The 72,089-nt window shown below is 42.7% G+C and overlaps 1 protein-coding gene across 1 annotated transcript; it reads right to left on the bottom strand.

The window, feature by feature from the left end:
• Positions 1–17,530: 17,530 nt before the first annotated feature.
• Positions 17,531–59,138, bottom strand: DUSP10 (dual specificity phosphatase 10). Its single transcript, XM_056110626.1, has 4 exons — positions 59,013–59,138; positions 56,090–56,944; positions 24,021–24,389; positions 17,531–18,760 (listed from the first exon to the last, which is right to left on the bottom strand). The coding sequence occupies exons 2-4, from the start codon at positions 56,901–56,903 to the stop codon at positions 18,495–18,497; spliced, it is 1,449 nt and encodes a 482-aa protein (XP_055966601.1). The 5' UTR covers positions 56,904–56,944; positions 59,013–59,138; the 3' UTR covers positions 17,531–18,494.
• Between the last annotated feature and the right edge of the window lie 12,951 nt (positions 59,139–72,089).

Below are 72,089 nucleotides of genomic sequence, written 5' to 3'. Positions count from 1 at the left end.
GTAATCCAAAGGCCTGAAATGAGAGCCTTTAGTTTAATTTTCCTTATAACAAAAAAAAATACAGTACAACAAACCCAGCATACAGCTTGATACCTTGAATGACTCTGCAAATATCTCTCCAGAGACAAAAGCAATTTTATATATTTCTTTCCGATGGTTTTATTAACTCCACTCTTGGCCTATTAATGTAAGAGTTCTTTTGAGGACAGAGCTCATAGTGCAACAGGGAACAGGGCTACAGCCCTTTCCTCTAAGATGTCCTCCGTACTAGATTCATAAGACAATTCTGTCTTGAATTAAAATCTCATTTGAGGTCATTGCTCTCAAGATTCTTATACTCAAATTATGATTTCATGTATGCTATATGTAAAACATTTTATGTTTTACTTGATTATAATATTGAAATATAAGGAGAAACACAACATTGTAGAAGTAATTGAAAGCAATAAAACTTAAAATATAGTTTAAGTCAATCATATTGTTCTTAAGTATATTCTAATCACATCATGCCTGGAACTCAGAGAGCAGTAAATAATTTTTTTTGAATGAATGAATGAAATTTCCAAACAATCAATAGTTAGGAGGTCAATTTAACCTGGTTACACATTCAGTGAAACTATGGAAAGAAAAAATAAACTACAGTATAGAAATAAACTTCAGACTTAGTCTTCACTGGGGCAACCTGGAGTGGACATGGGTTGAGTTTCCTTCCCTGCCCCAACAGAACACCGGTAGCTGAAACCTCCAGAACCCAGCCACACAGCCATGCTCAAGGCTGATCTCCACAGAATCAGATGAGCCTCACCTACAAGAGAACCTGCAGAAAAACCCAGGTATGCGAGACTGAGATCTCCAAGCTCGCTTGGAATGGGACAGGACCTCCTCCCCCCAGCTCCCCAGTTTTCCAGTAGCTTGGCAGTCATACCCACAAACTGCCTCTGGTGACATATAATCTCATCAACAGCAAAGATCCAGAGACTGTGAAATAAAGGTCCTCGGAAGAGAGCAACACCGAACATCCTAGAGTATGCAGCAGCATTCATGGCCTCGATACCTCTTATACTCTAACCCCTTGATGTCCCCAAAGTAGCACACATTTGTTTGGGTTTAACATATATGTTTGGGGGCTAGAGAGATGGCACAGCAGTTAGGGCATTTGCCTTGCATGTGGTCAACCTGGGTCGATTACTAGCATCCCATGTGTTCCCTGAGCACTACCAGGAGTAATTTCTGAGTGCAGTGCCAGGAGTAACCCCAGGTGTAACCCAAAAAGCAAAAATTTTAAAAAAATTTAAAAAACACATATATGTTTGTAATCTCTCATACAAGGATTTAAATGGCTCCAGGATGAAATATAGTAATCTTCACACACTTTCCTCTTATGGTTGTGGGAAGGTGTATGGCGGTGGGATACATATTTGAATAAACCAATATCTATAATGAACTATTGTGAACAACTTTATAAAAATAAAATAAAATTTGAATAGCTAAATTTAAAAAAAACTCAGACTCCAAAATAAAGGAAATTTTCTCATGTGTAAATGTGACTTCATTACTCTGAAAAGGTGCAGAAAATGGGGGAAATTGTTGTTTGAAATTAAATGCCCTTTCAATACAAGTTTACTTGAATGGTTTGTTAATTTTTAAGTATAGAGTTAGAAAAAAACTTAATCTTATAAATAATTGAAACAGCTGGATTATAAAATTCTTGTGGTTTGGTAGATTATTGTGTGCCCTGGTCCAAGTCTCTGATCTCTTGAGGCACTATTCACACCCCTTCTGTAATACTGACCAGCATTTATCTCTCTTGGAAGAACTTTGATTTTCAGGGTCCTTTAGTCCACTGGGTGAACCAAAGCATCAGCTCAACCTTTCTTTCTCAGCCACCTCTTTCAGAACTGGGAGATGTGTTAGGGTTAAAGCATCCCAAAATGCTTTCCTTTCTGGGTATCATGCATTCCCCCCCCCCCCCCCACACACACACAATTACAAATAACATAAGCAGTTTGTTACTATTTTAGATCGTGTCTACATTGCCAATATTTAATTATTTTCATATAGGAATTGTCCCCAAATAAATTCTTTACTAGATGTGAACCTTCTCTGGAGTTTTTTCAAGTTTTTCTAATTTTCTTTGATATTTCCTTGATAATTATCTACAATATCTGTATCATTTTTAATGTATCACATAGTACTAGAGGCTCTTTTTTCTATCTTCATCCAGTGCCTCCTTTTTTATTTATTTATTTTTTGAGAAGGATTCACACTCAGTGATGCTCAAGAGTTACTCCTGGCAGTGCTTAGGGGACCATATGAGATGCCGGGGATTGAACTTAGGTTGGTCGCGTACAAGACAAACGCACTACCTGCTATACTATTGCTCTGGCCTCCAGTGTCTCCTTTTAATTACTGAATCCTATCTACCACCTTTGTGAATAACACATGTTGTCACATTTGTTAGTCTCTCTTCTTAAAATTTTTAGTAAACATTTCTTGATTTTTTAATATTTCTTCAAATTACCTAATTTGTTTTCATCTAGTGAACTTTAAAATAGTTTTCAAATTGAAATTACCTTCCAATATTTTCTTTTTACAGCAAACATAGTCTACACTTGAATCTGTACATTGAATAATATTTAAACAATTTTATCTTTGAGAATTTTTTACTTTCAAATATGTCTGCTCATCTTTACAATATGCTATTATCTTTCTCCTGGTGTTTTTCTTTCCCTTATACTTAAACAACTTCAGTGTGATCATTTTAAAATCCTTTTCAATCCTTTTCAGATTTAGAGAAACTAAGTATTTATCAGACCTGTTATTGAATTGTTTCCCACTTTCCCATAGGTGGGGCTATATGCTTATAGTCATTGCAGGATTGTTTCTGCTAGGACACCTTGGGGCTCAGTAGTTTTAAGTAAGTGATATATTAGAATCTTGCTTCTAAATTTTCTTGATGCAGAACTACTGTAAAAAATTCATCTCAAATTAAAGCTTGATATGGAATAAAGGTTCTGATTTGATTTGTTTGCATTTATTTCCATCATGAACACTCTCTGATGAGTTGGTAGACTTCTAACCAAGGCAATAATTATAAAATAGGTGGTTGAGTGGGACATTTTCAGCAATATGGCTATTTCCAATTATCTGGCAGCTACTAAATATGTAAACACATCTAGTTGATTCTCTCCAAGATTAACAGCTGGCTTAAATGTACTTTACAAAGATCCCAATATTCAAGGTTTTTATTAATACTGGACTTCTTGCACAGAGTAAATCTTATTTTGAAAATCATTATGAAGTGATATATATACAAATATCAAGATGTAATGATATTGTTTAGCTCTTACTCAGGGAACAGAAATAGTAAGGAAAACCGTCACCTTTAAGTAAGCACATATCTTAAGCATGCTTAAGTTTGTTTAGCCAGGTGAGCAGTAAATATCAAACTGCTCCTTTTGGAAGAGGAGTTTCTAGCATAAGAAATGAGTCCATGGGAAAGCTTTCTCAGCTTTTCTTTGCTTCAGAGATATATGGAGTAACTTGTGGTTTATTTTATCTGAGAAGTAAATAAAATTTTATACACAGATACATGAATTATTAAATGTGCCTAGAACCCAGTAGCTGATCAATCAAGCTGATTTATAAATCTTTTTTCTACTTTACTCTTCTTGTGTATCTTTACTGTAAACACAGTTGGATAAACAACTGGGATTCATGAGTATGCAACTTGAGAGCATCATGACATTCAGGTGACTGCATATCCCTTAGAGCCCAGCACATACAGGGGTAGGGTAAAGATTGGGAAAGGACTGGGAAGAGGTAAAGATTGAAAAAAATGGTTCTCATGTTGTTTTCAAGCACTCTGCTCTGAAAGGTTTATTTTTTTTCTCCCCAAGATAAGTATTGAGGATTTTACAATTTGTCTTCTTACTTGTACTAGGTTGACTAGGTTTTCTCCAAGTTGCCTCCCTTTGTAAGCATGCCTGATATCACAAAGACTGATCGCTCAATGTACCTGATTCCAGTCTTCTACATCCATGGCGTCATCTCCATCCATCAATAAGAAATTCCATTCCCCCAACAAGAAACCCACTATCTCTCAGAATGATAAAAAAGAGACCTGTTTTGTCCCAGATCTATATTTTGACAACTGAGATCTTGGGATGCTCCCAAATGGTTACTTGCTGAGTCTCCTTTCCCTGTTTTCTTTCATGGAACTAATGTTTTGATATTGCTTTGGTGGGGGTAAAGGGGTGTCTCAGCAAATTTTTTTAGCTTTTTTCAACTGAAGATGAGCACCAGTCCATGGAAAACCATTGATTAATGGGGCAGGTTATGTAAAGTGAAAACTCACAAGACATAAACACGTGAAAAACTATTAATGTCATAAAATTTTGAATAAAAAATAAACAAGTAAGATATATTAGTGTCACATTTGTGCTAAGGTATAAAAGAGTGGTGAAAAAAAATTTACACCAAGTAGAGGGAGAGAAGAGCAAGGAAAATTAAAAAGAGTAAAATATTCACATAGAGGTCACAAGTCACAAGAACGAGAGGGGTCATATAAAGGACGTGTTTCAGGTCCTTCACAGCTCTATTGCTAGCCCCAGTGCAGCGTGATATTCCGCACTCTTAGGCACCCTGCTCCTAAGATTCAATATCCTAAGATTCAGAATCTGCACACTGCTCCTCACCCCCAGTTCCACACACTCAGCCCCAGGGAGGAGGGCCTCCCCTTTCCAAATATGTACAAAACCACCAGACTCAAAGCTGGCTGTGGGCTGGCTGAGATCAGGGCTATTCTGGGGCAGCCAGTTTGCACGCTGATAGGGGAGGATTAATGAGAGTCTGCTCATCCATTGCAATTAGAAACAACACTAGCACTATTCTGGGGCTATTTCTATGCAGGGAACTTGAACTGCTCATCAGCCTTCCTCACTCAGAGACCTGTGGGTAATTAGGGCCGTGTTAAATATAGGAGAACCAGCCCAGAGCAGCCCCATCTGTGCTGGTGCCTTTGGCGCTAAGGATATGCTGTGCCCGCAGCGACCACTCCAGGAGCAGCAAATGGGGATTTAGCTTCAACCTAGAGGATTTGGATGTTGCTTAACTCAAGCTAAAAATGCTCTGGCCTTTCAGGCCTCTGCAGGCTGTCAAGCACAGTTCAGAAGTGAAAAGCACCTCATGCACCCCAGGAAAGCCTCCTGACATTTATAGGGCCCGAGGAGCCAAACCACAGGGTTGCCACCAGCCAGTTTACAAAGGACAGATCAGCTGAGGACCGAGGTGGGGACAGAGAGCAAGTGTCAGGAAACGGAACGGAAACAACTTGGGAAACAAGCAAGGGAGCAGGGGTGAAGAAGGGTGTCATGCATGCCTTGCAAAGCCCTCCCACTGCAAGGGGCTGTAGTGATGTGGTGTTATTGGGGAGCACATCAGAGTCCTGGTGGAAAGGCCCCAAGGGCAGCAGCTAGCTTCACTCTGCATTTGGATACATCTGGCACTGTGCCATGATTTTCTCATGAGATTAGGAGTACTGAAAAATAACTGGTGTAGTTATTTCCATCTCACCACATTGGTTAGATGTAAGTTTGCAGAGAGAAAAACCAGAGTCCATGAAAATAGGCCCCAGGAAAGGTGATCCTGAGTAACTGTGGCCCCTACATCTCCATGGCAAGTATGAAATACGTCCTTGGAAGCCAAGGACCCAAAAGTGACCCTTGGACCTGTCGCTTTGCCATCTCTGTAGCAGGCTAGAAACACATTGTTTCCTCTGCTGAACCAGTACAACCCTAACTAGAAACCTTTAAAAAGGAACCCAAAATAAGCCAATGAAGTTTCAACCCAGCAAAACCCTGTCCAGGAGGATCACAGTGGTCTGGGAAGGGAGAGGATAAAGGTCAGCTGTTCACACCTGTACAGCCAGGGAGTCTGTGAGCTCAGTGACACAATGCCTGTCTATGTGTTTGTCCAACTATTCTTTTGGTCTTTCTAATACCCAAAGATCAGAGTACTCTATAACTTCTCAGATTCCTGGGAACTTACCTGGGTAAAGGCAGTTTATTTGGATGCTACAGATTGTCTGCTTGACATTGGAGCAATGCCCCCAGGCACAAGCTTTAGATTTGCATGTCTCAACCAGAGGCCATAGATATTCCAAGGGGGGCATGGTTGGAAAAATCACATAAAAGTGGGACATAAAACCAGGAGGAAAACTGGGAGGATTGGGGTACACAGAAAATAAACAAGGACAGAGGTAGGCCCCAGATGGAAAAGGGTTAAGAAACACCACACTGGAAGGTATGAAGGTAAGTTTGGGGATATGTCCTGCTATTCCACAAAGTTTGTGAAGGAATGAGAATTAGATGGTTCTAGGCTGGGAATGAAACTGCTCGCTAATGTATTTGGGTTATCCAATTGTGTTGGTGGTCACCATGTCTCATAGACGTTCATTCTAAGGGCACCTGAAACTTGGGGACTTATGTCCTCAAGAGAATGTGGCTGGATGTGGTCCTGTATTCCTTGTTTCCATGGAACCCACTTCTGTCTCAGTCCTCTTCTGTCTCTCCTGGGGAGAGACAGATCCAGAGTCTCTATCTTTGGCCAACCATGTGGGCTGACTTGGTAAATTCCTGAGACTTTTCTAACTTCTGGAATAGGCAATCAAAACCACTTCTTACAGCAAAATACCATTTGGGATATTGCAGACTATAAATGAAGCAAATGTCTGCTGAATGAACAATTGAATGGATAGGTGTTATGGCAAAATGCTGCCTCGTGGTGAGAAAATCATTTACACAGGAATCCCAGCCACCAGGCTCCAAATTAGGAGAAAGGAAATGTTCTGTTACACAGCTCTTGCGGAAGTGACATCCATAAGGAATGAGAGCAGAGAGTGAGAGGATGAATACTTGTACTTGCTTCTTTTCTTTTGGCCTTGGCCCCTGCCTCTAGCTACTTTGTGATTTGGTAGGAGATGAGTCATATGAAATAGCACTCAGGCAATTCCTCAGTGATTTAGTGGATCTGAGAAAATGGAATTTAATTTTCCAAGAACTCTCATCTAGACAAGTAAAATTTGTCAGTCTCTGACGTCTGTGTTAGCTACATGCTACAGAAATTCTTCCTTAGCTTCAGTGTCTGTGTTCTATGACCCCAAGACTCATACTGGATGACAAAAATAGCAGATAATACTGTTCCCCGTAGAAATATGTACATGCTGCTTTTCCTATACATACACATCTGTGATAAACTTTGATGGGTAGAATAATCACAGTAAGAGATTAATAACAGCTAATAGTAAATAAAATATTTAAGACTTTATGATAGTAAAAGTTATGTAACTCTGGTCTCTCAATATTTTATTATACATAATAATTTTAGTCATTGTTGGACGCTAGTTAATGGAAACTGTATTAAGTAAAGCTATGTATAAATTGTACAGTTGGTCTGTATATTTTGCCCATAAGTATACATTTAATTCTTACAAGAATGTCAAGTAGGAAACTAAGACTCAGATAGGTGATTTGATTTGATCAGTGTTGCATAGTACATTCAACACCTAGACCTAAATTTCGTTAGATTTCACTTGGCTGTTGGTGATGTTGTTGTTGTTTTAACTACACAAGAGGAATTTTCAAGAAAAGAATGTAGTAATTGATGCTCTGAGACACCTCAGTTGGCATTTGATCTAAAAGGAGAACACATTTATTCCCTAGGAAGAAATGTTCTAATGAGGAAAGAGATGACTTAAGGGCTCACTATCTCATTTGAACCTTAGCTTTATCCAGTCAGAAAATGATTCAAACACAAATAATTATGATTTAGTGTTTCTTAAAGGGCTTATAGAGAACCTGTGTTTGTAGAAAACTCAGTCATCTCATGAGAAAGATTTCAGCTTCATCAAACACAACTGAATTTCAAGAAATTCTCTTCAGTTAAAATTCACTTGAACCATACCCCCACCCCCAAATATACCTCATCCTAAACCAGCACTGACAACAAATGAATGAAGTGAACCAGAGATGTCCAAAGTAAAGAATAACTTACAAAAGATGGAATGAAAGGCACTTGGCCGGGGTGAGGGTGGGGGTGGCAGGGAGGGAGTTGGGGAGGCAAGGAAAGCAAGATCTATAGTCTTGAATCATCACAGACTAAATCTCTTCTGGAAAGACTGTACCTGCCACAGAGGCAGGGCATGGGATGGGGGGATTGGCGGGTGGGACATTGGGAACAATGGTGGTGGAAAATGTGCACTGGTGGAGGGATGGGTGCTCAAGCATTATTCAAATGAAATGCAATCATGCAAGTTTGTAACTGTATCTCACAGTGATCCAATAAATTTTATATTTAAAAATAAATAAATAAATAAAATCTCTTCTGGAAGTAGATTGTGTTTGAGCAAATCTAACTTTATTTTATTTTTTTAATTTAATTTAATTTTTATAAAGTTGTTCGTGATTTATTACATTCAATATTCCAACACCAATCCTGCCACCATTACACCTTCCCACCACCATTATTCCCATTTTTCCAACTACCACCCAAGCTTGCCCCAATGGCAGGTCCTAAATTATTTTATATTGCTTTTTATAAATAATTTGCTAAAAATGATCAAAAATATTTCCTTTGAAGAAACAGCGTAAAGATTGGTTTATCTCACACATAGCACAGCGGTAGGGCGTTTGCCTTGCATGCAGCCAACATGGTCGGCCCGAGTTCGATTCCTCCACCCCTCTCGGAGAGCCCGGCAAGTTACCGAGAGTATCTCGCCCGCTCGGCAGAGCCTGGCAAGCTACCCGTGATGTACTCGATATGCCAAACACAGTAACAACAAGTCTCATGATGGAGACATTACTGGGCCCACTTGAGCAAATCGATGAACAATGGGAGGACCGTGATACTGTGACCGTGGATCCCTTGTATATGAGACTAATAACATGTTATTTCAGGTTAAGCCTTAGGTGTTAATCTTTTCTTAATTGAGATCAATTGCCTTCTACTTTACATCCCATTCAATGTGGTATGCTACTCCTTGTTTACCAGTGGTGAAGAGTTTGAGATGTTGATCCAGGGAATCTAAAATTTTGAATGGGGTGATATAGCTGGTTAACTCTTATTTTTAAAAAATGAACAATAAAAAACAAGAAGTAGAAGAAGGATGTGAGTTGAATGAAGGAAAATGAAGTCAATGAATGAAACCAGACAGGAGACAAGTAGACCATCTGTATTTCTAACCTAATGTAGGAACACGTGTTCTGCTGTTATGCATATGTTGGTTTTCATCAGAACTGAGAAACTGGTCAAAAGGGCAAGGAATCACAAGGAGTCATTGGTTTGCTCCACCAGCTGAGGTGAGTTATTCTGACTCAAGATGTTTTCATGCAATGACTGGAATGAACGAATAAATTCAATATCAATGGATAAATTTTCCAGCACCCTTACCCCATGGGGATAATTTTGAATTTCCTATCTGCTTTAGAACTAAGCCTCAGTTTTTCACAGAATAATTGTTAATCACAAGTCTGTGGGCTTCTTTCCCTACCCTTTCCCAATTCCTTCCTCCTTGACAGTTTTAAAGCTATTACCAGATCAATTTATTATTCTGGAATCTCTGCCTCAAGGTTTATTTCTGAGTAAACCAGTCTATTTTCAGGGCCCCATAGGAGACCAGCAAGGAGTTAAGCACTCTCTAGAGGGCACGGTTTGAAAGCTCATGCTGTGTCTAACCAGATGAGACATTCATTCTCCCAGTGGGAGGTTTAATTCCAAGTTCCAATATCAGGCCAGCATTTGGGTCACTGATTCTATAGACATCACCTGATAGATCATGTAGCAAAATGATGAATTGGATCATGAGATTTCTTTCTTTTTTATTTTTACTTTTGAGAAGTTTTCTGGTTTGTCTATGTAATATATCAAGCCAAAGGGAGAAAAGGAAGTTAAGAGAATTAGCCACGAGTTGTGGAGTACAAGATGCCTCTCAGATCAGTCACTGAAATATGTTACATTATAGAAATGTTATATGGATGAAGGAAAAAGATGGGTGGTTTGGCTCTTAAAAAATTGACACACCTATTAGAACAAGAAGCACAAGCCATCACTAAGCAGATTCCATGTTCTAGTATCATTCACTCCAATTCCCTATTGTGTAGGCCCTGAGGATGAAGCATAATCATTGCATCAAGAATAATATTTAAAAATTATCCCTGAACTGTAACACTATTGAGGTCATTCCCATACTACTGCCCCTTGTAGACTTAATTTTTCTTATCTAAACTTTATTTTGTACAGGTTTTGGGGGATCACACCTGGATAGTCAGGGGTTATTCCTGGTTCTGCACTCAGGTATTACTCATTGCTGTGTTCACTTGGGGGTATAAAATGAAGTGCTGGATATGGAACCTGGGTCTGGTACGTGCAAAGTAAATGCAACAACTGCTTTACTATCACTCCAGCCCCTGCATTTATTCTGAAAAGTGAAATGCAGTGAATTAAGGATGGTCAAAAATAATTTGTCATTCTTCTCATTAAAAGGTGGATTGTAATACTCCTCCTCAGCAACCATTGAATTTGAGCTTGTATTAATAATTCACTAAATGCGACAGGCTATGGGGTTTCTGTGGTTAGATGATTTAAAAAAAAAAACACAACAACCTTGCAGAATTTATCCAATATTTTGAGAGTACTTGCTTTTGAGAATCATCTGCCATGTTTTGTGTTTCCTTGGAGCAACTTCAAAAGCATTCTCGTGGAGAATCCCACATGAAGAGAAATCACGATAGCCGGTGGACATCCTTGACTGAACTTAAGAAGTATGTGAACACACAAACTTGGAAGTAGATCCTCTAGCTTCAAATGGCTTTTTTTACCCTAATGAGCATTTCAGAGATATTTTCACTGTTGAATCTGATTACATTTCATGTTCATGAGCAAATTATATTTTATTATTTTAAGCTATTCTTTTTAGTCATTTGTTATCCAACAATGAGCTGTAGGTCAAAATCACTCATCACCTGTCATTACTTATCATCTCGTTGATCATTGATTTACTCTCGAGTGGGTGCCAGTAACATCTCCATTTGTCCCATTCGCATGCTAGCATAGCCCAGTGGTGTATTGGGGGCTCTTTCAGGGTGAGAGGAATGAGGCCCTTTATTGTTACTGTTTTTGGCATATCGAATATGCCACAGGTAGCTTGCCAGGCTCTGTCCTGCAGATGGGATACTCTCGGTAGATTGCCGGGCTCTCTGGGGCGAAGGTGCATCAGTGGGCTAGAGTATAAGAGGTTGCTGTAGGAAAAACTGTGTTGCTGTCTTCCAGGAGCTTTGTTTATTTTTTTTTGTAGGTCAAAATAGTAAACGAAAAGTTACATGCTCTTCCAAAGGAATTGAGAAAAGTAATGTCACCAAGAAAAAGTAAAAAAAAAGTACGTGGAGTTGTTCCCCAGGCCCAGTACTTTCACAAAATTGATCAATGCAGACATGGATGAATTCTGAATAGTGATGGATTAGGAGGTTGCTTCAACTGAAGCTGCTCCTTCCTTTGTGGTTTCACAGAAGGAAGAAATCAACACAATTGATAGTGAGAAAAAGAGATAATTAGCATTGATCTGACAGATGCTTATTTCTCTATTGTTATTAAAGGTCAGGAATGGACAGATTATAGTAGGCACACCTAGGCTCTTTTTTGGGTGGGGGTTCTGGGTGGTTTTCATGGGAACTGGAGGCCACTCACAGCTATACTTAGCCAACTGGGTACTGTTTCAATGCCAGAGCCTGAGGATGTGGTGCTGCTCACACCCTGTGGTGCCAGTTACCATGAGGTCATTCTGGCTGTGTCAGGGGACCTACAGGACAACATCTGGTGATGCTCAGGAGTCCATGTGGTACAGGAGATCCAAACTGGTCAAAAACACACTATGCTATCTCTCTGCCCCAGATTGTTTTAGTTTTATATTATACTTTACTTGAACATAATGTTATTATATATACATATGCACACATATATACATATTATATATTTAATAAGATATATACACATCTTGTTAAAAGACGTGCATGCTGGAAAGTTTGAAATAATTCTCATAGGGGCCTTCAGGTCAAACGTCTGAGTTCAGTGTTCGAAGCATGTCAAGGTATCATGTCATGCATAGGACTGCACTGATTTGTGGAATATAAAACAACATAACATGAGACTGACTCCTAAGGATAGTAGATACATGGGACAGGAAGATTGCTCCGTAACTGGAAGCCTGCCTCATAAGCAAAGGGGGGAAGGCAGCTGGAATAGAGAAGGATCACTAAGAAAATGATGGCTTGAGGAACCGATCAGGTGGGAGATGTGTGCAGAAAGTAGATAAGGGACCAAACATGATAACCTCTCAGTGTTTGTATTGCAAACCATAATGCCCAGAAGTAGAGATATAGTATGGGAAATATTATCTTCCATGGAGGCAGGGGTAGGATGGGAAAGGGGGGTGTATACTAGGGATGTTGGTTGTAGGGAATGTGCACTGGTGGAGGGATGGGTGTTTGATCAATGTGTGATTGTAACCCAAACATGAAAACTTATAACTATCTTGTGGTGATTCAATAAAATTTTTTTAAAAAAGTGCTCTAATAAATATAAACTTTCTTTGGAGGAAAAAAAAAAGGTATCATGTCATGGTAAAGGATAAATTGTTGCTAATTCTCCTACTTTTACAAAAGAGATGATGTCTAGTGGGTCATCTTGAATTTTACAGGGAATTCCTTATTGAGCATGCTAGTCCTGTTTGTCCCCCAAGTAAGACAATAAACTTTTATATGTGAATAGGTCATGAAATATTGAAATTTGTCTTTCTTCCCCTATTACATAGAGCTCCTTGAACCTTGATATTTCCTGTGATAAAGGTTTTTACAGTGTTTTGTTATGTTGCATAAGATGAAGAAACTAAGGGTGAGAATCAGGAACCCTGAGTTTAGAGGGTTAGAAAATTCAGTTTCATCCTGAACCTACAGGGAAGGGAAGGGTACTGGAATTGAGTTCAGTCCCCAATGGCTAGAGACTTAGTCAATCATGACTATTTAATAAAACCTCCAGAAAAGAACTAAAAGGAAGAAATTAATGCAAGTTCTGAACTGGTGAACACATGGAAATGTGAGGAGTATAGTGTAAAGGCATAGGCCAATGTGCTGTGTAAAGGCATAGGCCAATGTCCTTCCTCCAGCCTTGGTCTTTTACATTGCTTCCATCTTGCTGCTTCTGAGTCATGTCCTTTGGTTAAAGAAACCTGAACATCTATTAAGTGAACTGTTTATCTGAGTCCTATGAGCAACTCTAGCATATCAATCAAACCCGAGGAGAACGTCAATGGAACCTCCAATCCATGACTGACTGGTTAGAAGTGCAGGGGACAAACTATGCGTATGCCTTGACATCTGAAAGATCACATGCAGTCCTGTAATATTAAGCCATTAATCTATGTGATGTGATGTCTTCACCAGCTATATTGTACCAGAATTGAGTTGAATTGTAAAACATGAAAGATACATACCTAGTATCTAAGAACTGTTTGGTGTCAGAAAAAAGCACACATGCACACACATACACATGTGCATGCACACACACACACACACACACACACACACACACACACACACACACACCCTGAAATTGTGTACAGAAATTTAGGTCCAGAACAAAAGAAGACTCTGAAATAGTTCAAGAATGTCAGGTAACTGCTCTTATATCTAGAGTCAGTAGGTCCCATAAGGCCAGAGACGTCTGTTTTAGACAGAAATCCTGTATGAAGCTGCTGATTTATAAGTAAACCATAGAACAGTCATTTAAGATTTTGGAGCAAAATGATGACACCTTCAGGAAAAACAATCTATTCTTTTGAATAGGAGTCTGGAAATATAAATTTCCTCATGGATCATAAAATACATCTAAACTGCCCAAAGAAATAAATGCTCTTTACCCATCAAACTTCAAAGTTGAACATGAGTAAAAACATTCTACAACCCCATGGAAGTAGAATATAAGATATCACATAATAGTTGGAAAAATAAATACCACCAAGGCTCACAATCTCTACAATCTTTATTTTTGCTCTACTACGTCCTAAAACTCATGATGATCTCATAAAATTTTTTCTGTGGCCTGTGGACTTAAAGACACTTAACCTTTTCCAACAAAGAGGTTTATATGCTCTACTGGCATCATCCATTGCTGAGGTTAACAAAGGAAAATGGAGGTGCTAGTTTTTTTCCTCCTGATGACTGCTTCATGCCCATCCAACCATCTTCTCTGACTTTTGGCTCCACTGTGCCACAGAGACTACAGATCATCATTGAACACAGAGGTAACTCACTACTATCAACTTCTTTATTAGATTCCATAATTGGACATTCTGGTAGAGTCAAATCTCTAGAATAATTCCCTCATCTATATTACACAGTGGTTCTGCTTCAGATTAAACCCTGCACATATATTTTGCAGCAAACACTGAAATTGTTATAAAAGAAATTAGGAACATGTGGGGCTAGAGAGAAAGTACAAAGAGTAGGGCCTTTACCTTGCACCCAGTTAACCCAGGTTTGATTCTCGACACCCTATATGGTCCCCCATGACCGCCAGGAGTGATCCCTGAGTATAGGCCAGGAGTTTAGTCCAAAGCATTGCTGAGTCTGGCCCAAGAAATACAAAAACAAAAACAAAATGTAAAGAAATTAGGAATCTCAAATAAAATTCGGGGAGAATTACAATGTCCCTACCCACAAGGGATCACAGTTCCACTGAGAAGTGAACAGTGGGGGCTCCAAAATCAGAAAACATATGGGGAGAGATAAAACTGGCTTTCTGTTAATTGGCTAATGTTCCTGTGGGACTCCATTTTTTTGTTGGGATATTTCACATACAAATATATGGACCAGGGTGTTCAGAGTTTTTAAAGTATGGAAAAGATGCTAAAATCTTTTTTTTTAATTTATCTCAACAAAGGTCCACTAGAACAGAGAGCGAGAGCGAGAATGAGAGCGAGAGAGAGAGAGAGAGAGAGAGAGAGAGAGAGAGAGAGAGAGAGAGATTAGAAATCCTGAAGAGTCAGGGTATTTAGTTTATTATCTCTATTTAAAGGCAGGTCAGAGAAGAGTGCTTCATGTGATTTTTCAGTGTTCTTCTGTACCTGTTTCCAATTAGAGTTGAAAATTAAACCCATATTTTCTGGGATTGAGTGTTAAAGTTAAGTAAAGGCCCTCCCTGTTAATCATCGATTTGCTCGAGCGGGCCCAATAACATCTCCATTGGAGACTTTGTTGTTACTGTGTTTGGCATATCAAATACGTCAGGGGGAGCTTGCCAGGCTCTGCCGTGCGGGCAAGATACTCTCGGTAGCTTGCTGGGCTCTCCGAGAGGGGCTGAGTGTTAAAGTTGAAGGAATATAACACACTGTGTTGTTTTATTCTTAAATTCCAGCTTACATACAGGTGGGGGAAATTCTATTGTTTTATCTATCTTTCCATATTTCTCATCTCCCAGGACATCTCACTAGAGAAATTTAGTCAAATTCTAACCTGGCCACCATCTGAAGAAATTACTTAGATCCACTTTCTTTACTCTGATGTAATTTATTGATTTGACTTTGCCATATGCTCCCTTTCCTTCTGGTTCACATATTTTCTTACCCTTCAAGAGGTTATTTGTCCTCACTTATGGTCAACATGTAGTATATAATTGTGTACATTTCTTCTTTTATATCTCCCCTTGCACTTGTTCTCCATTTGTTAACTTCCCTGCCCCACTTTCTGTCCTGTATATCCTTTTCCCAAAGTAGCTAGCAAGATTTTCCATGAAATGTGATCTATATCCTGCGTTAATAGTGGAAGTTTACAAAATATTGAAATAAACATAGAGTTGGAGTTATTTTCCTGGTCACTTAAGATATTGATGTTTTCTGTACCTTTTTAAAATTAATAGAGTTTTCACATTTTCATTCTAGTAAAGAATTAAATCAACTCTGCATGAAACAACGCTTGTGGGACTCTGAAAGCCTTAGATGCATTGGTCAGCCTGAGAGATCGCTTTCTCAGGAAGACAGCACTCAATTTCTAGAGCAATGGCTTAACTAATCCATTTTCTTTTCACAAAGTAGTTAACATTCCTCATGAAGAAATGAAGAAAGACTAAGTGACTCAAAACAGATTAGCAAAAAGACCTGAGCCTTTCGCAGAATTCTTGGTATGCTGGTTGGCAAGATTCTTGTCTGCCCAGAACAGTTTCTCAAAATCAAAGTTCAAAAAACATAAATCATTCCCCTGAAGCTAGAGAGAATCTGGGTTTTCTTCTTCTTTTGGTAAAATGAAAAAAGGAAAAGGAACTAATATTATTCTATTTATTCCTAACTTCTCTTAGGAATTTAACATTTGGAATTAGAACAAAGAAAAATGTCTAATAAACATGTTTTATATCACTAATTATCAAAAAATTCCTCAAATATGCTCAAGCACCAAGAAAATTATTATGTCAGAGAGTAGAAAACATCATTAAGATTTTCAACTGGATTAATACTTTGCTATACACTAACTCACAACTATGTTCATTCTGTTCAAGCCAGTTTCTGGTCTTTTAATGAAATATTGAAATCCCTTCTAGTAAAAGAACAGTGAAAATGTAAAAAATATTTTGTGATGACATTTGTAAGCAAAATACTTATGTTGAACTTACAAAAATATGTATGTTGAATGTGGTGAGAAGGAATTGGACTACTAGAATTCTTCATCTCTTTTACTCACCGCAGGCAAGTCAGCTTTCTCTGAATCTTTACAATCTTCTAGATCTATCTTTGAGTAAATGGTAGAAAACACTTGGATAGTGTTCCCCTAGCTCCATACCAGCCCGTCTATGAATGGGAGGGAACATCAGCTCTATGTCGCTCCAGCTGTGATAGTGAAGCTGTATTTTGGGAGCTGAGTTTTGTTTGCCAAATAAAGGGGAGAATTTAACAACATACTACAGTGGACACTGTGTGATTAGCTGTAACCAAGACAACAAATAAGCAAACATCATGGGTTGGAGGGGACCCAGAGAAGCCCCCAAAAAGGCATGCTGGATAAATATTTCACAACTTACCACTGGGGATTTAACAGTTCTAACCCTACATTCTGTGTAGCAACCTAATTATCAAGGCTCAAGAGCTAGTGTAAAAGGATCTCAGTCCTTTAATGAGACTTTGCCTGAGGACCCCCTCAGGGACAGATTACACTTGCAGAAGGGGTTGATGAGGGTAGTAAAGACAAAGGCAATGGTGATAGGGCAGATCTGGAGCTCTTTGACTTTCTTGCTTTTTGGTCTTCTACTGAAAACAGAGAATTGTTGCCCTCCCTCATCCTTCCCCACCCTGACAAGGCTTGTAAAAACCTCTGCTTATTGACACTCATGATGTGATGTGTTACAAGTTATCAGACAGAGGTAAGAGATGCTTGGACTGGACCTGAGTTGAAGAAAGAAAAGGAGAGGGAAAAAAAGACACATCCCAAAGTGAGTTCCATTTATATAATGAAAATAAAATTTTACACAATCAACAGAAACACACCAATTTTTTTGCGAAAAATATTTTTAAATAAATTTTGTCTTTTTTTACATTCTGATATACATATTTAACAAGTTTATGGCACTGTAACCAGAATCAAATAACCTCCCTCCCCCCCGAAAAGGAAAAATGTGGGAAGAAAAATAATTGGTTTGTTTAATTACTTTCTCTCTCCAAGCTGGCAAACTTGCACTATTTGTCTATTATTCTGCGTCAGATCAAACTCTTTTCACACTCAAAACACCATATTATTGCACAAGAAGCCAGTGAAAGCGTATGGTATAATGGTCAGTTTCTTGCTATTTCAAAAATAAAATCTCTGAAACCTGGAGAAGAGGGTGGAGGAAGGGGAGAATAATCCAAGTATGAAACACACAAAATCAATAGTATTCTTTGTTTTTAAAAAACGTGAAGAGTTCTTAGACCACATAATTGCCCACTCTCCTTGAACTAGGACAGGGTGGGTTGGGTTGGGTTCTGTTTTCTATATAACCAGCTCAGGCAAACCCCAGGTCCTCATGATTCAATATCTCTACTTACTTTTGGTTCTTTTTAATTGCTTTAAAGTGTATTATCCTTGGTCTATGAACCTGCACAGACTATGTATTCATAAACTCTACAAATAGCTTAAAAGGAAAAGGGGAAGAAACAAGTTTTATTATATTTTTATTATTGACTTAAAAAATGACTTCTTTAGCCTCTTCCCTGCTTTATCAGTTCATGGGAAATAAATCTCAGTGGCATCAAAAGTTAAATTCTTCTCATATCTGTTAAAAATAAAATGGTTTTAAACAAGTTTGTTTCCATTCACAAACTTTATCCCCATTTTTTAAAAAAGAAAAGAAAAAAGAAAGAAAAGAGAAAACAAAGAATACATCTTCCTTCCTCTTGGTCTAATGACTGTCCATCTAGAAGTTTGTCACACTACCGTTTCCACGCCCATCAGCTTTGGTGTAAGGATCCGCGGCGTCACACCGTTGTTCAGGTCTTCCTCAAACTCCAGCAACTGTCCCATGAAGTTAAGGTTTGGGGAAATAATTGGTCGTTTGCCTTTGACAAATTTATAAGCATCAGTCATAGTCATCCGTGTGTGCTTCATCAAGTAGGCAATGACGATGGTGGCCGAGCGGGACACGCCAGCCTGGCAATGGATGAGAAGCCCCTTTCCACACTGGTGAGCTTCCTCTGGAAATGAGAGATGCAATAGGTGAAGGAAAAAGAATGAACTGGAAGGAGAGAGATGAACTGCTCTCCAGTCCCGACAATGCCACAGGTAGAGAGAGAATCTATTAAAGAGATTTTAAGGCAGTAGAAGTTACTAGCTAATTATGTAAAACTGGTTGCATCTTCCAATAGTTGACTATGGCTAAGTAATACTAGCAGGAGTAAGAAACTTCTTTTCTACAAAAGGAGTAGAGGGAGTAGAGGGAGCATTAGGTGAAGGCATCAGTCAAAATTAGTGTCCTTCTGGACAAGGGCAGCCACCAAAGCTAGAGCCACCACACCATTAACTTTATTATTGATGGAAAAATAATGAATAGTAATTAATACTCAGAAAGCTATTGCTTCAGGAGAGCCTTCCGATTAAGAACACTCATCCCACTTGTCAGGTTGTAAGACTCAACATTTTTACTCCGGAGGACTGTCACTGAGCAACACACAGGGGAAACAATAACTTCTGTGGTCGGCCAGTAGTTCCCAACCTTTCAGTCTGCACAATCCCAATCCGACTGCACACCTGCTCTGGGAACCACTTGTACCTTATCAAAATGAAAGCTGTTAACAATGTCTCTCTTACCTAGGACAGAGCAACAAACACTTCTCTAGACCATCAAATTGCTCTGCACAGGAACCACATGACAGGATAAGAGATTCAGTCTTACTCCACCCAGACTGAGGTGAATGGACACAACACAACTAGGGACTCACTCTAATTCTTCACCAGAAGGCCCAACTGCTGTCAAGTTAGCTCAGGCCCAGTGTGCCACACACAGCCCAATTTATCCTCCCTTCCCCCAGCTCCATGTGCCTTTCTAGCACAGCAGCAATGCTGAAATGGAAGAATTCCAGAACAATTGAAAGTGGAAGTACTTTAAATGTATTCTGGTATTTAAAAAGCTCAAAAGAATTGTTTGTGAGTACTGCCTGAATGGGTTCCTAATGACTCTTCCAGAGGAAAAGACATCACAAAGTGGCATCCCCAAAGGAATACCAATTAGATGAAGAGTAAGGATGGAGCATGAATAAGGAGAGTAGTGATTTAACTTCCATTACTCTCACCGGCTACCTACCAATGAACCAAAAGATGGAACATTGAACAAATTTCATTTGAAAAATCTACAAATGAAACTCACTTCTCTGAGATAACTAAATTTTAAGAAAGTACCTCCTTTTGCAACTTCTTTCAGCACACACTATTCATCAACCTTCACAGCAAGAGTGCAAGCAGCAGTGATGAAACGGTGATAGCAAAGTACTAGCTGGTTCTATCGAACTGTCCACTCACCATGCTCTAGAAGTGAGTTCCATGACTTCCTGGTACCTCACCCCTCTCTCTGAATAATGGGAATACTGATAAATAAAAGACTTATCTTTTATAATCTTATCTTATCATAACCCCAGGAAACTGGGGTTATGGTGCCACCAGCAGGTCAATCTGTACCACCTGTGAGGTGAGTGCATCAGCAGCCTGGTGGTGCCTTCAGACTTCCAGATATCCCCAAATTGCTGATGTGCCTTTGGCCAGACCCCAAAACCTTGGGGCAAAGTTTACCAAGAAAGTAAATGGCCAAAAGTTAGGTATGTGGGAAACTCACCCACAAACCACCTCCAGCTCAGCTATATAATTGGAGGCATGGCCTCTCTGGTTCCTGATTGAACTGCTTAATGGCCATGATCCCAGAGACTCAGAAACAAATCTAGAAACCCAGCGGTTTTTGGCAGAAATGCATCCGGTCCCTGCAGTAGGTTACCGGTGCTGGGCCAACCCAGGTGGGAATAGGTTTTGTGCCTTGGCCTGTTCCCCCTGGTGGCCCAGTGGCCGCCATTGTCCAGAGGCCACTGGACAGTCAGGTTTGGGCTTGCAGTGACGAGACACGAAGGGCCTCACAGGGTAGGGATGGAGCTGGTCCAGTCCTCCCCACCCCAACGAGACCCCAAGTCATTGCCCATGAACGGCCTCTCTGGCTCCTGATCAAGCTGCTTAACAGCCATGATCCCAGAGACTCAGAAACAAATCTCGAAACCCAGTGGCTTCTGGCAGAAATGCGTCCGGACCCCACAGTAAGTTACTGTTGCCAGGCCACCCCAGGGGGGAAAGGGTGTTGTCATTCCACCTGCTCCCTCTTGGCAGCTCAGTGGCCATCATCCTCCAAAGGCCATCGGACAGTCAGGCTTGGGCCCACAGTGACAAAACTTGTTGGGCCTCACGGGATGGGAGTGGAGCCCGTCTTGTCCTCCCCGTCCCAAAGAGACCCCAAGTCATCGCCCACGAATGGCCTCTCTGGCTCCTGATTAAGCTGCTTAATGGTCATGATCCCAGAGACTCAGAAACAAATCTCGAAACCCAGCGGCTTTTGGCAGAAATGCGTCCGGACCACACAGTAGGTTACTGTCGCCGGGCCACCCCAGGGGGGAAAGGGTGTTGTCTCTCCACCTGCTTCCCCCTGGTGGCTTGGTGGCCATCATCCTCCAGAGGTCAGTGGACAGTCAGGTTTGGGCCCGCAGTGACGAGACAGGCAGGGCCTCATGGGATGGGAGTGGAGCCGGTCCTGTCCTCCCCACTCCAACGAGACCCCAAGTCATTGCCCACAAATGGCCTTTCTGGCTCCTGATCAAGAAACTTAATGGCCATGATCCCAGAGACTCAGGATCAAATCTTGGAACCCAGCAGGTTTTGGCAGAAATCCTTCCAGATTTAAGTGTTAAGATTTTGGAATTTCAAAATAGCGTGGCCCCTACTGCAACCATGTGACATCATATGTTTTTCTCATGGTGATTCAATAAATAAAATTATAAAAAATGAAAAAAAAAGACTCAGGGAACATGGCAATAATATCTCTTATTCAACATGCCAAACACAGTAACAAGTCTCATGATGGAGACATTACTGGGCCTGCTTGAGCAAATCAATGAACAATGGGAAGACAGTGCTATGTGCTGTGCTATGTCAGGACTGAAGCAACTGGCATAGTTAAATCCTAAACCCTGATTGCACTTACTTTAAATTCTCCATGAACATGTCTATAAAACTTGCTGTAATTTTCCTAAAACTTTAATATTTCATTTTGTTCAATGACATAACAATAGAAATCCCCTGATCCTGCTCGGCCTGTGACACAGAGTTGTTTTCAGGTTACAGGTTATTTGCTATTTGTTTGGTTTTCCTTTTGAAAAAGTAGGTAAGCCTGAATAATCTACAAGGAATGTGGGTACTTTGATTGAAATCCTCTTAGAATAAGTATATCTTATGCTACTCATTAAATGGAAAACAATTTCCTAACTTCCCCCCACTGGGATTAAGTCAGATAAACTTGCAGTCATAACATCATATAGAAAGCAGGAAGTTCCTCCTCAACATGGAGACAAATACTTATTCCTTGAAGCTCAAGGAATTCCTTGGGTCAGTTATAAAGAATCTGAGGGCAGGGCCAGAGTGTTAGTACAGTGGGTAGGGAATTTGCCTTTCATGCAGTCAACCCAAGGTTCAATTCCCGGCATCCCATATGATCCCCTGTTCACAACCAGTAGTGATTTCTGAGTGCAGAGCTAGGAGTAACCCTGAACAATTCCAGGTGTGACCCAAAAAGCAACAACAACAACAAAAAAGAATCTGAGGGATCTTTATATCCACAAGTTATGCATCAGGAGTTAACAGAGCATGGTAAGCACAGCAATAGCTCGTTACAGAGAACCAGGAGCACATGGTTCTGCTCCTGTCTCTAACACTATAATCCCTAAGACCTTGAAGAAGTCATTTTATTTTTTAAGTGCAGCAGTCATTCCCAGTTTCCTCCAAATGTCCAAACAATGTATTCCACGGTCTAACAATGAAGACAAAATTAGCAAACCAAGCATCTGGGCAAAATGACAAGTGCTGCAAACTCAAGAAAAATCCAGCAGACTTAATGACTGCATAACCCAAGGCTATTAGTTTTGTGTTGACAACAGAGCACCAAATGTGAGAGCATTTTTCCTGAAACAGGCCAATTTGTTGGAAAATTTGAGCCACAGTTAATTTTGCCACAGTTAAATCAATTTTATCAAAATTTTAGCGAATGTTAGGAAAATTTGAGCCACCAAAATAGTATAACTAGCAGGTAAAGCACTTGCCTCACATGCGGCTGAACCAGGTTCAATCCCCAGCAACCCATATGGTCACCCATGTCTGAAATGAGTGATCTCTGAATCAGAAGTAGGTTCTGAGTACCACTGGGCGTGACTCCCTCCCCACTACCCTCCAAAAGAAAAAAATCTAATAGGAAAATTACTGGGTTTCCAGTTCACGGTAATCAAGGCTGAAGTCACTTGAAAATAAAAAGTATGGAGAATTGGTTAGGTGCTCCTAAGTGATCCTAGGAACTTATTGTAGTTTAAGGCCACATAAATAGCAAAAGTTGATGGTGAGACTGTGGTTGCTTCCTGCTAGAAATTGCTGTGCACTTTTGCTGAAATTTTCCATTGGGAACTATTTGGGCACCATGGACTGATTATTCTAACTTCTGCGACCATGGAGCAACTGAGTTCCATCTCCCCAGTACTCACATTTATGTCCTTTTGCAACCCATGGCTTATGAACAGAGACAAGGTGGTAGATAGAAAGTCATAGCCCTCCACTGACCAACTGTGGAAAGGCATTCATATTTGTTTTAATTTTTAGGAAAAGGTTCTTCAGAAGCAACACTTTAGCAAATGCCACCTTTGCCACAAACTCACACAAAGAGGCATGCCAACTACAAAATAACAACTCAAGGTGAAGAAATAAAATCAGCTCCTATATTGGATGAAGGCTTTGATAAGTATGGTAGACTTGGGATCTGGGGGGGGGATCTTATTTATTACATATTACCTCTGGTAAGAAGCTTAGGGGTGTTAGCAGTGACCTCTAATTCCTACTTTCCATCCATTCTTCCAAAATTATATTGTAAAAGGTCTCAGTGACTAGTCTCTAACACTTTTACCTTGAGCACTTGAGGGAGGAAGATGTTTTAGGGGACAGATCCCCACCAGAATTGCCTTCTACATCCATCCTGATGGATCTACGCATTTGATGGACTCAGACTTAGGAGAAAATCTTGCACCAGGTGAGAAAACCCAGACTTCATCTTGGAGCAAATTTCCTGCAACCTTGGAATATAAACCCTGGCCTGGATATTAAAGTATAAGCTGGAGGGAAAAGGATGGGAGAAGAGGCAAACTGCAAGAACAACCCTGGAGAGATAGTTACCAATGAACTCAAAAGCCTCTTCAAAGTATTGCCGCAGGTTCTGCTTATTGCTGTCGGTGGCTGGCAGACGCTTGTAGTTGAACAAGCCTTTCTCGTAGTGGTACAGGGGCAGGTGAGTGGTGACATTGATGATGTAGCCAATGTTCAGTCGCTGCATGGTGTCCACATCCTGAGCATCCTGCTCATTGCCAAGAAACAGGAAGGGCAAGATGGGGGTCAGCTCTGCATTCTCGATGTCCGGGGTGGTGGGGATGGACTGAGGTAGCAAGCCGGAGGCCGCAGAGGCGCCCCCCGCCTCCCTGCACTCCTGCAGCTGGAGGGAGTTGTCACAGAGGTTTTCATGGTTCTGCTTAAAACTGCTAAGTCCACCTGGAACCAAAGCACAGAGAGCGAGTGTGACTATCTCTGGAAGCCAGAGCTGCCAGGAGAGGCCACCAGAAGAACTGTGTGCCATATTATTTAGGAAAATCATTGCTTTCTGAAGATCCAAACAAAACCACAGGTCCATCTGGGTACCCTGGACATGCTTGAGGCTATGGCTCCATTCGGTACTTTGGGCAAGTGCTTTCAACACAAACTGGGACAGGTTTCCCTAGAAATAGTTCCAGGCAGTGTCCAGCCAATACACCAGCAGCAAATTTGATTCACCTCAAAGAGCCCTATGCTCAGTGGCCTACATACAATCTTGCCCTTGGGGGAGGTGAGCAGGCATGGATGACATCCTCGGGTGAGAAGCTTGTGCTAGTGTCTGAGCACAGCTGACCTGTCTCTTGCATCCTCATCAACCCATCTCATCCATTCTGACAATCTGCTCCAAATCCAGGAAACTGCTTATGAGGAGGGACCTTGGAAGTGCCAGAGGATCTTGACTGCCATGCCAGTTGTCCCACTTTCTGGATCTGTTACGTAGGCAAGAGAATGTGTCTCTGTAGGTCTGTTTCCTCAGCTGGAAAAAATGAGGATAACAGCATTGCCCTCTTAGCATGATTGTGACTTTAGAATGATTACACACATATGAAGTGGTCAGCACCCAGTCTGGTACTCAATGATCTCTCAGCAGGAATGAATCTTTTCACTTATAACATTTATGTAATTAGTCAGAGGTGGAAGGAACAGAGTAACACTTTCTAAAGAAAGACAAAATACAGAAAGGATAAGGTGAGATAGCTTATGATCTCTCCTGTGATATTTTCATTTGAGGACTCTAATGTTACCTGCCCTCACATCTACTAGAACAAAACCTGGAAACCGCCTCACCCCAGTCCGTTCTGAGGCCAAGGGTTCATAAAACTATCAGGAAATCTCTAATAGAATCATGAATACGTTCCTTTGACTCCATTCTGCCTCCTTACATTAAGGGTCTAGTGCAAAAAGTCTAAAATGGTGAAGCTTTTGCATTATAAATACAAATCTTCTGTGGGCTGGGGCGATAGTACAGTGGTTAGGGTGTTTGCTGTGCACGTGGCCAACCGGGGTTCAATTCCCAGCATCCATCCCATATGGTCCCCCGTGCACAATCACGTGTAACTCTTGGGTGCAGAGCCAGGAGTGACCTCTGAGCATCGCCGGGTGTGACCCAAAAAGCAAAAAAATAAAAAATACAAAACTCCCCTTTTTAACAAATTCAATATTTACATAGGAGGATATATATTAAGGAAATCATCTATCCAGAGATATTCGCCAATCAACAGAAAGATGTTCACTAATACATTGTCTACTATATAGAAAAAGACAAGTTATAAACAAAAATGAAATGTCATGAATGGGTAACATTGCAGTTTTCATCCAGTGATATACTAGTAGCCATTAAAAGCAATGAAAGGAACATGAAACCGTTTTTTTTTAAATATTAAATGGATAGTGAAGGTGAATTAACATTGTGCAATAAAACTGTGAAAGTTAGCACTACTTTAATCATTCTAGCTAAAATACAATAAAGAAAGAAAAATACATTACATGGAAAATCCACTTTATAAACATTTGCCACATATGTGATCAAGAGCCAAAAGATCATGCAAAAAAAAAAAATTCTTGTTTAAGCTGAGGAAAGTAAAGATACTACAGTATTATTTAATTTTTCCTGTTGTATTTTTTAGTTTATAGTTTGCTGCAGGTTGACTTTAGGTTGACCTTGCGACCACTCACTACTTTCGGACTAGCCTGGCACAGCGGGTAGGGCGTTCGCCTTACAAGCGGCCAACATGGCTGACCCGAGTTCGATTCCTCCGCCCCTCTCGGGGAGCCCGGCAAGCTACCGAGAGTATTGGATATGCCAGACACAGTAACAACAAAGTCTCCAATGGAGACGTTACTGGGCCCGCTCGAGCAAATCGATGATCAACAGGAGGGCCTTTACCTTTACCTCGGGTTGTATTTTTTAGCTGAATCACACATGTACATAGATAAATTAATTCAAAGAATTCTTATGAGATTCCTATTATACAATATCCATGTAAGTGCCACAAAATCTGAGTTGACAATATTCTCCCCAAATACTTGCTAATTCTAATCAAACATCTGGACTAATTCAGACCTTGACTTTATAAAGAAGGTGGGGGTATCTAAGCTAAAAGCCACCCAAATCCTGCATTTAACCCCAGAAATGGAGGCTTTCATTCATCTTGACAGTATCAGGAGAGAGAGAGCAGGATGCACTGTGTTGACAGGACCTAGTTGTACTGAAGCGGCACCTGGAGTTCATTTGTCCAGGAGCTTCTGAAACTGACTTCTACCCCACAGCTAGTTTCATCACTGGCAACCACAGCAGGAAGCTTTGGGTGATGACCTAGAGCAACTCGCAAAGCTGTTAGCCATCGCACACACTAAACCAATGAGACCCCCCAGTGATCAAAAAAAAAAAGTTCAAAGTGGATGATATTAATGAGGACTTTTATAGAAGCATCTACACTTCCCTGTGCTTTTTAGAAAGAAAACTAGTTATACTTCTCATTGATTTCTAAAATGACGCTCTGCCTTTCCTGCCCTATCATTAGTGTCTTCTGCTCTGAAATCATAATAATACCATTGGTCAAGCCCAAGGCAATCATTTTTGAAGTACACCAAAGAAATGGAAAACTAGGAAAAAAATCATTAATGAGTAGTTAAAATGATTGTTTCTAAATTGCTACTGTTGCCATCACAAACTCCAAAGACTTATTTATTTTAAAATCTGCTCAGCTTTGCCTTCATGAAATCCCAGCACACAGGGTCACACTGATTCTGTGATGGGAACAAAATCAACTGGTTTTTTTTTTCCCCTAAGTAAAAAGCAGTTGTTACAGTTTTCCACAAAAGAAGAAAGTAAAGAACAACAAAATGAAGTCTTGAAGGCAGAGAGGAACAAAAAATGTTCTCTCTGTTCTTATTTAGGGTACTCATGCTATAATTTGTCTTAAAAGCAGCTAGGTTTTTTTTTTTTAATGCATGCCAGAAAACCCCCCACACAGTAAAAAGCAGTGCACAGCTTTTTAAAATTCTGCCTCTACACCTACTTTCCCAATGACATCAGCTGGAGGCTCCCCACCTGCCCTGTTGCCATAGCAGTCACACAAAGACATACAATGACATCAGTTGGCATGATGTCAGCTCTTTGAGTGCAAACAATACAAGAACTACTTTGTTTAAGGCCTTTGGCGCAACTGTGTTCTGGGAGCCAATGATGTAATGCTAACAGGTGGCATGGGCCTTCCATTTGCCTAGTGGGAGGAAAAAACCCATTGGGGGTTGGGAGAGTATTTGAGACAGACGCAGAGTGCTCTGAATCACAGAGGGTCCTCTTGTGCAAAATTCTGGGTACATGGTATATGCAAGTCATTCTTACACTGTGAGGTCCCTGCTTGTAGACTAATCTGGGGCAAAGTGGAGAGCAGAGGATATTGAATTCAATCTATTAGCAGAACAAGGCAATTTTCTTGGAAGCAGTAGAAAGAAACAGTAGTCTCCTGCTCAGTTTAGGTATCATGGTTTGTGCACATTTACCATTTAGCCCAATGAAGGGCACCTCTCTGGGTATGGGTAAGACTTAAAATCAAGTGGCAGAATCTCACAGCGATGATTTTACAGAGGGAGGATTTGTTCCCTTGAATTGGAAGTGAGAGTTGTGGAGGGAAGAAAGGAAGGAGTTGGGGCTTTGGGGAGGTTCTGTTTTTCCGAACCATCATTTACCACTAGAGTGAAGTGCTAATTGCTTGTGAGATTTGATTATTCTGTATTCATATTCATTATTTTTTATCCGAGGACTCTGCAACACAGTTACAGATGACTGGTGGAGAATGAGCGGAACTTGGTGGTGGAGAGAGGGGGGAAGAGGCAGGCTGACTCGTGAGACAGACCTGTGAACAGCCTCTTAGGGTTGTGAGATGGGTAAGAAATCAGTTTCCTGGAAAGCTAGCAGTGGGGTGAAGGTGCAAGCCTTCCATGCAGCCCACCCCAGTTCAAACCTTGGCACCATACATGGCCCACCATGCAAAGCTGGCTGGGCCCCTCTGCCCTGCCAATGTACTTAATATTAAACGTTTAAGGAGAAGCTAGGTTTCAGAGCTTTTAACCTTCTTGTATGTAAAAAAGAACCAGGAACCAACCCCCAAAGGCAGCCTTAACACCAAAGAACAAGCACTCATTACAAGAAAAGCTTACTAGATCAGCACGATGCCAAAGTTCTACCCTCACATTCTCAACAAAAACTGAATCCATTCTAACAGCTGGATTTCCCAGAGCAGGACTGAGCAGTTTAAACTGAAGACAGTACAGTGGACATGGCACTCTCCTTGCACACAGCTGACCTTGGTTTGATCACTGGCACCATTTATGGTCCCCTGAGCCCTGCTAGGAGTGATTTCTGAGTGCAGAGTAAGGGGTAAGAACAAATTTGTTTGGCCCAAAAAGCAAATCAAACAAACAAACAAGCAAAAAAAAAAAAAGTGTTCTCTACCCTTCCCTCCTTCCCTCCCCTCAGCCAGAATCACACAGTCTGGCTAATCTTGAGCACCCAGCAACTGCCAAAGGCTCCATGCAAATGTTTTCTAGGCATAAGTAATAAGCCAGAGGCAAGGGTTTTCAAACTCTCTCCCATAAGTTTCTGTGCTCCCCTGAGTATGGTCAGCATGTTGATTCTGATGACAACAACAAAGAAAACCAGGCAACCAATGGAAAAAATGAACAAACACCCCCCAATGTGTCTGCCCATAGTGGGGCATCAGTTTAGGAGACTCCCACAGAAACATAAGATACCAGACTGAGTGGGAAACCTCTCCCTACAGGGGTGTTCTGGGTCTCCCGCTAACATTTTGATTATGGCTGCTTCGAGACAGAGGAACCCTTGGTCATGGGAAGCAGAACTCTGAGTGACCAACTAACTAAACACACCCAAATGCAGCAAGAGATTTCCATATTTAAAGATAGACTCCACTTCTCCATGCAAGCTTTAGCGTTTCAGGCGCAGCTGAAAAGGGAGCAGTTTGCAGAAATATGAGGAAAACTCTCACTGAAGGTTGTCCAAAGGGAGTGACGCCCAAAAGTGGTGGGGCAGGGAGGGCAATTTAGGCTCTTCCACAAGCTTACTGCAAGCAGGCTGATCACACTCCTCATAGATAGACAGACAGACAGACAGATGAGAGACAGATAGATAGATAGATATAGATATAGATTTTTTTTATGGTGACCCATATTTTTTTAAAAAATGGTACTTTGAGGCCAGTAATTGAGAATATAGACTCCAGAAGTAGAGTTTAAACTCATGACTCCTAGCACTCCCCGGCTCTATTCCTGAGAAGAGTTGTTCACAGCACAAGTTCCTCCATCTGGAATATGAAGTTAATAGCAGTGCTCATCTCCTAGGCTCTGGATGGAGATGAAGTGGTCTTACTCTACTAATGGGAGTTAAAACCTTAGTGGTCTAAAAGGAGCTCCAGTGAGGCCGTGCAGTGGGTCCTCCAGGTAAACGTGGAACATCAAAGCAGACACTCAAGATCCATTTTGCCTAAGATTCTTGTGGCAGCAAAGAAGCCTAATGAGTAGGAGTTTATGACAGTCTTCCAGAGCAGAAAACCCTAAATAAGCTCTAAGTCACTCATCCTTTACAGGGCAGAAAAGCGCTCCCTGGGGTAGGACAAGGATTTGAAAAGTTCAGGTATTGGCTGAACCTTCAGAGATAACTTCTGTCCCTTGTTTTTATGAAATAGACTTCCTGTTCCACAGGCAAATATGAACATTTCACTTTATTGGGCGGGGGGGGGGGGGGGGGCGGTGAGTCACATCCGGTGGTGCAAGGCCAGCCCCCTGCCCACTATACTAGATCTATCTCTAGCCCTCTCCCAAAGTTGGGTATTTTAACTTCAGTAACAGATGACTTCTCCTTCATTGTTTGATCATCTAGTTTTCCTCCCTCTGCTCCCCCTGCCCAATATGTTAGGATCTCTTTCCTAACAAAGAGCTCCATTAAAGACTCATTAAAAGCAATGGAGGGTATGGGAATGGGCAATGCTGTAGTGGATGAGGTAACGGGGCATCCCTTATGGTCCCCTGAGCACCGCCGGGAGTACTTTCTGAGTGCAGAACTAGGAATAATCCCTGAGCATTACTCAGTGTGGCCCAACCACCCCCCCAAAAAAACTAATAATGATAATAAAAATAAATTAAAAGTTCTAAAGGCAATAAAGGTGAGACAGTGTGTGTGAAGAAAGCAGCTGGGGATAAAGGAGCAGCTTTGTTACCCAGGGAAGAGAGCAACTGCATTGGGGGCGAAGGGCAGAGTCTGAGTCTCTAAGTATGGCTAGTGGAACATTGTGTCAGAGTACTCCAGTGCTGTATTCACATACAAAAATTCCCACCTGTTAAAAGATAGAACTCAGAAGAAAAATGAAAATAAATTGTAAGAAAACAAACAAAAAAACAAAACCTGTGTTTCTTGATTGTTTGAGTTAGTATCTAAGGAACATATATATATTTGATGTATTTGATATATATCTGTTAGCTCCTTGCCTCATGCAGATTTCACTGTCTGGTCTAACTGGCAGCAGACACACATTATCTCTTATACATATATTTAATTAATTTAAATTTTGTTTAGGGCCTTACCAGTGGTACTCAGGGCTTAAACCTGGCTCTGTGCTCAGGGATCATTCCTGGCGGTGCTTGAACTGCAGTTGCTGCTTGCAAGACAAATACCTTATCCAGTGGACAATCTCTTCAGCCCCATGGATGGTTCTAAAAGTCCATGGTGGAAAGGAGTCAATAGTATAGATGGCAGCAGTGAGAGAACTTCACCTTGGATTTACAATAGTGGTCCTGCCAAATGCATGTCCATAGACTGATTTGGGACATGCTTGATTGGCTCTTTCTGGATCAACTTCAAATGGCCTGTAACACACACACCCTGTTTATTTAAGACTTTCCAACCATGTAGCCATGTGGGCCAGACTCGTCTAAGGAATAGCAAAGACAGCAAGGTTTCCTAGGTGTTAGTAGAATATTGAAGGATGGCACAGTTGGTTCAGCAATGCAGAGAATAGAAACAGCTAGAATCAATTCCAAGCAAGAGAAAGGATATGGAAGCAGAGGCTGTAGGCACCCTCCCCCAGCCCTTTCTGTGTGGCCTGGGTCCTGGTTTCCTCTACCAAGTGCAGAGGAAGTGGCTTAAGACAGAAACTGGGGCTTGTGGTTGCAGATCACCCTTAGAAATCACATTATACTCGGATATATGTGCCCTAAGACGTCGAGAGAATTGGAGAAATAAAAAACCTCTTCTAGGCTTATCAAATAGTCATAAATATATCTCAGCAAATTTAAAAGACATTTCCTATCAATCTTAGAAATAGAGAAAAATTTTATATGACATAGATATGCAAAATATATACTGAACTTAAAATCAAAGGTACCAGGACTTGACCCTGGGTCTACCTCATGCAAGGCAAGCATCCTAACTGCTGTACTATCTCTCCAGTCCAATTTTTCATCACTTTAATTGCTCAATTGAAGGGTTACAAACTTCTCTATAAAACTTGGGTATATTATAAATATAGGTGCAGCCACACTGTACAATGAAAGTTGTTCTACTGATACGTATTCGTTTGCTCATAGTTTCTTTTCTTGACACATCTATTTTGCTAGATTTACTTGAACTTCAATTCTTAGCAGGAGGAGTTTTACATGAATCTCTTTGTACACAGGATGAGTCACAGGAATACAGGTCATGTGTTGATACAATTGACACCAAGAGAAGCTATAGAGGAAAGGCAATGAGATAATCAACCTGTCTCTTTATGGAAATAATTTATGAAAATTAAAAGATAAAAATCTCCCTGATGTCCACTTAGTGACAAATCATTAGTAGAAATAGCTTCAAGAATGTCCCTCAGAAAAGTATGTTCCCGGTGGATTACTGGTGACATAATAATAATACTCAATATTAGTTCATCTAACAAGATTGTGCTGTTTTGTCTAATAAAAGAAAACTTCCTAAAATGCTTAGGTTATATTCCTAAAATATTACAATCTTCTTGAATTAAGGTTAATAGTATTATCCTCTTATTGACTTTTCTGGACAGAAATCATAATTTAGAGCACGGATTCTTACGTGAAATAGAAATTGCTGGTAAACTCAGTATAACATGGGTATCATAACTAATTTTTTTACCTTCAGATCGCATGTTATCTCGCCCACCATAAGTTGGTATTACAAAGTTCTACCTTTCTGGAAGTAAGCTAGTATTTGGCTATACAATTTGCCAAGAACTTAAAAACAATCCTCTTTGTTCTGTTCTCTCCTTAGAGTACCACAGACATGTTTTCAGTTAAAAAGTTGCTTCTATATTTTTCTATGCTTATTTTCAATTATTCATTTGTTTAGGAGCACTTTTAATGTGCCACATTTAAAAATGCATGACTTCCTCTTTGAGAAAGTCTTTGTATTATCCCCCCACCACTACTTAAAAGGAATTTTTCAAAATTCCTGCCTTAAAATTTACCTCGGGGGGAAAAAATGAACTGAGTCAGAGCGAGACAGGACATAGGAAGTGGGGTGAGAGAAATGAAAATGAAGTTTGCATGGAGTGCCTCCAGAGAACCCCAAACCTTGGCATGCTTTCCTCCATGTTTAAAAGATCATCACAGCCCACCCCCCATTTGAATCTAGGGTCCCAGCTCCAGAGCTACTTTAGGGACCTATGTGTTCTCTTAGGATAGAGCTAGCACCAGAAGGCAGGGATAAACTGCAAGTCCATCCTGGAGGCTCTCAATCTCACATGCAAAAAATACAGCAGCTCCCAGGAAGGGAGGCAGGTCCTAAGCTCCTGAACAACAGCCCCAGACTCCCCTACACACACACACACACACACACACACACACACACACACACACACACACACACACGCACACACACACACACACACACACACTTTCTCTCTCTCTCTCTCTCTCTCTCTTAGGCTTTAAGGACACAAGGATATCACCTGGTTCATCTGTTTGTATTTGCCAAAACAGGGGCAGATTGTTTGAGAAGCTACTTCACAAGTATGTAAATAGAGCCTGTTCCTTTAAATCTGTTGCCTCCTTTATTTACATTAGAACAGAAAGCACAGCCAGAAGCAACAGCTGAAGACAGTCGTGTAATTTTCCACAAAGACAACAATTAAACAGCTTAAGTTTCTTTCTCCAGCAGAGGACTTTGCTGAGAGCAGAATTCAAAGGGTGAGACAAGAGAATCTCCAGCCCAGCAACCCTGTTATTGCAGGACTCCTGAAAAGGAGAGATCTAGGCCTTTAGCTGGGTTCTCCTCCTCCCTTCACTGCAGCCTTCCAGCCCTCCCTCTCACCGAGGTCCTGCAGAGCAGTACTGGAAAGAAGCATCTACCTGAGGTGCTTCCAAGGCCTGGATTTCCAAACAATTCTCAGAAAGTCTTCCAGACCTATGTTGAAAGAGTCAAGAGGAGGTGTACAGAGCCAAAATCCTTACACACACACACACACACACACACACACACACACACCCCTGTTACCTCAGAGAACCACAGCATTCCACTCCTCTATGAACTCTCTCCAATAGGCATCCCTAAGCACTGTTACAGGCAGAGAGGGGGCCTCTGAGAAGGTATGCTGGGGAAAATTGTCCAAAATGTGAACCAGCCCAGTGGCATCAAGGCCTTCTATACAAAGACACTCTCAGGAGCCTAGAACCCCCTCAAGATGCAGAGTTCCAGACCAAGCCTGGGAGACTTCCTGAGAGAGGTGGCCAGACCCCATGGGAGAGGTGCCACCCTGGAGCAGAGGCCGGGCAAACACCATCCAAAAAGAAGATCAGCTGCTCTGCTCCCAGCTCTCCCCATTGGCAGCCACCCTAGCAATGGACTGGGATTTGTGGGGACACCAGACAGGAAAAACTATATTAAACTAACTTGGTAGAGGAAGAGGGACACACAAGGCTGCCCATATCTCTCCTCTGGAGATATGAGCCTTTCCCTACTCTGAGGGAGTGACCTGCATATCCCTGCCCAGAACGTGGACTGGCTCTCTGCTCTGAAGAAGCCCATGGGCTTCTCTCCTGAGCACTATCATGGTCTACCTGTCTCCCCCAACCCTTTATTGTTTTACCTCACCATTCCTCTCCTCCTGGAATTCTTTTTTTGTGAGGGAAGGTGAGGAACAGAAAAGCCGGGTAAGATTTAGGACTGACTTTCTTTTCCTGCAGAGAACCAGCCTGAGTTCACGGCTCTGAGAAACCAGTGGCTAGGCGGACTTCAAATGACGGCTGCCTGTGGGCTTCTGAAACAAGAGTATCTGTGCCATGGAGTTCATCACAGACTCATCAGTCCTAAATCTCCCAGGAACTTCTCCCGGGTGACGGGGGGGGGGGGGGGGGGGGGGGGGGGGGGGGGGGGGGAGAGGTGGAATGGGAGGGAAGCAATAGATTTCCTTCTTGAGGCTGTTCCCCTCTTTTTCCTACTTCGCACAAGCAAGGAACCCCCACTCCTCAGTTGGACAGTCCCCTAAGTAAAACAGTTTGAGACTTTCTAGAATATAACAGGGCAGGAAGCATGAAAGAACAGAATACTTTGGGGCCATTACAGTGCCTTGGAAAGAATAGAATAATATAGCTTAGGCTCTTTTATATATAAAAGGTAACATAGGCAAGAACAGAACAGATTACAATTGACACAATTTACAGAACAGATTACAATTGATTACAATTGTCACAATTGACACTATACCCAGGGATGCCTGTTAATGACTGCAGTATCCCAGCCTTTGGTCTTTATGTACCCATGAAATGTTGATGTCCTTACTAACAGTCCTTCACATCTCCGTCAACTTAAACTCACATGTTGGAAGACAGGGTGTGGGAGCAATATTGTGTTGGACCAATAGCCAGCCTATAAGCTAACTCATGGCTGCTCAGCCAACCCTAAAACCTGGACAGTCTCTGGGTTTGTCTTATTCTCTGTGGTCAAAGGTGCTAATTTGCTTTATTGTGGAAAATTATCATGCCTAAATTGCTGTCCTATTTCCTGCATATATTTCCAGAATTATACAATCCAGCAAGCAATAGCTAAAGGACCAGCATGCCCCTATGAAAGAAGTTGATGGAGTCTTCCAGAATCTTAGTTCCACCAATCAGCTCTCAGCAGAGTAGCCTGCCCCTTTCTGAAAGACACACCTCCTCTTAGATGAAGCCCCAAACCCCCGCCCCATCAGAACTACCCAAAATCCTGCCCTCCCTGCAGTTTCTGGGTGCTAAAGAACATTTATTTTAAATTTTTCTGTGTCTTGGGGACATTACACTATGACAGCCTTCACCTTCTCAGCTCACTGAAAAGGAGCTCAATATTGGTTAATTCTTCAAGATGGATTAAGGGAGGGGGGAATCCAAGATCAAACTGGAAGGTTGTGGAGGGAAGAAAGTGAGCTGCATAGTAGAGTAAAACACAAAGCTTTTCTCATGAGCCAGGCCAGATACTCCATTATTGTTTCAGATCCAGAAGAAGGGGAAAACACACTTTGCTTTGCAGTGCTGAAGAAGTTTAAATAAAGAAGCATTACTAAACAAACAAATAGGAAAACCCAGCAAAGCTATTCATTAAACAAGTGCACCATACAAAAGAAAAGCTTGTGCTTAATAATCCACCCCCCCGACCTACATTTATCTTAGAACCCAAATTAAACACATCACAACTTCACAGCAAAAGTATGTTTCCCAAAGGGATTTAAGTAGAGTCCAATTAAATAAATCTCTAGAAATACCAAGAGCAAGCCTCAAGGGACAGCATATTTCTACTGTGAAACATTCTCCTTGGAAATTACATTCACCAAAGGTCATCTAGAATCATCCATGACAGCAGTGGGAGGGTGGGCAGGCAGGAAGCATGACAAGCTACACAAGCAAAGTCTGGGTGGGGTCATTCACTCAATGGTCTATTGGCTCCAATGGTGAATGCATTTCAGCTGGGTTTGAATGGAACCCCAAAGTTCAAAGCAGTCTGAAGGAGGAAGATGCATCCTCATATGGCCTGAGGTCAAAGGACTGTGGCTAAGAGAATTCAGGAAGTGGTCAGAAAAGGAGCAAGTGTCCACATCAAAATTTGAGTTATACCAACCCCCCACATTTTCAGTTCACCAAAAGCCTAGAAACCACTTCTCCAAGTCACTTAATAGAATCCTGTAGTGAGCCTGAATACGGAATAAAGTTGAATGTGAAGATGAAACTCTTCTAATGCTTTGATCCACCCAAGCCCACTGGATCTCAGGGATAGATCACCCAAGGACTGGACTAGGAAAATCAATATGGAATCTTCTACAAATTAAAGCATCAAGAGGCTCCTCTATGATGTCTCCGAACCCCAACCATTTACAATCTTAGAATTCCAGAAGCATGTGGCTGCTTTTGCGGCTGTGTGACCTCTCATGATATTCAAAGTAAGCAACAGAAAATAAATTATCTAGCGCCTGCCCCTGGCAGGCAGGCTTGAATGGTGGTGGGAAAATTTGAGCAAACTATAATTCCCAAAAGTAAAGAGAAAGTATTGGGAAAATTGTGTGCCATGGAGGCAGGGTGAGGACTGGGATGGGGTGGGGGGATACTAGGGACATTGGTGATGGAAAATGTGCACTGGTGGAGTGATGGGTATTGTGCACTGGTGGAGTGATAGGTGTTGCTTAAACTCAAACATGAAAGCTCTGTATCTGCATCTCATGGCGATTTAATTAAAAAAAAAAAAAGCCTCTCTGCATGAGGAGGCAGGCAGGAACTGTAGATAGTCCACATGACCCTGATAACCCTAAGGCTCAGTGGTGGACCCACCAGCTCATTGTTTGCTCAACCTGGAGTAAAGACTATTTGGGTTCTCTCACAGAGCACACCACCAGACTTCCCAGCCACACCCCATGGAAGTCTTGCCTGACATTTCTCAGGGGGACAGGAGGACTGGGAAGGAGGTGGAAGGGCAGTAAATATTTGGACAACAGCCTCCTTCCTCCCTGGCTGCCACTCGGTCCTAGTTCTGTGATCCCTATTGCTACTTGGAGAAAAGAGGAGTGGATCCTTTTTACATTTCTTCTATTTTTCATATGCCAATTCCAGCAAACTGGATATTTATGGGCAACAGCAAAAGTGGGAGCAACATCTCAAGTGGTGATCAGGGAGTCCCTTCCTACCTCCGGGCCAACACACTGCTGCTCTTTACACCTGAAACTCTGCACAGGTTTCTCACAAAGTGGATTCAGACCTTCATTCAAACAGTTGCAGCCCCTCAAAAGGGTTTCCCTTATTTTCCGGTTACAGCTAAGTGCTCTGCCTGCCTCTTTTGAGCTCTGTCACTACATCTTGAGACGTTTAGATCCATTGTATTCCAAGAATCTGTCAGGATCTAAAATTAACTTTGTTTTCGGGCTATTCCCAGTACTGCCTGGGTTTTCTCCTGACTCTGCTCACAGATCATTCCTGATGGTACTAGAGGACCCGAAGGGTGCTGGGAATTAAACTGGTCAGCCTCTGCAAAGCCTGTGCCCTACCCATCTCTCTATTGTACCTTCCCTCCAAAATTAGTTTCTATGGTCACAGTCATATAAGGACTTTCTGGTGAGCAATAAATTGCCTATATGACAAGGGGCCCAATAGGCAATGCCACATACAGGGGTGTAGTAGACAACATTTTCCATGCCCAGGGGCCAGTGCAAGGACAGGCTGCCCAACTCAGATGAGGCCTCATTGCCAAGTGATGCAAGGATTTTCTTCTCTCCCTTATGATTATAAAATGTGGGCACCTCCATCTAAGCTTTTGGGGTACTGCTTAACAATACCATCCCTTGAAAGGGTACTGGGATGCTGCAGGGTGGGATCCTAGCCTCAGGTGCAGTTGAGGATGCTTTCTGATTGCTTAAAGAAGGTAGATTATTCTTTTGGATGTGGGCCAGTCTCTGTGGGGTGGGGGGAATGGAGTGTGGGGGTGGGAGGGATACTGGGATCGTTGGTGGTGGAGAATGGGCACTAGTGGAGAGATGGATATTCAGTCATTGTATAACCGAAACCCAAGCATGAAAGTTTGTAAGTCTACCACTGTACCTCATGGTGTTTCACTAATTTTTTTAAAAAAGGTAGATTATTAGGGGTCACCGAGTGACTTTTGTTTTCTAAAAAGGAGGTATAGAAATAACCAAACATATTTGGGAACTTCTGTTTCAGAAGAAGACAAAAATACACTGAGATTTAGGCAGTCCACAATTTTTAGCAGTGTCACCTTGACCAAAGTCACTTAACCTTTTTGTCCCCATTTGTAAGATGGGGCTAATGATAATACTTATAGGCCTCCTCAGAGCAACAGTGGGAAAACAGTGAAATAAGCTAAAAGATATTGATTAGAATTATAAGTAGTTACTGTTTATCACCTAGAACAACTCCTGAATTATATAGAGAGATGCTCATTTAATAAGCCTTTGGAAAGAGATCAGAAACTACTATAAAGTGCCTACTATGTAATTTTTAGAATTATTCTAGGAATTTGGGAAATTTGTGTATGTTTATACATATCTTATAATCATAAGTTTATTAATAAATAGAAATCAATTTTTATATATTAATTTTATTAATAAATATAAATTATTTCTAAAGATGAATCTAATAAAGAACACAAAGGTGAATGAACATTAGAGGAAATTTAGCAGGAGGACAGGCAGAAGAATAGGTTTTTGGTTTGTTTTTATTGCAATGCCAGGATCAAACCCGGAGCCTCACACATATAAATGCTCCACCTTCGAGCCAAGAAGCCAAGTTGAATGAGAGTCCAAAATCCCTTTGTGATGCCACCATGCAGCTCTTGCTTACAGGTTAGGTGTGGACTCAGCCAGGTAGACTCAGTAGAAGATCTTCCAGGGTCCCTCCCCTGGACAGGAAGAAAGCCAAGACCTCTCTGAGAGACACAGCCTGCAGTCATGACATGCAAGCTGTAAATGTGACAAAAGGTGACACCTTCAGAGGACTGGACTCCAATACAATTCACAGCTAGTGACTTTTAACCCCCTTGCTGCCCCCTCAACCTCTTCCTGGGACATTGTACATAAGCCATAAATAGTGGAGATGTAACTCTCTCAAGAAAGAAATGAGGTGTCAGAGAGAGTCCTCAGCTGCGGAGTTTCAGGGAACAGTGAGAGTGGCCCCTAGTTCACCTCCACACACATACACCAAGAGATGATTTTAGTTGGGAGCAAAGTACAGTGTATAAAACTTTACAAAATCAGGCATGGCATCTCTAAGCTAGCTGGATCGGCCATTAGACATGGTGAGATGTAACGCATACACATTGACTGTACATATTAAAGGGAAGCAAGCACATCCTGGGGTCTCTTAAATGATAGAAAAGGGGGCTGGAGAGTAATATGAAGGTTAAGTTGCATAACTTACATGAAGCTGACCCTAGTTCAATCCCCAGCTCTGGGTGGTCCTGCCCCCTGTTGCAGGGGACCTATTGCAGAGAGATCTGGAAGTCCCAAAATACCAGCAGATGTGGTCCCAGAGACCATCAACACTTCCTCCTTGGGCCCATACATTGCTTCCCAACATTGCAACCTTATACCCATGCATTGAACCGCCATCCAGCTGGCCAAGAATCACTAGGAGGGGCCCAAGCCTGCTCAGCACTGCATGAGAATCCCCTTCTTTCCTCCCCACTGCCAAAAAAAAAGATAGAAAAGGGTTCCTGGAGCTTCTGGTATCTGCAAGATGAAATTCTCAGGGACAGAACATGATAGAAGAATGTCTAATTTTTTGTACCCTTTTAGTTGATTCTGACGAACCTGCTCTACCTATTAGAGAGGAGGAAAGATATGCCAACAAATACTGAAACTGTCAGTAATATCTGCCTGAGGAGGGGAAGGAGAGGAGAGAAAGAAAGAAGGAAAGAAAGAAAGAAAGAAAGAAAGAAAGAAAGAAAGAAAGAAAGAAAGAAAGAAAGAAAGAGAGGGGGGAAGGAAGGAAAAAGAAAGAATGAAAGAAAGAAAGAAAGAAAGAAAGAAAGAAAGAAAGAAAGAAAGAAAGAAGGAAGGAAAGAGAGAGAGAGAGAAGGAGGAGGGAGGGAGGGAAGGTGGGAAGGAAAAAAGAAAGGAAGGAAGAAAGGAAGGAAGGAAGGAAGGAAGGAAGGGAGGAAGGGAGGAAGGAAGGAAAGAAGGTAGGAAAGAAGGAAAGAAGGAAGGTTGGTTGGACATTTCAAGAAATCTCTTTGACAGCTTCTAACTTTTTTGCTTTAACCTAGTTTTCACTGTTAAGGGAAGCTTCTCATCTGTAGCTTTAAGTAGAGTTTAAATATGTCTTTTCTTAGAAATGTTCCTCACGGGGTGGGGGAGCATAGCGTACTTAAAAATACACACTTTCTAGGAGCTAATGACCTAAGCTGGCCTTGCAGGACAACGGCCAGGACCAGAGTACAAGCACGAGGGAATGATTAGCAGAATCACAGAAACACACAGAGTCTATTTTGAGCCAGGAAGGAAAAACTGACAATAACAAGAAAGAAAAAGAAAACATATGAAATCCTGGGTTAAACATTTAAACAAAAGCCACCATAGACATTAAGTGATGTGAAAAAAAATCCAAGAGGGCACCAACTGATGTGAAAACCAAGCTAGTGAAAGGAAATAAGACAGATACTAGGAAAGTATAACTCTAGAAAAGGTGAATTATTTTAAAAACAAAATTCCACTTAATAGTCCCTATGCCTATTCACAAGCCATCGATAGCTATTTCTGATGGGATGTATAGCAGCCTCACATCGATATTTAAGAGTTGCATGTATTGAAGAGGTGATAGAACACAGGTGAGTTACAGAGGATGTAACTCTGCCTGGAGGATGAGGGAGTAGAGAACCCAAGAGCTTCTGGTCAAAGGGCCCTGAACAAGCAGGCCCTGATACCTGCCTGCTTAACCCACTGGCAGAAGCATTTGTCAAATACAGAGCCATTTGTTCCAACCTAAAATGGAATCAACCATTGTTACTCAGGAGATGGGGAGTTGGAAAGACACAAGTTATACCACAGCTCTCAGTTTTCCCCGTCACTGCACCCCTGTCACTCATGGCCTCCTGATGAGAGACGATGCTTTCTAGAAAATCCAGCAGCACAGCTGTGATACCAACATGAGACTCAGCACAGACTCACAGCATTAGGCCACGGTCACCAACAAGCTTGCTCAAAGCCAGGAGTTCCCCGTCTCCCCCCACACACAGACACACAGGTTACACAATTTACTCAAATGACTCTCAGAAGTCAGGAAAAAATGTTTACCAAATAGTAGTCTTATTTCTAAGGACAAATGAAGACATACATGGAGTGGAGGTTTGGGGGCTCCTAGAGGAAGCAGTCCTGATTAGCAAAACAATACTCTCCCTCACCACAGGCCTGTCAGCTAGGAAGCTAAAAGGAAGTTTCAGGGCTCAGAGTTTTTCCCGAAGCTGCACCATGTAGGCATCGCTGATCATGTGACTAGACTCAGTCTGTGACCGGGCTCAGTCTGTGATCAAACTGAGTCGGTGATTGGACCCAGGAGGTGACTGGACCTAGGCAGTGTTGGGACCCAGTCTGCATTATAGAACAGTTCTGTCTTGGCACAGAGCACCAGCTCCCGAACCAATCATCTCGGAGTCTCTTTCTGTTATGTGACTCTGGATAATTTTCCTGGATGAAGACAAGGCTGCCAAGATGGGGAGGTTGTTGTCCTATAACAACTGTTTCTCTCAGTCTACTTTCCTCCTCAAAGAATAGGGACACAAATATTTTTACAGGGGGCCAGAGATTGTACAGTGGTTAAAGTTCTTGCCTTTTATGTGGGTGCGCCAGTCTGAGCACCCCATCAGGGGTCACTCCTGAGCACTGCCAGGTATGACTCAAATCCTATACCCTTACCCCAAACAATAATACTCTTACTGCTACCATGAGACAGCACCATTCAATAAAAATGCAAAGCTAGTTACTCCATAACAAGATTTTCCCTCCAACAGTTTCATTTAGAAGTATAAAGAAATGGGTAAAATTCACACCAATAATATAATTTACCTAACATTTCCCAAAATGGTATCACTTCAGGATGTAATCAATATTAAAACTAATATTCATGAAAATATTTACAGTTTTTTTCTCAAGTACGATATCTTTGAAATTCAGCACGTATTTTGTCCATGTAGCACATCTCAATTGGGGGCAGTGTATGAGCACAGAAACTCAGTAGCCACTAGGAGCGAGTGATTGACACACTGAACAGACAGAAATGATAAAGGTTATCCATTTAGGGGCCACAGAGCTAGTACAGCATGTAAGACCTGGAATGCAGCTGGTATGTGGTCAGACAGGGTTCAATATCCAGTGCCAGGGTGATCTCTGAGTACAGAGTCAGGAGTAAGCCCTGAGCACAATCAGGTGAACCCCAATCTCCCCTAGAATTATTATCCTTTAAAAATGGTAAAGTTCACTGGCACCCTAGTCCCTATCTAAGAAACTGAAGAGTGTGTTTATGAGTCCATGAGTGTGCGCGCGCACACACACACACAGACATGATCAATAACTAAAATCTGAGATGGTAAACTATCAACAGCTGCTGTCTTCTCAGGCAAAGAAATGATTGGAGTAGAGTTTATTGGGATGACTATCTGCCAGGTGCTCCTTCAGTCCCATATTCCCTCATCTCCTCAACATGCATTTTAACACAAAAAAGATCAAGAAACCATGGCTTTATCTTTCAATGACCAAAAACAACCCAAGAGCACTGAATAGCCAGATGGGAATGTGTCAAGACATTCCAAATGTCTAGGGCAGGGACAGAAATTTCAGGAAAGAGTTTTGACTTGTGGGTTCAGTGGCAGTTCTGGTGCCCCTTCTCCCTTGCATGCCACTCTCCAGAGTCACCAGCTAAGTGTGAAGTGAATTACCAACTTTTCAATCACTGTAAAACTCTCTGTCTTGCATATCCAAATGAACATCACTGGTCAAAGATTGGTTTTAAGGCAATTATTATTATATCCCAAAGCATTCTCAAAGTCTTTAAAGGTGCATATAAGAAAGATGAAATTTAGTCTCTTTTCCTGGTGCTTCTCACAGTGAGCTTCCCCCAGTCTTTGTATGGGAGAGTCAACCAATACCCATTCAACTCATTTAGTTCCCACTGGATAAAAGACTAGACTTCTCAGTCACCCTCAAGGTAGGAAGGAAGAGATTCACTTAATAGAGGCAGACAATGTATTTTTCCAGAATATGCAAGATTAATTATAACACATTCAATCCAATTCACATGCTTTATCAAGGGAGACAAGCTAATTATCTGTCAGAGAATTAGCTCCTATTTAAAGGCCATTTTTACCTTGATTTGGCAGAATGAACTAATGGGAATTGTCTTTCCACTACCTTGTATTCTTTTAACTGCTTTTGCTTAAGCTTTGGAAACAACAAGGCCTGGCACTGAAAGACAAGCATTTAGGAAGATGATGAGAAGGGGTAACACAAACACTGATTACTCAGCATCTCTTGGCATGCAGCTCTTTCTGCTGCCATTGTGAAAAAGATCCTTTCAAAGTAATTTACCAACATTTTGTGACACTCATGTTTATGAAACAGGAGGTGTTGACCAGATCATTCACCTCCACAATGAACTCTGTCTGATGTGACATGATGTGACTGAGCTCCCTCCCTATGTTCCCAAGGTGGAAGTTCAAGATAGCTCACACATGCCTCTGGATCCATGGGTCTCCCACATAGTCTGACTGTATATGAAGACTAATGATATAAGAGACAGCATCTGCTCCAAAAGGCAATATCTTTGGCAAGCAGTTGACCATTATGTTCTGAAGAGATTAGAAGAAACGACAAGTAGTGAATGGGGTTGAGGAATCCAAGGAGCCTGGTGCCCATGTTTTACTCCCCTAAATGCAGGGTGGAAACGATTCCTTCCAGAGTTGTCTCTTAGATCTTCAAAATCAAGTATTTGATCATAACTTCATTCAGAGGCAACTCAGAGATATAAAATTATGCAGCCATAAAATCAGATGCCACATCAAAGAATAAAAATGGTGGCAAGGATACAGGAAGTAAAAGTCCCTGCAATGTAAAGTGAAAATGAATTTTACTTTCAGTATGAGAAATGTAGCAAGATGTGCACAAATATGGGTAAAAATGAAAAAAGAATATGCAAAAATGAAACTAAGAGTTTTAATATATCTTTCTAAAATTTTCTTGATATTCCAGCCGTGGGTATATATTTGAGTATCTGCTACCATTTAATTATATAAGATTTCCTTACATAGAACTGTGATATCATCTTCTAGGGTTCAATGATTCAGAAGGAAATTACTGAGGTAGTCATCTAGCCATCCCACTAGAAACATTGGGTTTTTCCAAACTTTAAATAGTGGGATCTGCCAAGTATCAAAGATCATGCATCCTTAAATTGTATCAGTCATAAAAGTAATGGATTGTGTCAAATTTTGTCACTCTAACCAAAAGATGATCAATTATTATTATAGATATTTGATATCTTTCCCCTAGGGCCTGTTCTGGCAGTCTCCTAGGAACCTTGAGCTGTGTTTATAGGAAGACTGGATTGTGCTGTTGAAAGAAAGAATAAAACTCATAGAAAAATGAATGTTATAATTATGGTCAATTTTAATATGTAAAGTGTGTTACAACATTCAAAGCATTGCACACATAATAGCTGATTTAATTCTCAATTTGTGCACTGATTAAAGCACCATTACTCTGCCCATTTTATAGGTAAGGATGTCAAGGCACACTGATGTTTATCTGCGCAAGTTTGTGTTTCTAGTGACTGTTGCAAAACCAGAATTCAAACTCCATAGTCTGGATCTCACCTCTGTGCTGCTGATCTCCATGCTGCCCTCCCTCTGCTAGGAAAGAAATTCCCGAGAGGAAGCTTGAATACATCTAAAGTAGCATATGGGGCCTTGAGAAGTCACTGCATAAGCTCAGTACAAAGGGAAAGAAAGTGTAGTGAGATCAGGCTGAATACTGAAACCCACAAGATTTGCTTATTTAATAACAACTCTGATACACACTGAAGGATTATACACCTACAGGGATTTGAAAAAATACAGAACTCAGGGGTTAGGAAGCATAAATCCTTCCCCAGCTCTGCTACCAGCTATGTATGTATTCTGGGAAAACAATCCTCTTCTAATCTGAAAAGTTGGGCAGATGGAATGAAAGCTTGATTATTCTACAAAATGAAAGCTGCTTCCAGAACCAGGTCCTGCTGCAAGGGGGTTAATTACAACCTTTCCCTCCCCTAGAGCCTGTCCTGCCAGTCTCCTAGGAACCTTGAGCTGTGTTTATAGGAAGATTGGGCTATTGAAGGAAAGAATAAAACTCATAGAAAAAAAAACAGCACATATGATTGGGTCACAATCCTGCCCATGTTTCCAGCAAAACTAACTTTTCCAAAGAGCAATGAAAACCTACTGAAGGTTCTTTCTTCACACAGTATAGGGGCAGAAATCCACAATGAATGTAATCTGGAAGGTATACGCATAAAAAACATAAGAATGCAACCACGCATGGCATCCATCTTCAGAACATCTTCTTAATCAATCCATCCATGAACCAGTCACACCCTCTTCTCATCCTAGAAAGTGGGTAAGTACACAGCATGGACAGAAGAAGGAACTTGCCACCCTCATGGGCATGGCCGCCAGGGAAAGTGTCTTTCTAAGGTCCTCCACAATTGAAGATGACTGAACAGAAATGGAAGAAGCCCAAACCAGAGTGTCACCCGAACTAGCAGAGTGGACCCATAAAGCAAGTAACAACCTCTCTGAGCCTCCGCCTCTCCCATTCAGGGCAATCAGGAGACCTCAGAGTCAGAGCAGCACAGAGTGTCTGCCTTATCATAAGCATCTCCTCAAAGTCAGAGATCTGATTATGGTTTCAAAAGTTTCTGTAATCAATTGGAATCTTCTTAAAAATCCTTGGCTATGATGAAAAAGGGGTACAGGGGAAGATCACCAGAAGCCAGGTCTTCCCAAAGGGAATGGAGTAGACCACTCTTTTCAGCCTTGGGATTTGAGTGGAGGAGAAATTAGCATGTGTGAGGGGTGCTTAGAGGAGCAAGTATTATCACTCTGGGCACCTTAGAGATGTAGCAGAGTTTGTAAACATGCCAAGGATGCCATCTGGAGCTTACCTATTGTCAGACAAGGGGCTGCTGGCCCGGGAGGAAAGAAATGGGCTTTGAGATCTTAAGAATGAGGTACCAATTCTTGTCCTTCCATTCACTGTTGAACATCAGGGAAACAAATATTGACCCAGCTTCTCACAAACCCTCCTTGTAAAACTGGGAATATAAAATAACTCTCAAGAAGGTACACTGAGTTCTAAGGAAGAAAAAGCTGACCAGTGTAGCACCAGCACAGAGAAGCCAGTCAGTCAGTAGCTATTCATTTTCCCCCAACTATGCAGAAAACAATTTTCTGATTTCAGGGATGATGGGTTAGTCAGATGCCAAGCAGTTCTATGTCATTAAATGCCGCTTCATTGTCAAAGGAATTCATTACTTCAGGAGAACCATAAAATCATTTTCATAAAGTCATGTCAGAAAAGTATGCTAATTTAATAAGACTAAAAATACAAGACCCAAGCAACTGTCCCTTCAAAGTGTGTGTCGGGCCTGAATATGTGAAGAGGGAAGGAGGCTCTGAGATGACAAGTGACCAAAACTCACAGTTGAGTCCAGGGATCCAGGACTTGGCTGCCTCCTGGGCTCTAGGCCTCTCCTCTCGTCCCTCCTCCTTGTCCTCCAATTAGCATTTCCTCCCACTGGCCAATAACAACAGCTGGTAGCCCAATGGTGGGGAACCCTGGGGCCATGATTCAAAGGACTTGGGATAGTTCCTTCTCTAGAAGGCACTCAAGTTCTACAGAATTGGAGAGCGATGTTCCCCAGCAAAGTGGAGAGGCCTTCTTTCCTTCCCTTCCCTCTGAGTGAGCAGAGAGAAGTTCAAGTCCTAACAGAAGGAAGGGCTGTGAGACTCCTGCTCTGGATCATGCAGCTCTATTTATTTAAGGGGAGGCAGGGGAATTTTGGGTGGAAAGACATAAAGAAAAGGCAAGCCTTTGTTGGGGGCTCAGGAAGATTATGGCTTTTTTTTTCTTTTCCATGAATTCCAGTTTTAAGAGGTCAAAAGAAAAAAAGAGTAAGTCTTCACCACCACTAAAACATTAAGACCACACAAATAATTTGGTAAGTTTCTCAACCATTTCCTTCCATTAGTTATCTGCCACTTTGCCCAAGGCACAGCCTTAATCTGGTATCAAAGTCCTAGGCTACTCAGCTCACATCCTTATTCAAGGTTCCTTAGCCTTTAAGTTACATAAGACATGTGTCTTGTTGACCTGGTATGGGGCAATGAAACCTATATCCGCTCCCCCCCACCAACTTTGAAGTGAGAATTGATGACACAGACATCATCTGGATGAATATAGAAAGAGTTTATGGATGAAAATACGGAGTTCAAGATGTCATAAATTGAAAATTATGACATTGATGAGGAGATCAAGTGCATATATTTTTATGTTGTACAAAATATTCAGCTCAAGGTTCATACACATAATTTTCTTTACACTTCAATCTTTCTGACTTGGTGAGATTCTATGATAATAACTGTAGGATGTTATAGTATACTGCAACATAACCAGAGAAATTTTACCTGAAGGACACGGGTGAGTTAGGAGAAAGAATACAGATGCTGAAATCATAGAGATTTGTGTTTTCAGTTCCATTTAATAAAATTGTACTTGCAATTTTTTTCTAAGCAGAGAAAAACTTTTTCTTTGAAATATTGTTTACAAAGCTTGTTTACTTAGCATGCTGTGTTTTCATAGAGAGCATACAAGAAAAAATAAACACAGGCCTACTCCTATCAGCAACATATCTACAGAGTGGGACTCAAATTACAAAGTTCCACTTGAAAACACAGAGAAGATTCATGCTCTGAACTTATGATGCAGAAAGAGAAAATATTTCTCCTCATTTTCCCCAGAAACTAAAATATTTCCTTTTCCATTGAAAACTGAACAGCAGCCACAACACATCACTAGTTTGAGGGTTAACAAATTGGAAAGAAAATATATTGACTCTATTGTTTAGAACAGTTTGACCATCTTGAAGGGGGAAAGAAAAGAAAAAAATATCAAAGTTCATGCCAACTTATATGTCCCAGGAGAAAGATATTTCTCGAATATGAACTCCTCCCCAAAGAAAGCTGTATGGTAGAAATCAGTTAAAAATGCCAACAGGTTCCTGATGGCTAGGGAGGAAATGATTTGGATACAGATCAGATACGCTCTTCTTCTGGCATTCAGGTTTAAAACAACACTGAGCTTGTAGAACACCTATTTGCAGGTATATAGAAGATATTTCTGAATATCCACTGAGTGAATGAATGAATTTTCAATAGCCCCATAATTGCATATCCTTGCAGACCAGTCTACAAAAAGTCCACCAAACTTGACTAAAGAGGTACATTTTGACAAATTTTCTAGCTCTTCCTCAAACCGTTAGGTTCCCTAGGAGATGGGACTCAACAGTAATACTTGTCTCTAGAATCCAAGTAAACCTCATGAGCTGCTGGTTTCTAAAGATGAGCTTACATTCTTAGAGTTAGGTAAACTCCGGTAAACTTAAACTTAGGTGCTTAGAGTTCTGAACTGAATCTCAATATTTAATTTGAAATGCATCAAGTTTCTAAGTACTTAATGATAATATATATATATATATATATATATCCATTAACTGCTGTTATCATAATAACACGCAATCAATTGACCTGGCAAGATCTATTTTGGGAAAAAAAGAATTAAGATTCTACAATTAATCATGCTTGTGCCCTTGGACAAGCAATGAACCTGCTCCCCAACTTCCATTACAGCTCCCAAACTAGATCATTGGTTCTCAAAACACAATGGGAGCTTTGAAAAAAAAAATTTTTTTTTTTTTTTGCTTTTTCGGTCACACCCAGTGATGCGCAGGTGTTGCTCCTGGCTCTGCACTCAGGAATCACTCCTGGCAGTGCTCAAGGGGACCATAAGGATGCTGGGAATCAAACCCGGGTTGGCTGTATGCAAGGCAGATGCCCTCCCCGCTGTGCTGTCACTTTAGCCCCAGGAGCTTTGAAAATTCTTGATGTGCAGGTTATAGCCTAGACCAACTTGACCAGAATCCCTAGAGGGAGGAACTATCTGAGGTTCATTCCCTCAGTAATTGCTGCCAACAAATAGCTGCAGTGACCCTATATGAAATAAGGGGACCTCTGAAGTTCTTTATCAGTATAAACCCCAAGTTTCTCGGTCCTGGAAAGATGAAGTGACTTCTCTGGGGTTCGGATTTCCACGCTGATGGTATCATGTTCCCATATGTACCTCCTTGAATAAAATCACCTGGGTGCCACTCAAGGGCTCTGCTGAAGTTCTGATCCAAAGTCTAAGGAAGCACCATGGGCTTCTGCTGGCAGACACACTCCAAGTGCCTGGAGGCTGCCCAGGGTTAGGGTGCTTCTGGGTCATGGCCAATAATTCCACACAGAACTTCCCAGAGGTCCTAAGAAAAATCTGGACCACCATGTTTCCATCTCTCTCACACACACACACATTTTAAAATGGAACTAAGTGACTGCTTTACCTATTACATTGCCTTTCCCTATCCTGCTTGTTTACTAACTGAAGATCATCTACTGCTGCCAGGAGGGAAATTTCTTCTACCCATCCTGATAAACCAGAGGGTAAACTTAACTGATCAGACTCAGGGGAGACAAGTGGTTCATATTTAACATGCTTTCTTGGGACAACTTGCCAACCCATTTCCCACCTCTAATATTAATGGTTCTGAGAAGGAAAGGGGTGGGGGTTGTGATAGGGACCCAGGGGTAGGACTGATGGAGAGTCTTCTAGGCTTTTATTTCCCTTGTCTTGGGTTGTCCTGCAGGGTTAGAATCAATCTTAGATGAACACTAGAGCTAGAGTTCACTGAGGTACCTGAGAACACTACAGCTGGTCAGTGGAAAAGTCTGGATTTGAACTCAGTTGCTCCCAAGCAGAGCAAATGAGCAGTAAATGGAACCAGGAGGGAAGGGAGGAGTTGACATACAGTCTTACACTTACATTGTAATTAGGAAGCAGGATTGTGTATCCAGAGATCAGAGAAAATATAACTGTAAACCAGTTCAGGAAAAATGCTCTGGACAGGAAAAAAAAAGAGCAGATCTGTCAACCAACTCACTCCTTTTCCCTTCAAACTTCATCTCATCACAGAGCAAAGCTTCCAGAACTTTCCAAAATGAGACACATGCCCCCCCACCCCTCCTTCCACCCACCCTTTTATAGTCAGACTGTAATCCATATTCCAAAAATAAATCAGTCTGATGAGCGTCCAGAAAAAGCAAAGCTTAATAGTTTTATACTTTCACTATTTGGTTATGGGACATTAGGTGGACAGATTTATCATCACATTTTGACAAATTTCCCTACAAACAAATAATTCTAGGATACGCCCAAATTACTCTGGCCTCTTGACCCAACATGTTTTTGTAATTACTTGGCACTCCCACTGTATGCTACTTAAATTAAGTAACAGCCACAGACCTATTTTTAGATTATAGCAACACACACAGACAGACACACACAAACACGTACACACAAATTCACACCCATAGTCAGAGCTTCCTACCTTGTTATTTATGCTCCTTTGTAAAAGAAGCCAAACTTGCCTTTTCACTGGCCCCCTAATTTCTGATCCACAATAATAATAATAATCTCAAGCTACACTTGTAGTGCATTCTTCACACAGAAAGAAATGCTCTATACGCCCTGTGTGCATTAATTCACTTAACTCCTAAACAAACACTGAAGCACCCACTGTTTCTACTGTTAGCCTACTATTAGAGACTTTCTCTTTTGACTGAGGAAACAAAAGGAATAAAGAATTAGGCAAAAGGGTGCATGCTTGGTGTAGAGAGGCTAGAACCAAGACAGACTGAGCCCATGGCCTGGATGAATCTCCCATTATTTGCTACAGGGCATGTCTGGGTGCAAACTAGAGGCCCTGAGAACAGCAGTAGCCTGGGGAGCCCCAGAACTTCATTCCTGGTTTACAGACTCCTCATAATATCCCTGAGCAACAAGGAGGAGGAGATGTTTTGTTGGTGCCCTACAGAGAACACAGATGCAATGTTTTCAACAAAAATCTTTGCTCTCTGAGGACAACCAGCCACTCTGTCACCAAAGCCAGCATTGCCTAAAGTGCTGATTTCAAAATTCTTTTTTCACTATGAAAAAAAAGGGGGGGTACATGGGTGTGCTTCCTTCTAATTGATGTTATAAAAGTCTGAAAGTAGACTATAGATCAAACAGGATGGCCACTTACTACCTGTATTGCAAACCATAACACCCAAAAGGGGGGGGGAGAGAGGGAGGGAAGGAGAGAGAGAGAGAGAGAGAGAGAGAGAGAGAGTAAAAGGGAATATGGGGATGGGGTGAGGGTGGCGGGCGGGATACTGGGAACATTGGTGGTGGAGAATGGGTACTGGTGGAGGGATAGGTACTTGATCATTGTATTACTGAAATGTGATCATGAAAGTTTAAATCTGTAACTGTATCTTACGGAGATTCATTAAAAGAAATTTTTTAAAAGTCTAATTTCTCATATGAATGAACCTTCCCCATGTTCCAGCTTCCTGCAGTGACTCCTGCACCTGCTCCTCAAAAATTGTCCAGAATACAGAGGCAAATCCACAGGGACCAAAAAGCTGAAGCATCAGCTCTTTGTTTCCCCAGGACAGTGGGGAGAGTACAGGCTAGATATCTCTCAGGCCACCTCCTGGAAGCCTCAGTCCCAGCATCTAAGACACATGCCCGGAGGCCACCATCACTCCCCTTAAGAGATGCTGGAGTGTCTAACAGACCTGTGCTCATTGTCACAGGGGAATTCTATGTTTGTGAAACTGTCCCCAAAGGGCAAATGGATGCAAGTGTGCCACAGTGCTGTTGCCTCCTAAAAAAAATTCCCAGCCTATTCTTTTCACACATCACATACATCTAGTCTAAATACCTTCACGTATCATCTCTATCATAAAATATTCCGCAACCAATCAAGGGCGAAGGGAAAGCCATCAGGGAAGATGTCAACAATTGCTTCATCTGGATGATACAGATACGGAGATTTGTTACTCTTTTCTCCTTTACACTATTTTAGAAAATGTTTATAAGAAAAGTGTTTAAAGTAATGTCTTTTTTTATTCCCAAAGTAGGCAATACCACCCCCAGAGAGTACTGGAATGGTGGGGGGAGGGCTGTAGTAGCCTTGTGTGATTGGTAGTGGTGGGGGTGGAGTTACTGTGTTAATTTGAAGAAGGTAGATTTCAGGGGGGTGCTGACTAATTTTGCTTTTCTGAAGAGGGGATAAGAAGTCAGACAAGTTGCAATCCTCTGGTCTGGATTGTCTTTCAGGACACAGCGGTATATAACCCTGAGCTGCAAAGGCAATTGAGGGATTATTTCCCTGAAGCCAGACTTCTGAACAGCATGGTCAACACAGAAACTTCTATCTCAGAAGAGCCAGAATTGGGCAGCCTGCTAGTCACACTAGGTTCAGTTAGGAACAATATGGAAAAAAAAAATCAGCCTTGGATGAAAGGGATGATGATTCCTTCAAGGACTCATGGATTCCTAAATTGCCAGTTCATTGGGATCATTTTTATCAGGCTGAGTAGATGCACAGTTCTAGGACCATTTATTCTTGGGAAGATGAGAATAAAATGTGGCTTCAGACATAGGTCACCACAGGGAGACTGTAAATTAGAAGAGAAACTTAATCCCAGGGGCTTCTGGGCCTGTGATCAGCCTCTTCCCAACCTGACACAGCATTACGGAAATGGCAACTGTGCGGCAGCCTGCCTGACAGCAGCACCAAAAATGGAGAACATGGCCCTGGAGCAGGGGGATCGTAAAACTTGAACAAGGAGGGTAGTAACCAGTGTTTACAAATATAAACCAGAGAATCATATGGGCCAGACATAAATTACCTAAAATTGTTCTTCTAAGATCTCAGATAATAAATTTGTGAAGCTGTAGAAGTTTCCCCTCATACTCTAGACACTTTGTCCCCCAAACTCCCTAGCTCTGCAAAAATCCCTCATTCCAAGATGGTATCAGGACCTCTACAGCTGCAAAAATGTATGTATATATCTTAGATCACTCAGAGAGAGGGTGGCCCAGACTAAAACCCACTGAACAGTAAGACCAGTGCAGAGTTTGACCCACTGGAGAACCTCAGTAAAGTTGCTGGTCATTCTTCCTGAAGGTGCCCACCACCTCCCTTATGTCGATGGCACTATGGTATTGCAATTGTTAGTATTAATAGACGGAAAGAGAACTCGGACATTCTAATACTGGTTGCGTTCCTTTCCTCCCCATCTTGGTTCTGACTTTAGACCAATTCCCTCAACAAGACTGGAAGAAGAAAGCCAATCATAAAGAATAAAATGCAATATAGACCCTTTTGCTTCTGAACTAGAGCTTCTAAACCACACTCCCAAATAGTTGTAGAAAAAGCCCAAAGGGCTGCAAAGAATCCAACCTCTACCATCAGCGAGTCCTCCGGGTAAACCGCTGCTGCGTCTCACCAACCTGAAGTGAAGATCCCGCCCAGTGGCCGTGCAGGGTGCCCCGTGGTGAGGTCAGCAGCATGACCAGCTCCGCCCATTGGGGCAATCTCACTGACATTGAGGAACCAGCCCAGGCTGCCCGCCTCCCGGCGCATCCCTGTGAAAGCAGGAGAGGAACCCCACTCTCATCAGTAGCGCCTTGGAGACTCATTTCTCAGTGATTGATGGGTATCCCCATAGACAGCAATGTCCACCTCAAAACAGAGGGTGCTCAGAGCTCCTCGAAACCTCCCCAGGTTCATGGACAAGATTGTGTTCACTGGTGTCCCAATGCCCACCTCAGATCATATACACATTCAATATCTTCTCCATCTAATAACGGACATGCTTGTTCATCAAGACCCTGGCCCATCCCTCTTTTTCTCTTCTTGCTCTCCAAGACAAAGATCACAGATGGAAAATTTGTAGGGTGTATTTCCTTAGCTGAAAAAAACAATGAGTGGGAATCACCCTCAACCAACCAGTTGAAAATATAAGAGGTTAGGGAAATAGAATAGAGACAGATACAGAGGAAATGTCATCAATTTTAAGTCCAAGAAAAAACACTCATTATGATCAATAAAACAAGATACCGCAATATGGCTAGAACTCGCTAGAGGTGACCTCCACCATGTTCTCTTTCCTCTCATAGCCCACCAGCTGCAAAGAAATTGTACTTTTTCAGTAGTTGAGCCAATGAGAGCAAATTTAAAGGCAATGGAGGGTTGAGGAGGTATTGTGTGTGTCTGTCTCTCTCTCCCTGTCTCTCTCTCTCTCTCTCTCTGTATATATATATATACTTATATATATATATACACATATATATATTTGGTAATCTTATTTCTCAAGCTACTTAACAAAAGATGGAATACACCATTGGGAAGTCAAGAAAGAGGAGGGCACAGCTGTCCCAATGACAACTACCTGGCCCACCCCAGTGGCTTATTATAATTTATATGTGCAAGATGTTCAAAGAAACACCCTTGGTCAACAGACTTCAGGACACTGGCTGGTGATGTGGCCCAGACTGTGTACCTTGGCTCAAAAATAAGAGAAGAAACAAAATGACTATAGATCACCACCACTAGGTAGAATACAGCCCGGAGGAAGTGATGGGAAGTGCCCCCAAGAACTATCTCTGATAGCAGAGACACAAATGGGATAGACTCACATGAGTATCCCCTACTAGATTAGGGTGCAGAGAACACTGAGTCATTTATACTTCATGCCAAGCAAGTAACCCACCATACTGAGAAGCCATAATGTGAATTGCTGTCCAGTGCAGCCAGAGTACATGATGGGTTGGGGAGGATCTCAGAAGTGTGACTCTCTGCATAAAGGGATGATTATTTTGGGTCAACTTATGCTTTTTGTGGAATCTTATGGTAAGGCTCTCTGTCCTTTTAGATGGCCACTTTATGTAAAACCCAGGTAAGAAAAAGGGGTAAAACAGAAAAACTTTCCTACACAAAAGAATCAGGACCCACTTGTTTACTTGCAGTTCAGTTTCCCCACTGCTTCCCGTGTTCTATCAACACTGCTCACAGCTAAATAACAAGTCCATTACAACTAGCTATTGATTGCGACAGCACTGCCAGATCAGGTATGATTTGAGATACCATTGGATTGTTTAGAACCCCCTTTAAGAAATAAAGAGGAAGAGTCACAACAGGTGAAATGACTTGCCAATGCCAACTAGAAGCAGAACCAAAAACCCAGACCCAATTCCCAGGATCACACTATCAAGGGTTTTCTCACCTTCCCATCATGATGGGGAAGGGAAGACAAGAGTCATGCTGGGAGCTTCTGAATCCTGAAAGAGGAAAGTACTGGCTTATTTTAAGAACAAGGCCAACAGGAACTCAAGCTTCAGGGGACCTTGGGTGATGAGGGCCCAGGACATTACCTTTCAATACCAGAGGTTCTTTGCCTTCTCTCTTCAGGGACTCGAGGACTATGTGAAGTGGCTGGGAGGGCATCACTCGGCTTGGCTCATTGGTATTCTCATCATAAACTATAATTTCTTTGGAAAAGATCCGTTTGAAAGAGTCCTTGCCTTCCCGACAGGAAATCAAGTCTAAGACAGTGATCTTGCCCTGCTGCAGTCTCCGGCGGCTGATCTTGTCGGCGCAGTTAATGTGGACAGCTCCTTGGATGTGGCTCTTGTTGTACTCCATGAAGGGCCTGCAGTCAATGATGACAGGGCCCTGGCTCGGCAGGTGACTCTTGCTGCCTTTGGTCATCTTCTTTGCCAAGTCATTGGGGTAAATGATTTTGATGCTGGTGAGCTGTTTGGGGGTCCCTGATGCAGGGCTGCTGCCCACCCCACCTGATGGACTCAGAGCACCTGCGTTCTCATTATTGTTGACCATCTGGTTGGCAGGGCAGGGTGGAGAGGTTCCAATGGCAGTGGAGGCAGGGCCAGGGGCAAGAGCCGGGCTGGGGGCCTGACTGTCCTTGTCGTAGGTTGCCACAGTGCAGCAGCTGGTACTGCTGCAGCCACAATTCAGGGAGCGGGCAGAGCCGCTGGATGAGGGCATATACGTCAGATTCGCAGCCTTGAGGGACACGGCGGTGGTGGTGAGGATGGGGGGCTGGCTGCTACTGCCTGGGGCAGCCGAGGTCAAGTAGCTGGAGTCTAAACAGAGGTTGAGATCCTGAGGTCGGACAGGCCGAGACAGTGCCACTACTACCCTGTCGTCTAAAGGAGATGGAGGCATGAGGAGGCTGAAAACTGGCCACTCAAGAGGAACTCAAGGGTCTGTAAAGAAGTGGAGGGGGAGAGAAAGCATCAAGTCATGGGAAACAAAAGGCAGCCTCAGACCCTTCCTGGGACAGACTTTTGCATCCCACTAAGTTCCCAAGTACACTTTTGCATGCTGCATGCATGCAAAATCTGAAACTCATTTTTACAGATTGAAAAGGGATGTGAACCCAGGCCTGTGTGTGTGTGTGTGTGTGTGTGTGTGTGTTCTCCTCTCACTTCCATCCCATCTATTCTGCCTGCTGTGGCCAGCATGAACTATGCAAATGCTAGGGAGTAGAAGCTTTCATGAACCTAAGATGGTCAGGAAAGCTCGTAGGAGGAATCTTCCCAAGGTATGCTCCCAGGCAGAAGAAAATGGCACCATTTGAGAAGGACTCATTTGTTCCACCTTGGATTGTGCACTTTGCACTAATGCCTTTTCCCACTGAGAAGGTGAAGGGATCACCAGGAGCTCTGGCCAACCTTACAGACACACAGACACACGGCAGCAGAACCACCATTCAGGAGACACATCAACTTCCTGCAAATAGTCATGCAAGTAACCTTCCAAATGAACCTCTCCACGGAGGAGCTACTCCTGCTTTCTACTGGACCAAGTAGTTTGAAAAAGTATAGCAGAGACATAATAAAATATCACATAAATGCACCTGCATTTCCCCTTTCATGGCAAATGCTTATCCTACAAGGAAGGTCCTGAAACCCAACCCTGGCAGTTCAGTCACCTTTTGCTCCATGTCCCCTCCAGCCCTCATCCCTGCAGTTTCCCAATGGCACCGCAGCATGCATCGCAGCCTCTCTGGATGTGAGGCAGCCACTATACATTAAATTTCACTCTGCACAGATTATTCAGCCCCTTCAAGAGATGACAGAAAGTGTAAGCACACTTTCTGAGGAGCCTATCTCTGCTAAAGGGGCTGTGAGACAGAACCCACCCTGTCTTTCTCTAATCTCACCATGGGCACCTGTAGAGAGCCACCTTTTCCCATTCTGTTAGGTACAGGACACTCAACAGCCCACCTCACTAGCTTCTAGCACAGAAAAAAAGCCTGACCTCATGTACGGCTGCTCCCCAAAAGGAACTTTAAGAGCCGTCTGGAAAATTATCACCCATCATTCATCTACATAACAACCATCAGTATTCTCTGACACAGAGCCAAAGTGTCATAGGCTGAATCCTCACACGCATACTTGCACGCGGGCGCTCACACACTCACAAACACACACACGCATTCAGCAAACTGCAGAGCCCCAGGATTCAGGTTTCTCTCACCCACCTTGGATGGAAGCGTAAGATCCAATCCCTTCTCTCGCTCCCGCCCTGCCTCCCTCCCTTGCGTAGTATTTTTTGAAGAACAAGTACTATTCCAGAAGCGCTAACAGTTTCTCAGCCAGACCGGGCGGGTGAAAGTCTTTCAGTTGTTACCTGTTAAGGCTCATTCGAGAATCGGAGAGTGGGGTATCAGCGCGTTCATGGAAACGCGAGCTGGGGTGCCCCCGCCCCCCAGCTCCACAGGGAGTGCGCGGCTCGCACACCAGCAAGGAGTGTTACACGGAGATCTGCATCCCTGCAGCAGAGGGTCGGGTGCACAGACCGCCGGTGAAAAACACATCGAGACCGACCCAGGAAGCCTCCCCGAGAAGCCCCGAGCTTTCCCCATCCCTTCCTAGCCTTTCCCGTGTCGAGATAGGAGCTGCAAAGAAAATTAAGCGGTTAGAGAAATGTTCCTTCCTCACTCCGCAGGCACTTAAACACTCCCCCTTCGCAACGCAGTGCACTCGGAAGCCCTCGGCATTTAAAACTGCCGCAAAGCATCCCAACAAATCTCATTTTTTTATTCCGCCCCCCCCCCATCCAAGTAGACTGCAGAGTACACGTACAGGACGGCTTGAGCCAAAAGCGAATCCCTGTATCCTCACCTGCTGTAACTCCCCAGTCAGCATCTCATCACACACACACAAACACACACACGCACGCACGCACAAACGCAGGCACACAACACTCACACTCACAACTCCTGATACTCGCGGGTGCTCAGGAGTAGGCGTGAAGACTTCCACTTACTTCATCAATAAGTGTAGCCCTCCACGATCTGGCGCTCGGCTTCCACTAAGGATTCGCACAGGCAGCCCCCATTCACCGGGCTTCATTGATCTCCAGCAGCAACATAGTTACTTTCTCTTTTGCTACACTGTAAATGTAAGGTTCTGAGGGGGCGGGCCGGACGCCGACCGACAGTGCCTGGAGCCAATGGAAATCCGGCGAACACGAACCGCTACCTCACAGAGGTCCGCGGCCAATGGACGGCCGCGGAGGGAGGATCCAGGGGCGTGGTCTCTGCTTATTAAGGCGGGATTAGCCGACGTTGTCTCGGGTCCTCAGAGTTAAAACCTGGGCGGTGATGTCATTGGCGACCAATCAAACACTTAAATGGGCCAGCACTGGCCCGCGCTGAGCAGCTGCTCTCTATTTACATGTAAACCCAGCCCGGCTGGGTGCTCTTAACCCTTTCAGGAGCTGAATTGTCAATGGTCTACACTCGCTGCTCAGCCTACTACTGTCTCTGTCCGCTTAACTGGATTCCCCCTCCCCCCCCCCCGCAACCCCCCAGTCGCACAGTCCACGCCGCCTCTCCATTTTTCCTTCTGACTCTGATCGAAAGTATCGGAGTAACTTTCAAAAGCAAAACGACTGAGCAGTCACCCTCCCCGCAGGGAAAACTGGGTTCTCGGAGTCCCCCGAGGAACCTCGATGCACCCTAAGCTAAAATTTACCGGTTGCACTAGGTCCCCGGCGGGGGCACGGACCTAAGCGCGCCTTCGAAGGTGTCTCTGCTCCGGTTCCACGCGCTGGGGACAGGGTAGGGGCGCAGCTGGGGAGCTGGGGAGTGATGCCGCCTCGGCCGCGGCCCTCGCGCCCCGCGCCTCCTGCACGCGCCTTTCTCCGGCCCGCAGGTGTCGCTGCCCCTCCGGCTGCCCAGACTGCTCCCCCGCGTGGCGACGGCGCGGCAGCCCGGGCCTCCTTCTGCGCCGGGGTCAAGGCCCTGCCGCCGTTATCCCGCTTTCCTCTCCAGAGTCGATCTCGAACTTGCTCGTAGGCCGAGCCTGGAGGACTGTTGGGAGGCGGAAGCCTGAGCGCAGACCTGATGCTCCGTGGAATGCTCCACAAGCTGCAGGAAGGGGACCGCCAGACCCGGACTCGGCGTTGGGGCGGGAGGGGGCGCGGTCACGCCCCCTGGACTTAGTCCCCTCCTGTTTGCTCCCTTTCTAGCCTGGGGCTACGTTCGCTCTTTGGTCGCCGGGTGGTAGGCTACTATCAGCCGCCTCCCGGCCATCCAGCCTGCCTGGGGCGCGCCAGCACCGTCCTCCAGGCGCTTCTGGAACAGTCCCAAGGGAAGGAAAAGGAACCCGAGGAGAACGCCGTGCCCCAGATTCAGGCTGGCTTGTGAGGTGTCCGCGGAGTACATCGCTTCCCGGGCCCTCCCCACTGCCTGGGTCCGAGAGCTCGCGGTCCCGAGGGTTATGCAGGTTCAGCGCGCAGCGAATCGGACTCAAGTCGGGGTGAAAACGCCTCCACGGCTGAGCGAAAGTTGTCCGGAGGCGTCGAGAAGAAGTGGATATGGGTTGGTGGTGGTTTTGGGCGGCGTCGTGTTTGCGCCCCAGGACCCTGAAGACACAGGGTCATTTCTCTCCGACTCCTGTAGAGTATTTCCATAGAATACTCATAGGAGTTGTCTCTCTTAAGTAGAGATGTGTTGGAAAGCAGAGTTTAGGCCCTTGGGCCTAATAATTAAGCTAAATAGCAGCTACAGAGTCACTGGACTGCTTTAAGGGCAACTCTAAAACCAGAAGAAACCACCAAGTATGGCCCTCGGGACAGTTATTAAGAGAAATCCCCTTGGAAATATCTGGGATTTTTTTAAAACATAGACTGGATATATATTATATATTACATAGAAGCAGGGAATGTGTACATTCAAATACATACACGTCCAATTTGCACAGTGGTGTTTCAACTCGCAGTGAAAGATTAAAAAGGAATCTGTAATAGCAAAAGACTGTAGTTTCCTTTCCACAAACATGCTTGCGTGTTTACTTTGATGATCACTAATGAGAGGTTAGGTCACAGCACCTGGTCCTTAACCTTGGCGAACAGCAAGTCCTGGCCAGGAAGGAAGAGTTCTGGGCAATTCCCATAGGGATCAGAAAACTAGAGGGGGCCTGAACTGTAGTAGAGCTGGAAGGGGATTTGCTTTGCACACTATAGACACAGGCTCCATCCCTGGCATTCCATATAGTCCCCTGAGCACCGCCAGGAGCAATCTCTGAGCAACACTGGATGTGGTCCAAAACAGAAAAGAAAAAGAAAGTAAAGAGAGGAAAAGAAAAAAAGAAATCAGATTATTAGTTGGGAAAACCAGGACTGTATCTACTTAAAGTCCTGTCTGCCTTCCCCTACCCATAGATAATTATTGAAACAATGTTCACTAACTCAGGGTTAGATTGAGCAAACAGAGATCCTGATTCTCTTTCTGTGTTGTTATTTGTTCACCTTGGTCACTGTTTTCATTGATTTATCAGTGCAATGCTAATAATACCCCAGCCCATAAGGGGTAAAAAAGTCCCCATGCCCCTGTTCAAGGGCTGAAGAACAGGATGATTATTTGCTGGTAAAGGCAGCCAGTTAAAAAGCAATATTCTTGCTTGGGGCATGGGGTGCCTCCATTTAAATCTACTTTTAATCTATAAATGATGAATTCTTTGCTAATGCTTTGTTATCTATGTCCAAACAAAATGGGGATTTACACAACTGTAGAATTCTTTACAGTCTGAGAGATCAGAAAGAAAAACCAACTTCAAAAGGAAATATAATTCATTTAATGAGATGATTATTTTATTATGATTTAAAGCTGGTGGATTATTATAATTTAAGCAACTGAGAATCTAAGCCACCCAAGCTAAAGAAAAAAGTAGGTTAGAAGGCAAAATTACTGATCACTTATCAAACCTAAACATGGGAGTGAAGGTATTAACATATACTAATTATATGATTGTACTTAAATAAGTGTTTGTAAGTGTATAGCTCATGTTCAGAACTGGAATAGCAGAAACAAGTGAAATCCCAGATGGATGCATTTCAGCCATTGCTCTTCAATGCTTCTTTTGTACAAAAGATGATTTGGGTTTTTTTTTTATCACAAATGTAAAAGTACTATCTGAATTACTGTCCTTAGGTTTGAACATGTGATGCAGACAGCCAGCAACTATGACCCTGACCTTTATAGAAGTCACCAGTAAGAATTCCAGGTTCAATTTCAGACCAGAGGAGGCAGGGAGCATCTCTATCGTATTTGAGTATCAGATAGTGGTTGTATGTTGCAAGCCAGTTTACTTTTGGAGAAAGAGCTGTGTTTTAAATAAAGCCACCAAATGAAGATGATTAATGTAAAATGTATGCTGAGGGTACTATTAAATAAATAAACATGCTAGATATTCTTAGTGAGGCCTCCAAGCTGTGCTCAGGAGGCTTAGGGGCCCTCAAGAGGATTCATGGCCAATCTGGCTGGTGGTTCCAGGGTGGCTCCTGTGGTACCATGAGCCCAAAGTGCTAGGAATCACTGGGGCTGCACGAACAGTACTGGGGACCAAATCCATGTTGAGTGCTTGGGGAAGGTGCCCTCCGTCTGTGATATATCTCCAACCTACAGTCTAGTTATTGAATGCCTCTCTTTATGTGTCCTGGAAAGTTGTGTGGGGGACAATGAGACAAGTTGGGAGTAGAGACAGTGCCTGGCTGTCCTCACCGAGGCCCCTTGGAGGAGGGTGGCTTCAGTTTCCCTTCCCACCCAAAGCAGAGTCCCAGCAGCTGAAGACCTCTGGTTCCAGCCACAGCCATGCTTAAGACCACTCTCCACACGTTCAGACGAGCCTCACTCATGAAGGAACTGGCAGAGGAACCCAGGTGTGCGGAACCCGGGACGTAGATCTCCAAGCCTGCTCGGATTTGGACTGGGCCTTCTCCACCAAGATCCCACATCTTCCAGTCTGTAGGCGTTACACGTACTAACTGCCCTCTGGCGCCATGTAATCCCATCAACGGCCAAGACCCAGAGTCTTATAAAACCCAGCGGCCATGCAACATCTTATTATCTAGTTCTTACTCTGGACAACCTGGAAGGCTATCAAAAGTATCCTGCTCACATGACAGAGTCTGGCAAACTCGCCGTGGCATATTCAATATGCTGATAACCAGTAACAATGATGGGTCTCATTCTCCTGACCCTGAAGGAGCCTCGAATGTGGCACTTTCTAAAATCTCAGGGCTAGGACGAAGGAGACAATACTGGGGCCTGCTCAAGGCAATCAATGAACAACAGAATGACAGTGATAGTGACAGAGTCAGAATCCACTTTTCTCAGAACTTCTAGAGTAAGACCAGAAAATGTGGTGCTCCTGAGTCTTCAAGAGTAGTGCTCTGAGATACTCTCCAGAGCTAGAGAGGGCCAGCAAGAAAATGCTCCCAAGAGTAGTAGCTAAATGTGGGGGTGATGGAAGCAGAAGTAGGTTCATAGACTCATCCTACTGTCTATGACACTGGGCAGAGGAGGTTCCATGAAAGTAAAAGGAAAGTGACAGAGACGTAGTCTGAGAGTTAAGAGGTTTGTCTGGTATTTGGTCAACTCCTGGAATTCCCAGCACCATGCGTAATATCCCAAACACTGATGGGTGTGACCCAAACCATCCCTCCTAAATAAAAATGTTTATTGGATGTCCCGAGAGATAGCACAGAGAGTAGGGCATTTACCTTGCATGCAGCTGACCTGGGTTCAATTTCCAGTATCGCATAGGGTTCCCTCGAACCCTCAGGAATAATTCCTGAATGCAGAGCCAGGAGTTATTCCTGAACATGCTGGGCATGTTCCCAAATAACAACAGCAAAAAATGTTTATGTGAAGGTGGGAGGATGTTCTTTGACCTGTGAAGGACTCTGAGACATTTGAACATATGTAACAGTCTATTTCAGGAGGGGAGGCACCTGTCACCTGACTGAAGAACTCTAGAAATGAATGGAAATTTGCATTTCTAGTGTCCCAAATACACCTAGATGGGTCAGAGAGCCCAACTTTGCATGTGAGAGGCCTGGATTTGATCCCCAGCACCTTCATACTGTCCCCAATGCAACCAGGAGTGACCCCCACCAGCCCCTGATTTTAGAACTGCATGTAGTTCTCCCCACACCTCCTATACCAACAGGTGTGGTCCCAAACCCAAACAAGAAAATATACATCTGGATCTTCACAAAAAAGAGTCACTTAATGGTACAATATGGAAAGTATCATGCTAAGTGAAACGTGTCAGAAAGAGAGGGATAGACATAGAAAGATTGCATTCATCTGGGGGATATAAAGTAACAAAGTATGAGATTAATACCCAAGAATAGCTGAGATCAGCACCAGGAGGATTACTCCATAACTTAGAGGCCAGCCGGGTATCCTAGAGGAAAGGGCAGTTCAGATAGAGAAGGGAGCACCAAATAAAGGATGTTTGGAGGATCCTCACAGGAGGGGAGATGCATGTCGAAAGTAGACTATGGACTGAACATGTTTGCCACTCAATGCCTCTTTTGCAGACCACAACACCCAAAAGGAGAGAGGGAACACAGGGGATTGCCCTGCCACAGAGACAGGGGGGGATGGGGGGATGGGGGTGGGAGGGATATTATCCATGGTGGTGAAAAATGGGCACTGGTGGAGGGATGGGTATCTGATCATTGTATAATTGAAACCCAAGCACAAAAAATTGTAAATCTACAACTGTAAAAAAAAAATAAATAAAATAAAGGGAAAAAGAAAGAGGGAAAAAAAAGAGTCACTTAATCACTTAATCACGTAACTTCCCGTTAGTCGTCGATTTGCTCGAGCGGGCGCCAATAACGTCTCCATTTGTCCCTGTCTCATGCTAGTGTAGCCCTATGGCATCTGTTCGCTCCGGGAACATGAAGGGCCTCAAACCGATCGTTCATGATCTTGATGAAGAAGTCTGACCATCTGGTAGGTGGGCGGCTACGCGGTCTTTTGACATCCCATGGAATCCAGTCGGTAACAGCTCTAGTCCAGTGGTCGTCTTTAAATCTCATTACATGACCAGCCCATCTGATTTTCGACACCTTGGCAAATGAGACAGCGTCCCTGATTCTTGATCGTCGACGGATGTTGGAACTCCGGATTCTTTCTCTCATTTGAGTGAAACGTGATATTCCAAGCATAGCTCTTTCTATTCTTCTTTGGGAGACCTGAATAGCGTTCTGATCCTGTTTACGTAGGGCCCAGGTCTCTGAGGCATATGTTAATGCAGGAAGAACAGTGGAATCAAAGAGATGTGCCCGGAGCCGGAGGTTCTTCGTCCTCTTAGCTATTTCTTCAACGTTCTTGAAGGCGTTCCAAGCCGCTCTCTTCCTCCTGTGCAGCTCGGGTGCCAGGTCATTTGTCATGTTGACTTCTCGACCTAGGTACACATAGCTGTTGCATTCAGAGATGGTCGTTCCGTTGAGAGTGAATGGGGCATCAGGAATGAGGCTGTTTCTCATAAACATTGTCTTCGTAAGATTCAGCTGTAGTCCTACCTTTCCACACTCACGGTCAAAGTCGGCCAGCATTTGTCCCGCTTAGCTGATGTTTGGTGTTATTAAAACAATGTCATCAGCAAAGCGGAGGTGGTGAAGTTGCCGACCATCTATCTTCACTCCCATTCCTGCCCATTCCAGTCGTCGCATGATGTTCTCGAGGGTGGCACTGAAGAGTTTCGGTGAAATGGTATCACCCTGCCGAACCCCTCTCTTGACATCAACGATCACTTCTTTGTAGAATGGTGAGATCCTGGTAGTGAATCTGCAATACAGCTCACAGAGGATCTTGATGTATTGGGCTTGAATGCCCTGATTGGCTAGGGCTTCAATGACCGCTTCCATCTCAACAGAATCAAAGGCCTTCTTTAAATCAATGAACGTTAAACAGAGCGGCATCTTGAACTCCCGAGAAACCTCAATGAGTTTGGTTATTGGGTGGATATGGTCGATGGTGCTGAATCCTTTGCAGAACCCGGCTTGCTCACATGGTTGTCCTTCATCCAGTGTTCTGCCAATCCTATTTAGGATGACTCGAGTGAACAACTTGTAGATGACAGACAATAGGCAGATCGGGCGATAGTTGCCAATGTCATGGATGTCTCCCTTCTTGAACAGTAGTACGGTCCTGCTGGTTTTCCACTGGGACGGAATCTTGCATTCAGAGAGGTAGCGAGTGGAGAGCTGAGCCAGTGTATTGATCGTTCATGATCTTCAGGAAGAAGTCTGACCATCTTGTAGGTGGACAGCCACGTGATCTTTTGATGTCCCATGGAATCCAGTCGGTAATGGCTCTAGTACAGCAGTCGTATCCAAATCAATTACGTGTCCAGCCTATCTGATTTTTGACGCCTTGGAAAATGAGACAGTGTCCCTGATTCTTGATCGTTGATGGAGTTTGAAACTCCAGATTCTTTCTCTCATTTGAGTGAAGCATGATACTCCAAATATAGCTCTTTTGATTCCTCTTTGGGAGACCCAAAGAGCATTCTCATCCTGTTTTCCTAGGGCCCAGGTCTCTGAGGCATATGTTAATGCGGGAAGAACAGTGGAATCAAAGAGATGTGCCTGGAGCCTGAGGTTTTTCGTCCTCTTAGCTATTTCTGTGATGCTCTTGAAGGCGTTCCAAGCCACTCTCTTCCTCCTGCATAATTCAGGTTCCATGTCATTCATCATGTTGACTTCTCGACCTAGGTACACATAGCTGTATTCAGAGATAGACTCAACAGGACCAGGAATGGAGATCCTCTGCCTGCTCCCAACAATCTCCAGAAACCCAGGGATTACAACCAGAAGCCTCACCCTACTGGTACCAGATAAATACCTCATTGGCAGACCTCCACTACCTCCACTACCCAGCTGCTGCCATGCTCCAAGCCACTTTCTGGACAAATCATAAGACACTTCATACCCATCTTCCAAGATTACCGCACCATATTTTATAGGGTTCAAATATGGTTTGAACCATGGGGACACCTGCAAGGGTGATTAAAGGCCACCCTAAAAGCTTCTTTTCCTCTCGGAGAGCCTGGCACACTACCGAGAGTATCCCGCCCACATGACAGAGCCTGGCAAGCTATCCATGGTGTATTAGATATGCCAAAACCAGTAAATACAATGGGTCTCATTCCCCTGACCCTAAAAGAAAAATGTGAAATGATTCACGTATTTCCACTGAGCAGGACTATTCTCAAACCTGTAATTGCTCCTTGATTTGAGGTCATTTTGGTGCCATGGGCACTGGGACCTCAGACTGTTTGGCCTGGAGAGGATTTCACTGCTTATCTAGGCCAGTGGTTTTCAAAGTGTGTTAGAATGAGCCAGAGGGAAAAGGGACAGCAGCTGGGGGGAGGGGGCTATTGAATGAAGTGGAAACAGTGATCTTTGCCTTTATAGAAAGATTTCTGGCTGGCTTGGGAGTTCTATTGTATTTTAATCCTTGATCATGATTCTGCCTGTAAAGTAATTTGAGGTCCTGAGTTTGGGGATCTGCTAAAGCTGGGTTTGTCCTCAGGACTTGACCTCACGCCTCTTTTCTGCTTTCAGCCATACCTAAATGGACCTCAGTAGAGGTGGATGGATTAAACGCCCTGACTCAGATAAGGTGAACTGATACCCCCTAGCCCCAATCTTCTGTTAGGGTTTCTCTTTTCTAATCACCAAGGCCAAGGCTTTGTCAGAGGAAAAAATGTGGTTCAGCCCAGACATGTAGCTCACAGGCCATAATCTTATTTTCTTTATAAAAATAACAAGCCAGAGACTTATTAACGTATTGGCTCCGGTGCTCCAGCAACACTTTCCTCAGTGATGAATGGCCTGTTCTTATGACAGGCAGCTCCATCAAAGATCATCATATGCTTTCAGCCAGGCAGAACAGTCATTGCAGGTTTCCTACCTGCAAACATGCAAACACAACCTGACCCAACAGTCAGTCCCCCCACTCAGAGGCTGACAAAGTCTCATGACAGTGTGTCTCAAATTACAAAAGGTTCACCTTCAGTCTGGCTCTCCTAAATTTCTAAATTTCTCAGAACTGATATTAGGTCTGACATGGAGGAATTAATCTCAACCCTGAGTACTTCCTGATTGTACCACTTCTAAATCATTATCACATTTCCCTTTAGCGTAGCAATGATGCTATCATTTGCTTTCTTTATCTGTACAATCGCATGTTGGTGGAGCTGATTCTGAAGATACATACAGAATTTGAAAAATTATAACACCATATAACTAAGAGTTTTGTTGGGGGTCAAGTGCCATTGCAATCCAGATGAGTGTCCTTCAAACTTTCTATGTGCATACAATGGTTGAAGAACTCTGTTCTAGATTTTTGATGAATTAACATTTAAATCTTTCCCATATGCATATATAAATGGGTAGTTTCATTGCCTTAAAAATGAGGATACTAAAGAGATAAGAAAACAGGAGTAAAGACAGTCTTAGGAATTCCCCTTGGGCTACACACTGTAGAGGTAATAATAGAACTCAAGCAATCTAAAGGTAACAATGGAACCCCCAAAAAAAAAATCTCCTGCCAAAGGCCTGTATGTTAACCACATGTCATTCATTTCTTTGTGATATTGTCAACTCTGTCCTGTCCTCCTAAGCCTCCACACAGCTGGGGTATTTTAAATGACTTGTTATAAGATTTTTCCCATTTTGAACTCTACTCTCTCTGAACTTCTCAAAGTCCATTTTATCCACATGTGGTCAGCTCCTCTCTGGTGTGTTCTCCACATTTGAGGCAGGACCAAAACTCACTTCATGCCTCTCTACGAGGGCTTTCTGACTCAGCAACTTGACTACCTCTGCTCTAGGTCAGAGGACTTCTGGGAAAAGATAAGTCAGGTTGAGCTCTCAGAGACTCCAAGTTTCAGCACTAAGTCCTTCTTTTCAGACCATGAAGAACCTGGATGCCTTCCACCCCTCCAACTCCACCCCAGGTCTGAGGAACAGAGACTATCTCTGTCCTCTGAGCACACAGCTCCTCCCTGTGGATCTTTCACCCTCATGATCTTCACCTCTGATAAGTACCCATGCCAGCTTGGAGACTCAACATCAGGGAGATGCTGGATCATAATTCTGATGATTTCTGGCAAAGTGTTCATTTTTATATGAGCCTGACACTAAAATGGTAGATTTTTAGTCCAATAGACAATCTTCCCTCATTGTGTGGGTCTCATCTAATAACTTTAAGGGCTTTGTAGAGCAAAGGCTGATCAATCCTAAGCAGGAAAAATTCAACCACCAGATATCTCATCCTAAGATACTTTCTGGATCCCCAGTCTGTTAGCCAATCCTAGATATTCTTCTCTGTTTACAAAATCAAATGAACCTGCTCCTTAAAATAAATCTCTCTTGACACAAACATTGAATAGGTTCTCCTCTGTAAAATGTGGACTCGTGTATCTTTCCTTGCCTCTGTGGGCAGAGAGGAAAGGAAGTTGGGAGATGAATATTGTATCCTGATAATGCTTCCCTTTTCTTTACACTGAAGTCTCACTGAGTTGAGTGTGTATCTTCATTCTTAAATGCTTTCTTCCCCAAGAGTTTAAAACTACTCTTAAAGGGTGATGAGAATGCACTTAATAAATCTTGAGCACAACATTTTTTAATTATAAAAGAAAAAATCAACATAGGGTTATTGCTACAAAAGGGAAACAAATTTCCCTGTATGCCATAATTTATTAGGAAAAATCAATAATCCAAGAGAGAGATTTCTGGCTTTGGGGTTCTAAAAACAATCTGGCAATTGGAGATAAAAAATAAACCTGAGACATATTTCTGAGCTTCCGGTTTGTGTCCTCTTTGTTTGAAGCAAGAGAGATATGAATTCTTTTGTTTTCCCCCAGTGCATATTTAATCTTTATCTAAACATTATGAATTTTGAGTTTATCAAGTCTCATAGTAACTACAGATTGTTTTACCAATTTATATCACTTATTGAGAAACTAATTTTAAATCTACAAAGTCATCTTGGCATCTTGTTGCAATTATTATTTCTTGTTACTTTTGCTTTCCCAAGTTAATCAATATACAGTGGAATAATTATAAAACCTCAGCATAAAACCTCATAAAAGTTAAGAAGTGGATTTGTTAAGAAAGTGGAGCCACATTTCACACAGCCATATCAGAGACTAAAATGGTTCTATTTTTGTGGCTACCTAATGGTTTCTCTTTCCGTGCCTCTTGACCCAGAAGGAATAATGAATGCTTGACTGTGAAAATCCAAATATCCAATTCTCTGCATCATGCTCTCTGCTTCCCAGTAGACTGGAAACTCCCGGCATATTACCTAGACTGGGGTCTTCTATGCTGAGTGCAGCACAGATTAAAAAAAAATAATGAATCACCATGAGATACAGTTACAGATTTATAAACTTTCGTGATTACATTTCAGTCATACCCTGATTGAGTACCCATCCCTCCACCAGTGCTCATTCTCCACCACCAATGTTCCCAGTATCCCTCCCACCACCCCCCATTCCCTCCTCCACCCCTCGCCTCTGAGGCAGGCACATTCCCTTTTACTCTTGCTCTCCTTTTGGGTGTTATGGTTCATAATACAGGTACTAAGTGGCCATCATATTTGGTCCATAGTCTACTTTCAGCACACATCTCCCATCATGAGTGATCCCTTACTTGGTGGTCTCTTCTCTATCTCAGCTGTCTTTTCCTCCAGCATGTGAGCCTGGCTTCCAAGCCATGAAGCAATCCTCCTCGTCCTTATCTCTACTATCCTTGGGTGTTAGTCTCCCATTATGTTACTTTAGCACTGCACTGAACTATCCTCCCATTGTTCATTGATTTGCTCAAGCTGGCACCAGTAACATCTAACAGCAAATTGTGAGACTTGTTATGTTTTTGGCATATCAAATATGTCACAGGTAGCTTGTCAGGCTTTGCCATATATGTTACTTTATACTCCACAAATGAGTGCAGTCATTCGATGTCTGTACCTCTCTCTCTGACTCATTTCACTTAGCATGATATTCTCCATGTTGATCCACTATATGCAAATTTCATGACTTCACCTTTTCTAACAGCTGCATAGTCTTGCAGCACAGATTACCAGGTACCTGTGGCAAGAGAATATGGTGGGTGTATAGATGGGGCAGGGGGGCAGAGTATGAGAGGTGATAGGAGGACACAGTGTTCAAGATTCTTTTTTCAGGAGTCTTGTTACTAAGACAAGGTGAGAATTAAGTTGCTGTATTGAATATTTGGGGATTGAGTAGTTGGAAACTTTTGCTTGTTTTGTTTTAGAACGGAAGACATGGATGCTTGAATGACATGTTGACTTTCTGGTTGAAATGAGAGGAAGAAAGTACAAAAGCAATCACTGTTAGCCCAGAGACTGATCTGGGGAGGAGAGGATGGCTGTAGAGGTTAGCAGAACAAAAGTGGGTCAATTGAAAAAGTGGCGGTCACTTTGCTCTGATACACAATTGCATGTTGATGGGACAGAAGAACAGTTTGAGGAGTAAATGGAGGCAGGACAGCCTAGGGTGTGAGGAGGGGATCATGTACTGAGCTCCTACCTGTCCTTCCAGTCCAGACTCCCCAGATCCTTTAACCCAAACACAGGCTTCTCAAAGTATGGTCCATGGACCAGTGCAAGAATGCACCTCATTTGAATTCAGAGAAGAAAAGACTTATGTAAAATGCTTTGTGAAGACACTGCTACTACTGAATTTAACTGAATTTTTGCTCTCTCTAAAAGAAGCAAAACATGAGCTCCCCTTCTGGGAAGATTCCTCTTTCTGGCCAAAGTTCAGAGAACTGGCCATTTCGATGATGCTGATTGGTATAATGACCTGCAATGGTGAGCCTCAATACCCCAAAGACAATCCTTGCTCCTGCACCTTATCTCTTTCACCCCCTACCCCCCCCCCACCTTGCCCCATCTCTAAGCTGGACACATTGGAGAGGGAATTTTTGCTATAGCTTTTGACTTCCCTTCACCAATCACTCACCAGCCTTGTATACACCCTCTCTTGTGTGCACCTCAGATCCCCT

This window comes from Sorex fumeus, unplaced genomic scaffold, assembly GCF_029834395.1.
Source record: "Sorex fumeus unplaced genomic scaffold, SorFum_2.1 ptg000010l, whole genome shotgun sequence".
Classification (NCBI taxonomy): Eukaryota; Metazoa; Chordata; class Mammalia; order Eulipotyphla; family Soricidae; genus Sorex; species Sorex fumeus.
Note: the sequence above shows the minus strand (reverse complement) of the source record. Positions and strands in the feature narration are given on the sequence as shown.

Bases quoted from the DNA above. Each gene is read 5' to 3' on its own strand.
- DUSP10 (XM_056110626.1), bottom strand. From the start codon at position 56,903: ATGCCTCCATCTCCTTTAGACGACAGGGTAGTAGTGGCACTGTCTCGG. The intron at 24,390-56,089 runs GTAATGTCCTGG...CTTTGGTTCCAG, and splicing joins AGAACCTCTGGTATTGAAAG to GTGGACTTAGCAGTTTTAAG. The intron at 18,761-24,020 runs GTAACTATCTCT...TCTCATTTCCAG, and splicing joins AGAGGCTTTTGAGTTCATTG to AGGAAGCTCACCAGTGTGGA.